The sequence below is a fragment of the Sturnus vulgaris genome, chromosome W (genome assembly GCF_052056855.1).
Source record: "Sturnus vulgaris isolate bStuVul1 chromosome W, bStuVul1.hap1, whole genome shotgun sequence".
Classification (NCBI taxonomy): domain Eukaryota; kingdom Metazoa; phylum Chordata; class Aves; order Passeriformes; family Sturnidae; genus Sturnus; species Sturnus vulgaris.
This window is the reverse complement of record NC_142282.1, coordinates 72,622,734-72,694,822: the sequence shown is the minus strand read 5'-3', so window position 1 is coordinate 72,694,822 and position 72,089 is coordinate 72,622,734.

The following is a 72,089-nucleotide window of genomic DNA, read 5'->3' as shown; positions in this document are numbered from 1 at the left end:
CATGCCATCGCATCCCATCCCAAGGATCCCATCCCATTCCATCCCATCCCATCCCATCCCATCCCATCCCAGGGATCCCCGCCCATCCCAGGGATCCCATCCCATCCCATCCCATCCCATCCCAGGGATCCCATCCCATCCCATCCCATCCCATCCCATCCCAGGGGTCCCATCCCAATCCATCCCATCCCATCCCAGGGATCACATCTCATTCCAGGGATCCCATCCCAGGGATCCCCTCCCATCCCAGGGATCCCATCCCATCCCATCCCATCCCATCCCATCCCATCCCATCAATCCCAGGGATCCCATCCCAGGGATTCCATCCCATCCCAGGGATCCCATCCCATACGAGGGATCACATTCCAGGGATCCCAACCCAGGGATCCCATCCCATCCCATCCCATCCCATCCCATCCCATCCCATCCCATCCCATCCCATGGATCCCATCCCAACCCATCACATCCCATCCCATGGATCCCATCCTATCCCATCTCATCCCATCCCATCCCATCCCATCCGAGGGATCCCATTCCAGGGATACCATCCCATCCCATCCCATCGCAGGGATCACATCCCATCGCAGGGATCACATCCCATCGCAGGGATCCCATCCCAGGGATCCCATCCCATCCCATCCCATCCCATCCCATCCCATCCCAGGAATCCCCGCCCATCCCAGGGATCCCATCCCATCCCAGGAATCCCATCCCAGGGATCCGATCCCAACCCTGGGATCCCATCCTATCCCAGGGATCCCATCCCATCCCATCCCAGGGATCCCATCCAATCCCAGGGATCCCATCCCATCCCATCCCATCCCATCCCATCCCATCCCTGGGATCCCATCCCATGCCAGGGATCCCACCCCATCCCATCCCAGGGATCCCATCCAATCCCAGGGATCCCATCCCAGGGATCCCATCCAATCCCAGGGATCCCATCCCAGGGATCCCATCCCATCCCAGGGATTCCATCACATCACAGGGATCCCATCCCATCCCGTCCCATCCCATCACAGGTATCCCATCCCATCCCATCCCATCCCATCCCATCCCATGGATCCCATTCCATCCCAGGGTTCCCATCCCAGGGGTCCCATCGCTTCCGTGGAATCCCATCGCATCCCAGGGGTCCTATCCCATCCCAGGCACCCCTTCCCAGGGATCACATCCCATCCCTTCCCATCCCAGCGATACCATCCCAGAGATCCCATCCCCTCCAACGGATCCCATCCCATCCCAGGTATCCCATCCCATCCCAACCCAACCCTGGGATCCCATCGCTTCCCAGGGATCCCTTGCCATCCCAGGCACCCCTTACCATGGATCCCATCCCATCCAAGGGATCCCACCCCATCCCAGGGATCCCATCCCAGGAATCCCATCCCATCCCATCCCATCACATCCCATCGATCCCATCCCAGGGATCCCATCCCAGGGATCCGATCCAATGCCAGGGATCCCATCCCACCCCATCTTATCCCAGGGATCCCATCCCAGTGATCCAATCCCATTCCAGGAATCCCATACCAGGTATCCCATCCCATCCCATCCCATCCCATCCCATCCCAACCCATCGATCCCATCCCAGGGATCCCGTCCCATCCCTGAGATCCCATCCCAGCGATCCCATCTCATCCCAGGGATGCCATCCCATCACATCTCATTCCAGGGATCCTATCCCATCCCATCACATCCCATCCCATCCCGGGATTCCCTTCCCCGGGATCCCATCCCATCCCATCCCATCCCAGGGATCCCATCCAATCCCCGGGATCCCATCCCAGGGATGCCATCCAATCCCAGGGATCCCATCCCAGGGATCCCATCCCATCCCAGGGATTCCATCCCATCACAGGGATCCCATCCCGTCCCATCCCGTCCCATCCCATCCCATCACAGGTATCCCATCCCATCCCAGCCCATCCAATCCCAGGGATCCCTTCCCAGGGATCCCATCCCATCCCATCCCATCCCATCCCATCCCATCCCATCCCATCCCATGGATCCCATCCCATCCCAGGGATCCCATCCCAGGGGTCCCATCGCTTCCGTGGAATCCCATCGCATCCCAGGGATCCCATCCCATCCCAGGCACCCCTTCCCAGGGATCCCATCCCATCCCATCCCATCCCATCCCATCCCATCCCAGCGATACCATCCCAGGGATCCCATCCCATCCCATCCCATCCCATCCCATCCCATCCCATCCCAGGGATCCCATCCCAGGGATCCCATCCCAGGGGTCCCATCGCTTCCGTAGAATCCCATCGCATCCCAGGGATCCCATCCCGTCCCAGGCACCCCTTCCCAGGAATCCCATCCCATCCCATCCCATCCAATCCCAGGGATCCCATCCCATCCCATCCCAGGGATCCCATCCAATCCCAGGGATCCCATCCCATGCCAGGGATTCCATCCCATCACAGGGATCCCGTCCCATCCCATCCCATCCCATCACAGGTGTCCCATCCCATCCCATCCCATCCCAGGGATCCCTTCCCAGGGATCCCATCCCATCCCATCCCATCCCAGGGATCCCATCCCATCCCAGGGATCCCATCCCAGGGGTCCCATCGCTTCCGTGGTATCCCATCGCATCCCAGGGATCCCATCCCATCCCATCCCAGGCACCCCTTCCCAGGGATCCCATCCCATCCCATCCCAGTGATCCCATCCCATCCCTTCACATCCCATGCCATCCCAGCGATACCATCCCAGGGAGCCCATCCCGTCCCACGGATCCCATCCCATCCCATCCCTGGGATCCCATCCCATGCCAGGGATCCCACCCCATCCCATCCCAGGGATTCCATCCCATCCCAGGGATCCCATCCCATCCCTTCCCATCCCAGCGATACCATCCCAGAGATCCCATGCCGTCCCACGGATCCCATCCCATCCCAGGTATCCCATCCCATCCCATCCCAACCCTGGGATCCCATCGCTTCCCAGGGATCCCTTGCCATCCCAGGCACCCCTTCCCAGGGATCCCATCCCATTCCAGGGATCCCATCCCATCCCAGGGATCCCACCCCATCCCAGGGATCCCATCCCAGGGATCCCATCCCATCCCATCCCATCACATCCCATCGATCCCATCCCAGGGATGCCATCCCAGGGATCCGATCCAATGCCAGGGATCGCATCCCACCCCATCTTATCCCAGGGATCCCATCCCAGTGGTCCAATCCCATTCCAGGAATCCCATACCAGGGATCCCATCCCATCCCATCCCATCCCATCCCATCGATCCGATCCCAGGGATCCCGTCCCATCCCTGAGATCCCATCCCAGCGATCCCATCTCATCCCAGGGATGCCATCCCATCACATCTCATTCCAGGGATCCCATCCCAGGTATCCCATCCCATCCCATCACATCCCATCGATCCCATCCCAGAGATGCCATCCCAGGGATCCCATCCCACCCCATCCCATCCCAGGGATCCCATCCCAGGGATCCAATCCCATTCCAGGGATCCCATTCCAGAGATCCCATCACATCCCATCCCATCCCAGCGATCTCCTCCAAGGGATCCATTCCCATCCCACGGATCCTATCCCATCCCAGTGATCCCATCCCTTCAAATACCATCCCATCCCAGGGATACCATCCCATCCCATCCCATCAGATCCCATCCCAGGGATCCCATCCCAAGGATCCCATCCCAGGGATCCCATCCCAGGGATCTCATCCCAGGGATCCCATCCCATCACAGCGATCCCATCCCATCCCAGGGATCCCATCCCAGGCATCCCATCTCATCACAGGGATCCCATCCCATCCCATTCCAGGGATACCAACGCAGCGATACCATCCCAGGGATCCCATCCCGTCCCACGGATCCCATGCCATCCCAGGCACCCCTTACCATGGATCCCATCCCATCCCAGGGATCCCATCCCACCCCAGAGATCCCACCGCATCCCAGGCATCCCATCACAGGGATCCCGTCCCATCCCATCCCATCCCATCCCATCCCATCCCATCACAGGTATCCCATCCCATCCCATCCCATCCCATCCCATCCCATCCCAGGGATCCCTTCCCAGGGATCCCATCCCATCCCATCCCATCCCATCCCATCCCATCCCAGGGATCCCATCCCATCCCAGGGATCCCATCCCAGGGGTCCCATCGCTTCCGTGGAATCCCATCGCATCCCAGGGATCCCATCCCATCCCAGGCACCCCTTCCCAGGGATCCCATCCCATCCCAGGGATCCCATCCCATCCCATCACATCCCATCCCATCCCAGCGATACCATCCCAGAGATCCCATCCCGTCCAACGGATCCCATCCTATCCCAGGTATCCCATCCCATCCTATCCCATCCCATCCCATCCCTGGGATCCCATCGCTTCCCAGGGATCCCATCCAATCCAAGGGATCCCATCCCAGGGATCCCATCCCATCCCAGGGATTCCATCCCATCACAGGGATCCCATCCCATCCCATCCCATCCCATCCCATCCCATCCCATCCCAGGTATCCCATCCCATCCCATCCCATCCCATCACATCCCATCCCGGGGTTTCCTTCCCCGGGATCCCATCCCCTCCCAGGGATCCCATCCCAGGGGTCCCATCGCTTCCGTGGAATCCCATCGCATCCCAGGGATGCCATCCCGTTCCAGGCACCCCTTCCCAGGAATCCCATCCCATCCCATCCCGTCCCATCACATCCCATCCCATCCCAGGGATCCCATCCCAGGGATCCCATCCCAGGGATCTCATCCCAGGGATCCCATCCCATCCCAGGCACCCCTTCCCAGGGATCCCATCCCATCCCATCCCAGGGATCCCATCCCATCCCATCACATCCCATCCCATCCCAGCGATACCATCCCAGGGATCCCATCCCGTCCCACGGATCCCATCCCATCCCAGGCATCCCATCCCATCCCATCCCATCCCATCCCATCCCATCCCTGGGATCCCATCATATCCCAGGGATCCCACCCCATCCAATCCCAGGGATCCCATCCAATCCCAGGGATCCCATCCCAGGGATCCCATCCAATCCCAGGGATCCCATCCCAGGGATCCCATCCCATCCCAGGGATTCCATCACATCACGGGGATCCCATCCCATCCCAGGGATTCCATCCCATCACAGGTATCCCATCCCATCCCATCCCATCCCATCCCATCCCATCCCATCCCATCCCATGGATCCCATCCCATCCCAGGGATCCCATCCCAGGGGTCCCATCGCTTCCGTGGAATCCCATCGCATCCCAGGGATCCCATCCCATCCCAGGCACCCCTTCCCAGGGATCCCATCCCATCCCAGGGATTCCATCCCATCCCATCCCAGCGATACCATCCCAGAAATCCCATCCCGTCCAACGGATCCCATCCCATCCCAGGTATCCCATCCCATCCCATCCTATCCCATCCCATCCCATCCCATCCCAGGGATCCCACCCCATCCCAGGGATCCCATCCCAGGGATCCCATCCCAGGGATCCCATCCATCCCATCCCATCCCATCCCAGGGATCCCATCCAATCCAAGGGATCCCATCCCAGGGATCCCATCCCATCCCAGGGATTCCATCCCATCACAGGGATCCCATCCCATCCCATCCCATCCCAGGTATCCCATCCCATCCCATCCCATCACATCCCATCCCATCCCATCGATCCCATCCCAGAGATGCCATCCCAGGGATCCCATCCCACCCCATCCCATCCCAGGGATCCCATCCCAGGGATCCAATCCCATTCCAGGGATCCCATTCCAGAGATCCCATCACATCCCATCCCATCCCAGCGATCTCCTCCAAGGGATCCATTCCCATCCCAGGGATCCTATCCCATCCCAGTGATCCCATCCCTTCAAATACCATCCCATCCCAGGGATACCATCCCATCCCATCCCATCCCATCCCATCCCATCCCTTCCCAGGGATCCCATCCCATCCCATCCCATCCCAGGGATCCCATCCCATCCCAGGGATCCCATCCCAGGGGTCCCATCGCTTCTGTGGAATCCCATCGCATCCCAGGGATCCCATCCCATCCGAGGCACCCCTTTTCAGAGATCCCATCCCATCCCAGGGATCCCATCCCATCCCAGCGATACCATCCCAGGGATCCCATCCCGTCCCACGGATCCCATCCCATCCCAGGGATCCCATCCCATCCCTGGGATCCCATCCCATCCCAGGGAACCCACCCCATCCCATCCCAGGGAGCCCATCCCAGGGGTCCCATCGCTTCCGTGGAATCCCATCGCATCCCAGGGATCCCATCCCGTCCCAGGCACCCCTCCCCAGGAATCCCATCCCATCCCATCACATCCCATCCCATCCCATCCCATCCCATCCCATCGATCCCATCCCAGGGATCCCGTCCCATCCCTGAGATCCCATCCCAGGGATCCCATCCCATCCCATCCCATCCCATCGATCCCATCCCAGGGATCCCATCCCAGGGATCTCATCCCAGGGATCCCATCCCATCACAGCGATCCCATCCCATCCCATCCCAGGGATCCCACCCCATCCCACGGATCCCATCCCAGGGATCCCATCCCATCCCATCCCATCCCATCCCAGGGATCCCATCCAATCCCAGGGATCCCATCCCATCCCAGGGATTCCATCCCATCACAGGGATCCCGTCCCATCCCATCCCATCCCATCCCATCCCAGGTATCCCATCCCATCCCATCCCATCCCATCCCATCCCATCCCATCCCATCCCAGGGTTCCCTTCCCAGGGATCCCATCCCATCCCCTCCCTTCCCATCCCAGGGATCCCATCCCATCCCAGGGATCCCATCCCAGGGCTCCCATCGCTTCCGTGGAATCCCATCGCATCCCAGGGATCCCATCCCATCCCAGGCACCCCTTCCCAGGGATCCCATCCCATCCCAGGGATCCCATCCCATCCCATCACATCCCATCCCATCCCAGCGATACCATCCCAGGGATCCCATCCCGTCCCACGGATCCCATCCCATCCCTGGGATCCCATCCCATCCCAGGGATCCCACCCCATCCCATCCCAGGGATCCCATCCCATCCCAAAGATCCCATCCCAGGGATCCCATCCAATCCCAGGGATCCCATCCCAGGGATCCCATCCAATCGAAGGGATTCCATCCCATCACAGGGATCCCATCCCATCCCATCCCATCCCAGCCCAGCCCATCCCATCCCATCCCATCCCATGGATCCCATCCCATCCCAGGGATCCCATCCCATCCCTGGCACCCCTTCCCAGGGATCCCATCCCATCCCATCCCATCCCAGTGATACCATCCCAGAGATCCCATCCCGTCCCACGGATCCCATCCCATCCCAGGTATCCCATCCCATCCCATCCCATCCCATCCCATCCCATCCCATCCCATCCCTGGGATCCCATCGCTTCCCAGGGATCCCAAGCCATCCCAGGCACCCCTTCCCAGGAATCCCATCCCATCCCATCCCAGAGATCCCATACCAGGGATCCCATCCCATCCCATCCCATCCCATCGATCCCATCCCAGGGATCCCGTCCCATCCCTGAGATCCCATCCCAGCGATCCCATCTCATCCCAGGGATGCCATCCCATCACATCTCATTGCAGGGATCCCATCCCAGGGATCCCATCCCACCCCATCCCATCCCAGGGATCCCATCCCAGGGATCCAATCCCATTCCAGGGATCCCATTCCAGAGATCCCATCACATCACATCCCATCCCATCCCAGGGATCTCCTCCAAGGGATCCATTCCTATCCCAGGGATCCTATCCCATCCCAGTGATCCCATCCCTTCCAATACCATCCCAACCCAGGGATACCATCCCATCCCATCCCATCCCATCCCATCCCATCCCAGGGATCCCATCCCAGGGATCTCATCCCAGGGATCCCATCCCATCACAGCGATCCCATCCCAGGGATCCCAGCCCAGGTATCCCATCCCATCCCAGGGATCCCATCCAATCCAAGGGATCCCATCCCAGGGATCCCATCCCATCCCAGGGATCCCATCCCATCCCATCCCATCGCATCCCATCCCAGGGATCCCATCCCATCCCAGGGATCCCATCCCAGGCGTCCCATCGCTTCCGGGGAATCCCATTGCATCCCAGGGATCCCATCCCATCCCGGGCACCCCTTCCCAGGGATCCCATCCCATCCCAGGGATCCCATCCCATCACATCCCATCCCATCCCATCGCAGCGATACCATCCCAGGGATCCCATCCCGTCCCACGGATCCCATCCCATCCCAGGGATCCCACCCCAGCCCATCCCAGGGATCCCATCCAATCCCAGGGATCCCATCCCAGGGATCCCATCCCATCCCAGGGATCCCATCCCAGGGATCCCATCCCATCTCAGGGATTCCATCCCATCACAGGGATCCCATCCCATCCCATCCCATCCCATCCCATCCCATCACAGGTATCCCATCCCATCCCATCCCATCCCAGGGATCCCTTCCCAGGGATCCCATCCCATCCCATCCCATCCCACCCCTGGGATCCCATCCCATCCCAGGGATCCCACCCCAGCCCATCCCAGGGATCCCATCCAATCCCAGGGATCCCACCCCAGCCCATCCCAGGGATCCCATCCAATCCCAGGGATCCCATCCCATCACATCCCATCCCATCCCAGCGATACCATCCCAGAGATCCCATCCCATCCCATCCCATCCCATCCCATCCCATCCCATCCCATCCCATCCCATCCCATCCCATCCCATCCCTGGGATCCCATCGCTTGCCAGGGATCCCATGCCATCCCAGGCACCCCTTACCATGGATCCCATCCCATTCCAGGGATCCCATCCCATTCCAGGGATCCCATCCCATCCCAGGGATCCCATCCCAGGGATCCCATCCATCCCATCCCATCCCATCCCAGGGATCCCATTCAATCCAAGGGATCCCATCCCAGGGATCCCATCCCATCACAGCGATCCCATCCCATCACAGCGATCCCATCCCATCCCATCACAGGTATCCCATCCCATCCCATCCCATCCCATCCCATCCCGGGGTTACCTTCCCGGGGATCCCATCCCAGCCCATCCCATCCCAGGGATCCCATCCCAGGGGTCCCATCGCTTCCGTGGAATCCCATCGCATCCCAGGGATCCCATCCCGTCCCAGGCACCCCTACCCAGGAATCCCATCCCATCCCATCCCATCCCATCCCATCCCATCCCATCCCATCACATCCCATCCCATCCCATCCCATCCCATCGATCCCATCCCAGGGATCCCGTCCCATCCCTGAGATCCCATCCCAGCGATCCCATCTCATCCCAGGGATGCCATCCCATCACATCTCATTCCAGGGATCCCATCCCAGGGATCCCATCCCATCCCATCCCATCACATCCCATCGATCCCATCCCAGGGATCCCATCCCAGGGATCCAATCCCATTCCAGGGATCCCATTCCAGAGGTCCCATCACATCCCATCCCATCCCATCCCAGGGATCTTCTCCAAGGGATCCATTCCCATCCCAGGGACCCTATCCCATCCCAGTGATCCCATCCCTTCAAATACCATCCCATCCCAGGGATACCATCCCATCCCATCCCATCCCATCCCATCCCATCCCATCCCATCCCATCCCATCTCAGGGATCCCATCCCAAGGATCCCATCCCAGGGATCCCATCCCAGGGATCTCATCCCAGGGATCCCATCCAATCACAGCGATCCCATCCCATCACAGCCATCCCATCCCAGCCCATCCCATCCCATTCCATCCCCGGGATCCCATCCCAGCGATCCCGTCCCATCCCAGGGATCCCATCCCATCCCACGGATGCCATCCCATCCAAGGGATTCCATCCCATCCCATCCCTTCCCTGGGATCCCATCGCATCCCAGGGATCCCATCCCATGGATCCCATCCCATCCCATCCCATCACATCCCATCCCATCCCATCCTATCACATCGATCCCATCGATCCCATGCCAGGGATCGCATCCCAGGGATGCCATCCCATCACATCTCTTTCCAGGGACCCCATTCCAGGAATCCCATCCCATCCCATCTCATCCCATTCCATCCAAGGAACCCAACCCAGGGATCACATCCCATCCCAGGGATTCATCCCATTCCATCCCATCCCAGGGATTCATCCCATCCCATCCCATCCCATCCCATCCCATCCCATCCCATCCCATCACATCGATCCCATCGATCCCTTCCCAGGGACCCCATCCCAGGGATGCCATCCCATGCCAGAGATCCCATCCAGCGATCCCATCTAATCCCAGGGATCCCATCTCATCACATCTCATTCCAGGGACCCCATCCCAGGAATCCCATCCCATCCCATCCCATCCCAGGGATCCCATCCCATCCCAGGGATCCCATCCCACGGATCCCATCCCATCCCATCCCAACTCATCCCATTCCATCCAAGGAACCCAACCCAGGGATCCCATCCCATCCCATCCCAGGTATCCCTCCCATCCCATCCCATCCCATCCAGAGATCCCATGACATCCCATCCCAGGGATCCCATCCCAGGGATACCATCCCAGGGATCCCATCCGATCCCAGGGATCCCATACCATCCCAGGGATCCCATCCCAGGGATCCCATCCCATCCCAGGGACCACATCCCATACCATCCCATCCCATCCCAGGGATCCCATCCCAGGGATCCCATCACATCGCAGGGATCCCATCCCATCCCATTCCAGGGATACCAACCCAGCGATACCATCCCAGGGATCCCATCCCGTCCCATCCGATCCCATCCCATCCCATCCCATCACAGGTATCCCATCCCAGGGGTCCCATCGCTTCCGTGGAATCCCATCCCATCCCAGGGATCCCATCCCATCCCATCACATCCCATCCCATCCCAGCGATACCATCCCAGGGATCCCATCCCGTCCCACGGATCCCATCCCATCCCAGGGATCCCATCCCATCCCATCCCATCCCATCCCATCCCATCCCATCCCATCCCATCCCATCCCATCCCATGGATCCCATCCCATCCCAGGGATCCCATCCCAGGGGTCCCATCGCTTCCGTGGAATCCCATCGCATCCCAGGGATCCCATCCCATCCCAGGCACCCCTTCCCAGGGATCCCATCCCATCCCATCCCATCCCATCCCATCCCAGCGATACCATCCCAGAGATCCCATCCCGTCCAACGGATCCCATCCCATCCCAGGTATCCCATCCCATCCCATCCCATCCTATCCCATCCCATCCCATCCCAGGGATCCCATCCCAGGGATCCCACCCCATCCCAGGGATCCCATCCCAGGGATCCCATCCCAGGGATCCCATCCATCCCATCCCATCCCATCCCAGGGATCCCATCCAATCCAAGGGATCCCATCCCAGGGATCCCATCCCATCCCAGGGATTCCATCCCATCACAGGGATCCCATCCCATCCCATCCCATCCCATCCCAGGTATCCCATCCCATCCCATCCCATCCCATCACATCCCATCCCATCCCATCCCATCGATCCCATCCCAGAGATGCCATCCCAGGGATCCCATCCCACCCCATCCCATCCCAGGGATCCCATCCCAGGGATCCAATCCCATTCCAGGGATCCCATTCCAGAGATCCCATCACATCCCATCCCATCCCAGCGATCTCCTCCAAGGGATCCATTCCCATCCCAGGGATCCTATCCCATCCCAGTGATCCCATCCCTGCAAATACCATCCCATCCCAGGGATACCATCCCATCCCATCCCATCCCACCCCATCCCATCCCATCCCATCCCATCCCTTCCCAGGGATCCCATCCCATCCCATCCCATCCCAGGGATCCCATCCCATCCCAGGGATCCCATCCCAGGGGTCCCATCGCTTCTGTGGAATCCCATCGCATCCCAGGGATCCCATCCCATCCGAGGCACCCCTTCCCAGAGATCCCATCCCATCCCAGGGATCCCATCCCATCCCAGCGATACCATCCCAGGGATCCCATCCCATCCCTGGGATCCCATCCCATCCCAGGGAACCCACCCCATCCCATCCCAGGGAGCCCATCCCAGGGGTCCCATCGCTTCCGTGGAATCCCATCGCATCCCAGGGATCCCATCCCGTCCCAGGCACCCCTCCCCAGGAATCCCATCCCATCCCATCACATCCCATCACATCCCATCCCATCCCATCCCATCGATCCCATCCCAGGGATCCCGTCCCATCCCTGAGATCCCATCCCAGCGATCCCATCTCATCCCAGGCATGCCATCCCATCACATCTCATTCCAGGGATCCCATCCCAGGGATCCCATCCCATCACATCCCATCGATCCCATCCCAGGGATCCCATCCCAGGGATCTCATCCCAGGGATGCCATCCCATCACAGCGATCCCATCCCATCCCATCCCAGGGATCCCACCCCATCCCAGGGATCCCATCCCAGGGATCCCATCCCATCCCATCCCATCCCAGGGATCCCATCCAATCCCAGGGATCCCATCCCATCCCAGGGATTCCATCCCATCACAGGGATCCCGTCCCATCCCATCCCATCCCATCCCAGGTATCCCATCCCATCCCATCCCATCCCATCCCATCCCAGGGTTCCCTTCCCAGGGATCCCATCCCATCCCCTCCCTTCCCATCCCAGGGATCCCATCCCATCCCAGGGATCCCACCCCAGCCCATCCCAGGGATCCCATCCAATCCCAGGGATCCCACCCCAGCCCATCCCAGGGATCCCATCCAATCCCAGGGATCCCATCCCATCACATCCCATCCCATCCCATCCCATCCCATCCCGGGGTTACCTTCCCCGGGATCCCATCCCAGCCCATCCCATCCCAGGGATCCCATCCCAGGGGTCCCATCGCTTCCGTGGAATCCCATCGCATCCCAGGGATCCCATCCCGTCCCAGGCACCCCTTCCCAGGAATCCCATCCCATCCCAGGGATCCCATCCCATCCCATCACATCCCATCCCATCCCAGCGATACCATCCCAGAGATCCCATCCCGTCCCACGGATCCCATCCCATCCCTGGGATCCCATCCCATCCCAGGGATCCCACCCCATCCCAGGGATCCCATCCCATCCCTGGCACCCCTTCCCAGGGATCCCATCCCATCCCATCCCATCCCAGTGATACCATCCCAGAGATCCCATCCCGTCCCACGGATCCCATCCCATCCCAGGTATCCCATCCCATCCCATCCCATCCCATCCCATCCCATCCCTGGGATCCCATCGCTTCCCAGGTATCCCAAGCCATCCCAGGCACCCCTTCCCAGGAATCCCATCCCATCCCATCCCATCCCAGAGATCCCATACCAGGGATCCCATCCCATCCCATCCCATCCCATCCCATCCCATCCCATCCCATCGATCCCATCCCAGGGATCCCGTCCCATCCCTGAGATCCCATCCCAGCGATCCCATCTCATCCCAGGGATGCCATCCCATCACATCTCATTGCAGGGATCGCATCCCAGGGATCCCATCCCACCCCATCCCATCCCAGGGATCCCATCCCAGGGATCCAATCCCATTCCAGGGATCCCATTCCAGAGATCCCATCACATCCCATCCCATCCCATCCCAGGGATCTCCTCCAAGGGATCCATTCCTATCCCAGGGATCCTATCCCATCCCAGTGATCCCATCCCTTCCAATACCATCCCATCCGAGGGATACCATCCCATCCCATCCCATCCCATCCCAGGGATCCCATCCCAGGGATCTCATCCCAGGGATCCCATCCCATCACAGCGATCCCATCCCAGGGATCCCAGCCCAGGTATCCCATCCCATCCCATCCCAGGGATCCCATCCAATCCAAGGGATCCCATCCCAGGGATCCCATCCCATCCCAGGGATCCCATCCCATCCCATCCCATCGCATCCCATCCCAGGGATCCCATCCCATCCCAGGGATCCCATCCCAGGCGTCCCATCGCTTCCGGGGAATCCCATTGCATCCCAGGGATCCCATCCCATCCCGGGCACCCCTTCCCAGGGATCCCATCCCATCCCAGGGATCCCATCCCATCCCATCACATCCCATCCCATCCCATCGCAGCGATACCATCCCAGGGATCCCATCCCGTCCCACGGATCCCATCCCATCCCAGGGATCCCACCCCAGCCCATCCCAGGGATCCCATCCAATCCCAGGGATCCCATCCCAGGGATCCCATCCCATCCCAGGGATCCCATCCCAGGGATCCCATCCCATCTCAGGGATTCCATCCCATCACAGGGATCCCATCCCATCCCATCCCATCCCATCACAGGTATCCCATCCCATCCCATCCCATCCCATCCCAGGGATCCCTTCCCAGGGATCCCATCCCATCCCATCCCATCCCACCCCTGGGATCCCATCCCATCCCAGGGATCCCACCCCAGCCCATCCCAGGGATCCCATCCAATCCCAGGGATCCCACCCCAGCCCATCCCAGGGATCCCATCCAATCCCAGGGATCCCATCCCATCACATCCCATCCCATCCCATCCCATCCCATCCCGGGGTTACCTTCCCCGGGATCCCATCCCAGCCCATCCCATCCCAGGGATCCCATCCCAGGGGTCCCATCGCTTCCGTGGAATCCCATCGCATCCCAGGGATCCCATCCCGTCCCAGGCACCCCTTCCCAGGAATCCCATCCCATCCCATCCCATCCCATCCCATCCCATCACATCCCATCCCATCCCATCCCATCCCATCCCATCCCATCGATCCCATCCCAGGGATCCCGTCCCATCCCTGAGATCCCATCCCAGCGATCCCATCTCATCCCAGGGATGCCATCCCATCACATCTCATTCCAGGGATCCCATCCCAGGGATCCCATCCCATCCCATCCCATCACATCCCATCGATCCCATCCCAGGGATCCCATCCCAGGGATCCAATCCCATTCCAGGGATCCCATTCCAGAGATCTTATCACATCCCATCCCATCCCATCCCAGGGATCTTCTCCAAGGGATCCATTCCCATCCCAGGGACCCTATCCCATCCCAGTGATCCCATCCCTTCAAATACCATCCCATCCCAGGGATACCATCCCATCCCATCCCATCCCATCCCATCCCATCCCATCCCATCTCAGGGATCCCATCCCAAGGATCCCATCCCAGGGATCCCATCCCAGGCATCTCATCCCAGGGATCCCATCCAATCACAGCGATCCCATCCCATCACAGCCATCCCATCCCATCCCATCCCATCCCATTCCATCCCCGGGATCCCATCCCAGCGATCCCGTCCCATCCCAGGGATCCCATCCCATCCCACGGATGCCATCCCATCCCACGGATGCCATCCCATCCAAGGGATTCCATCCCATCCCATCCCTTCCCTGGGATCCCATCGCATCCCAGGGATCCCATCCCATGGATCCCATCCCATCCCATCCCATCACATCCCATCCCATCCTATCACATCGATCCCATCGATCCCATGCCAGGGATCGCATCCCAGGGATGCCATCCCATCACATCTCTTTCCAGGGACCCCATTCCAGGAATCCCATCCCATCCCATCTCATCCCATTCCATCCAAGGAACCCAACCCAGGGATCACATCCCATCCCAGGGATTCATCCCATTCCATCCCATCCCAGGGATTCATCCCATCCCATCCCATCCCATCACATCGATCCCATCGATCCCTTCCCAGGGATCCCATCCCAGGGATGCCATCCCATGCCAGAGATCCCATCCAGCGATCCCATCTAATCCCAGGGATCCCATCTCATCACATCTCATTCCAGGGACCCCATCCCAGGAATCCCATCCCATCCCATCCCATCCCAGGGATCCCATCCCATCCCAGGGATCCCATCCCACGGATCCCATCCCATCCCATCCCATCTCATCCCATTCCATCCAAGGAACCCAACCCAGGGATCCCATCCCATCCCATCCCAGGTATCCCTCCCATCCCATCCCATCCCATCCCATCCCATCCCATCCCATCCAGAGATCCCATGACATCCCATCCCAGGGATCCCATCCCAGGGATACCATCCCAGGGATCCCATCCGATCCCAGGGATCCCATACCATCCCAGGGATCCCATCCCAGGGATCCCATCCCATCCCAGGGACCACATCCCATACCATCCCATCCCATCCCAGGGATCCCATCCCAGGGATCCCATCACATCGCAGGGATCCCATCCCATCCCATTCCAGGGATACCAACCCAGCGATACCATCCCAGGGATCCCATCCCGTCCCACGGATCCCATCCCATCCCAGGGATCCCATCCCATCCCAGGGATCCCATCCCATCCCAGGGATCCCACCCCATCCCAGGGATCCCATCCCAGGGATCCCATCCCATCCCATCCCAGGGATCCCATCCCATCCCAGGGACCACATCCCATCCCATCCTTTCCCATCTCATCCCAGGGATCCCATCCCAGGGATCCCATCCCATCACAGGGATCCCATCCCATCCCATTCCAGGGATCCCAACCCAGCGATACCGTCCCAGGGATCCCATCCCATCCCTGGGTTCCCATCCGATCCCTGGGATCCCATACCATCGCAGGCACCCCTTACCAGGGATCCCATCCCATCCCAGGGATCCCATCCCATCCCAGGGATCCCATCCCATCCCAGGGATCCCATCCCATCCCATCCCATCCCATCCCAGCGATACCATCCCAGAGATCCCATCCCGTCCCACGGATCCCATCCCATCCCAGGTATCCCATCCCATCCCATCCCATCCCATCCCATCCCATCGATCCCATCCCAGGGATCCCGTCCCATCCCTGAGATCCCATCCCAGCGATCCCATCTCATCCCACGGATGCCATCCCATCACATCTCATTCCAGGGATCCCATCCCAGGGATCCCATCCCATCCCATCCCATCACATCCCATCGATCCCATCCCAGGGATGCCATCCCAGGGATCCGATCCAATGCCAGGGATCCCATCCCACCCCATCCCATGTCAGGGATCCCATCCCAGGGATCCAATCCCATTCCAGGGATCCCATTCCAGAGGTCCCATCACATCCCATCCCATCCCATCCCAGGGATCTCCTCCAAGGGATCCATTCCCATCCCAGGGATCCTATCCCATCCCAGGGATCCCATCCCAGGGATCTCATCCCAGGGATCCCATCCCATCACAGCGATCCCATCCCAGGGATCCCAGCCCAGGTATCCCATCCCATCCCAGGGATCCCATCCAATCCAAGGGATCCCATCCCAGGGATCCCATCCCATCCCAGGGATCCCATCCCATCCCATCCCATCGCATCCCATCCCAGGGATCCCATCCCATCCCAGGGATCCCATCCCAGGCGTCCCATCGCTTCCGGGGAATCCCATTGCATCCCAGGGATCCCATCCCATCCCGGGCACCCCTTCCCAGGGATCCCATCCCATCCCAGGGATCCCATCCCATCACATCCCATCCCATCCCATCGCAGCGATACCATCCCAGGGATCCCATCCCGTCCCACGGATCCCATCCCATCCCATGGATCCCACCCCAGCCCATCCCAGGGATCCCATCCAATCCCAGGGATCCCATCCCAGGGATCCCATCCCATCCCAGGGATCCCATCCCAGGGATCCCATCCCATCTCAGGGATTCCATCCCATCCCAGGGATCCCATCCCATCCCATCCCATCCCATCCCATCCCATCCCATCCCATCCCATCCCATCCCATCCCATCCCATCCCAGGGATCCCTTCCCAGGGATCCCATCCCATCCCATCCCATCCCACCCCTGGGATCCCATCCCATCCCAGGGATCCCACCCCAGCCCATCCCAGGGATCCCATCCAATCCCAGGGATCCCACCCCAGCCCATCCCAGGGATCCCATCCAATCCCAGGGATCCCATCCCATCACATCCCATCCCATCCCAGCGATACCATCCCAGAGATCCCATCCCATCCCATCCCATCCCATCCCATCCCATCCCATCCCATCCCATCCCTGGGATCCCATCGCTTGCCAGGGATCCCATGCCATCCCAGGCACCCCTTACCATGGATCCCATCCCATTCCAGGGATCCCATCCCATTCCAGGGATCCCATCCCATCCCAGGGATCCCATCCCAGGGATCCCATCCATCCCATCCCATCCCATCCCAGGGATCCCATTCAATCCAAGGGATCCCATCCCAGGGATCCCATCCCATCACAGCGATCCCATCCCATCACAGCGATCCCATCCCATCCCATCACAGGTATCCCATCCCATCCCATCCCATCCCATCCCATCCCGGGGTTACCTTCCCGGGGATCCCATCCCAGCCCATCCCATCCCAGGGATCCCATCCCAGGGGTCCCATCGCTTCCGTGGAATCCCATCGCATCCCAGGGATCCCATCCCGTCCCAGGCACCCCTTCCCAGGAATCCCATCCCATCCCATCCCATCCCATCCCATCCCATCACATCCCATCCCATCCCATCCCATCCCATCCCATCGATCCCATCCCAGGGATCCCGTCCCATCCCTGAGATCCCATCCCAGCGATCCCATCTCATCCCAGGGATGCCATCCCATCACATCTCATTCCAGGGATCCCATCCCAGGGATCCCATCCCATCCCATCCCATCACATCCCATCGATCCCATCCCAGGGATCCCATCCCAGGGATCCAATCCCATTCCAGGGATCCCATTCCAGAGATCTTATCACATCCCATCCCATCCCATCCCAGGGATCTTCTCCAAGGGATCCATTCCCATCCCAGGGACCCTATCCCATCCCAGTGATCCCATCCCTTCAAATACCATCCCATCCCAGGGATACCATCCCATCCCATCCCATCCCATCCCATCCCATCCCATCCCATCTCAGGGATCCCATCCCAAGGATCCCATCCCAGGGATCCCATCCCAGGGATCTCATCCCAGGGATCCCATCCAATCACAGCGATCCCATCCCATCACAGCCATCCCATCCCAGCCCATCCCATCCCATTCCATCCCCGGGATCCCATCCCAGCGATCCCGTCCCATCCCAGGGATCCCATCCCATCCCACGGATGCCATCCCATCCAAGGGATTCCATCCCATCCCATCCCTTCCCTGGGATCCCATCGCATCCCAGGGATCCCATCCCATGGATCCCATCCCATCCCATCCCATCACATCCCATCCCATCCCATCCTATCACATCGATCCCATCGATCCCATGCCAGGGATCGCATCCCAGGGATGCCATCCCATCACATCTCTTTCCAGGGACCCCATTCCAGGAATCCCATCCCATCCCATCTCATCCCATTCCATCCAAGGAACCCAACCCAGGGATCACATCCCATCCCAGGGATTCATCCCATTCCATCCCATCCCAGGGATTCATCCCATCCCATCCCATCCCATCCCATCCCATCCCATCCCATCGATCCCATCGATCCCTTCCCAGGGATCCCATCCCAGGGATGCCATCCCATGCCAGAGATCCCATCCAGCGATCCCATCTAATCCCAGGGATCCCATCTCATCACATCTCATTCCAGGGACCCCATCCCAGGAATCCCATCCCATCCCATCCCATCCCAGGGATCCCATCCCATCCCAGGGATCCCATCCCACGGATCCCATCCCATCCCATCCCATCCCTGGGTTCCCATCCGATCCCTGGGATCCCATACCATCGCAGGCACCCCTTACCAGGGATCCCATCCCATCCCAGGGATCCCATCCCATCCCAGGGATCCCATCCCATCCCAGGGATCCCATCCCATCCCATCCCATCCCATCCCAGCGATACCATCCCAGAGATCCCATCCCGTCCCACGGATCCCATCCCATCCCAGGTATCCCATCCCATCCCATCCCATCCCATCCCATCCCATCGATCCCATCCCAGGGATCCCGTCCCATCCCTGAGATCCCATCCCAGCGATCCCATCTCATCCCACGGATGCCATCCCATCACATCTCATTCCAGGGATCCCATCCCAGGGATCCCATCCCATCCCATCCCATCACATCCCATCGATCCCATCCCAGGGATGCCATCCCAGGGATCCGATCCAATGCCAGGGATCCCATCCCACCCCATCCCATGTCAGGGATCCCATCCCAGGGATCCAATCCCATTCCAGGGATCCCATTCCAGAGGTCCCATCACATCCCATCCCATCCCATCCCAGGGATCTCCTCCAAGGGATCCATTCCCATCCCAGGGATCCTATCCCATCCCAGGGATCCCATCCCAGGGATCTCATCCCAGGGATCCCATCCCATCACAGCGATCCCATCCCAGGGATCCCAGCCCAGGTATCCCATCCCATCCCAGGGATCCCATCCAATCCAAGGGATCCCATCCCAGGGATCCCATCCCATCCCAGGGATCCCATCCCATCCCATCCCATCGCATCCCATCCCAGGGATCCCATCCCATCCCAGGGATCCCATCCCAGGCGTCCCATCGCTTCCGGGGAATCCCATTGCATCCCAGGGATCCCATCCCATCCCGGGCACCCCTTCCCAGGGATCCCATCCCATCCCAGGGATCCCATCCCATCACATCCCATCCCATCCCATCGCAGCGATACCATCCCAGGGATCCCATCCCGTCCCACGGATCCCATCCCATCCCATGGATCCCACCCCAGCCCATCCCAGGGATCCCATCCAATCCCAGGGATCCCATCCCAGGGATCCCATCCCATCCCAGGGATCCCATCCCAGGGATCCCATCCCATCTCAGGGATTCCATCCCATCCCAGGGATCCCATCCCATCCCATCCCATCCCATCCCATCCCATCCCATCCCATCCCATCCCATCCCAGGGATCCCTTCCCAGGGATCCCATCCCATCCCATCCCATCCCACCCCTGGGATCCCATCCCATCCCAGGGATCCCACCCCAGCCCATCCCAGGGATCCCATCCAATCCCAGGGATCCCACCCCAGCCCATCCCAGGGATCCCATCCAATCCCAGGGATCCCATCCCATCACATCCCATCCCATCCCAGCGATACCATCCCAGAGATCCCATCCCATCCCATCCCATCCCATCCCATCCCATCCCATCCCATCCCTGGGATCCCATCGCTTGCCAGGGATCCCATGCCATCCCAGGCACCCCTTACCATGGATCCCATCCCATTCCAGGGATCCCATCCCATTCCAGGGATCCCATCCCATCCCAGGGATCCCATCCCAGGGATCCCATCCATCCCATCCCATCCCATCCCAGGGATCCCATTCAATCCAAGGGATCCCATCCCAGGGATCCCATCCCATCACAGCGATCCCATCCCATCACAGCGATCCCATCCCATCCCATCACAGGTATCCCATCCCATCCCATCCCATCCCATCCCATCCCGGGGTTACCTTCCCGGGGATCCCATCCCAGCCCATCCCATCCCAGGGATCCCATCCCAGGGGTCCCATCGCTTCCGTGGAATCCCATCGCATCCCAGGGATCCCATCCCGTCCCAGGCACCCCTTCCCAGGAATCCCATCCCATCCCATCCCATCCCATCCCATCCCATCACATCCCATCCCATCCCATCCCATCCCATCCCATCGATCCCATCCCAGGGATCCCGTCCCATCCCTGAGATCCCATCCCAGCGATCCCATCTCATCCCAGGGATGCCATCCCATCACATCTCATTCCAGGGATCCCATCCCAGGGATCCCATCCCATCCCATCCCATCACATCCCATCGATCCCATCCCAGGGATCCCATCCCAGGGATCCAATCCCATTCCAGGGATCCCATTCCAGAGATCTTATCACATCCCATCCCATCCCATCCCAGGGATCTTCTCCAAGGGATCCATTCCCATCCCAGGGACCCTATCCCATCCCAGTGATCCCATCCCTTCAAATACCATCCCATCCCAGGGATACCATCCCATCCCATCCCATCCCATCCCATCCCATCCCATCCCATCTCAGGGATCCCATCCCAAGGATCCCATCCCAGGGATCCCATCCCAGGGATCTCATCCCAGGGATCCCATCCAATCACAGCGATCCCATCCCATCACAGCCATCCCATCCCAGCCCATCCCATCCCATTCCATCCCCGGGATCCCATCCCAGCGATCCCGTCCCATCCCAGGGATCCCATCCCATCCCACGGATGCCATCCCATCCAAGGGATTCCATCCCATCCCATCCCTTCCCTGGGATCCCATCGCATCCCAGGGATCCCATCCCATGGATCCCATCCCATCCCATCCCATCACATCCCATCCCATCCCATCCTATCACATCGATCCCATCGATCCCATGCCAGGGATCGCATCCCAGGGATGCCATCCCATCACATCTCTTTCCAGGGACCCCATTCCAGGAATCCCATCCCATCCCATCTCATCCCATTCCATCCAAGGAACCCAACCCAGGGATCACATCCCATCCCAGGGATTCATCCCATTCCATCCCATCCCAGGGATTCATCCCATCCCATCCCATCCCATCCCATCCCATCCCATCCCATCACATCGATCCCATCGATCCCTTCCCAGGGATCCCATCCCAGGGATGCCATCCCATGCCAGAGATCCCATCCAGCGATCCCATCTAATCCCAGGGATCCCATCTCATCACATCTCATTCCAGGGACCCCATCCCAGGAATCCCATCCCATCCCATCCCATCCCAGGGATCCCATCCCATCCCAGGGATCCCATCCCACGGATCCCATCCCATCCCATCCCAACTCATCCCATTCCATCCAAGGAACCCAACCCAGGGATCCCATCCCATCCCATCCCAGGTATCCCTCCCATCCCATCCCATCCCATCCAGAGATCCCATGACATCCCATCCCAGGGATCCCATCCCAGGGATACCATCCCAGGGATCCCATCCGATCCCAGGGATCCCATACCATCCCAGGGATCCCATCCCAGGGATCCCATCCCATCCCAGGGACCACATCCCATACCATCCCATCCCATCCCAGGGATCCCATCCCAGGGATCCCATCACATCGCAGGGATCCCATCCCATCACATTCCAGGGATACCAACCCAGCGATACCATCCCAGGGATCCCATCCCGTCCCATCCGATCCCATCCCATCCCATCCCATCACAGGTATCCCATCCCAGGGGTCCCATCGCTTCCGTGGAATCCCATCCCATCCCAGGGATCCCATCCCATCCCATCACATCCCATCCCATCCCAGCGATACCATCCCAGGGATCCCATCCCGTCCCACGGATCCCATCCCATCCCAGGGATCCCATCCCATCCCATCCCATCCCATCCCATCCCATCCCATCCCATCCCATCCCATCCCATGGATCCCATCCCATCCCAGGGATCCCATCCCAGGGGTCCCATCGCTTCCGTGGAATCCCATCGCATCCCAGGGATCCCATCCCATCCCAGGCACCCCTTCCCAGGGATCCCATCCCATCCCATCCCATCCCATCCCATCCCAGCGATACCATCCCAGAGATCCCATCCCGTCCAACGGATCCCATCCCATCCCAGGTATCCCATCCCATCCCATCCCATCCTATCCCATCCCATCCCATCCCAGGGATCCCATCCCAGGGATCCCACCCCATCCCAGGGATCCCATCCCAGGGATCCCATCCCAGGGATCCCATCCATCCCATCCCATCCCATCCCAGGGATCCCATCCAATCCAAGGGATCCCATCCCAGGGATCCCATCCCATCCCAGGGATTCCATCCCATCACAGGGATCCCATCCCATCCCATCCCATCCCATCCCAGGTATCCCATCCCATCCCATCCCATCACATCCCATCCCATCCCATCGATCCCATCCCAGAGATGCCATCCCAGGGATCCCATCCCACCCCATCCCATCCCAGGGATCCCATCCCAGGGATCCAATCCCATTCCAGGGATCCCATTCCAGAGATCCCATCACATCCCATCCCATCCCAGCGATCTCCTCCAAGGGATCCATTCCCATCCCAGGGATCCTATCCCATCCCAGTGATCCCATCCCTGCAAATACCATCCCATCCCAGGGATACCATCCCATCCCATCCCATCCCACCCCATCCCATCCCATCCCATCCCATCCCTTCCCAGGGATCCCATCCCATCCCATCCCATCCCAGGGATCCCATCCCATCCCAGGGATCCCATCCCAGGGGTCCCATCGCTTCTGTGGAATCCCATCGCATCCCAGGGATCCCATCCCATCCGAGGCACCCCTTCCCAGAGATCCCATCCCATCCCAGGGATCCCATCCCATCCCAGCGATACCATCCCAGGGATCCCATCCCATCCCTGGGATCCCATCCCATCCCAGGGAACCCACCCCATCCCATCCCAGGGAGCCCATCCCAGGGGTCCCATCGCTTCCGTGGAATCCCATCGCATCCCAGGGATCCCATCCCGTCCCAGGCACCCCTCCCCAGGAATCCCATCCCATCCCATCACATCCCATCACATCCCATCCCATCCCATCCCATCGATCCCATCCCAGGGATCCCGTCCCATCCCTGAGATCCCATCCCAGCGATCCCATCTCATCCCAGGCATGCCATCCCATCACATCTCATTCCAGGGATCCCATCCCAGGGATCCCATCCCATCACATCCCATCGATCCCATCCCAGGGATCCCATCCCAGGGATCTCATCCCAGGGATCCCATCCCATCACAGCGATCCCATCCCATCCCATCCCAGGGATCCCACCCCATCCCAGGGATCCCATCCCAGGGATCCCATCCCATCCCATCCCATCCCAGGGATCCCATCCAATCCCAGGGATCCCATCCCATCCCAGGGATTCCATCCCATCCCAGGGATCCCATCCCATCCCATCCCATCCCAGGTATCCCATCCCATCCCATCCCATCCCATCCCAGGGTTCCCTTCCCAGGGATCCCATCCCATCCCCTCCCTTCCCATCCCAGGGATCCCATCCCATCCCAGGGATCCCATCCCAGGGCTCCCATCGCTTCCGTGGAATCCCATCGCATCCCAGGGATCCCATCCCATCCCAGGCACCCCTTCCCAGGGATCCCATCCCATCCCAGGGATCCCATCCCATCCCATCACATCCCATCCCATCCCAGCGATACCATCCCAGAGATCCCATCCCGTCCCACGGATCCCATCCCATCCCTGGGATCCCATCCCATCCCAGGGATCCCACCCCATCCCATCCCAGGGATCCCATCCCATCCCAGGGATCCCATCCCAGGGATCCCATCCAATCCCAGGGATCCCATCCCAGGGATCCCATCCAATCCCAGGGATTCCATCCCATCCCAGGGATCCCATCCCATCCCATCCCATCCCATCCCAGCCCAGCCCATCCCATCCCATCCCATCCCATCCCATGGATCCCATCCCATCCCAGGGATCCCATCCCATCCCTGGCACCCCTTCCCAGGGATCCCATCCCATCCCATCCCATCCCAGTGATACCATCCCAGAGATCCCATCCCGTCCCACGGATCCCATCCCATCCCAGGTATCCCATCCCATCCCATCCCATCCCATCCCATCCCTGGGATCCCATCGCTTCCCAGGGATCCCAAGCCATCCCAGGCACCCCTTCCCAGGAATCCCATCCCATCCCATCCCATCCCAGAGATCCCATACCAGGGATCCCATCCCATCCCATCCCATCCCATCCCATCCCATCGATCCCATCCCAGGGATCCCGTCCCATCCCTGAGATCCCATCCCAGCGATCCCATCTCATCCCAGGGATGCCATCCCATCACATCTCATTGCAGGGATCGCATCCCAGGGATCCCATCCCACCCCATCCCATCCCAGGGATCCCATCCCAGGGATCCAATCCCATTCCAGGGATCCCATTCCAGAGATCCCATCACATCCCATCCCATCCCAGGGATCTCCTCCAAGGGATCCATTCCTATCCCAGGGATCCTATCCCATCCCAGTGATCCCATCCCTTCCAATACCATCCCATCCGAGGGATACCATCCCATCCCATCCCATCCCATCCCAGGGATCCCATCCCAGGGATCTCATCCCAGGGATCCCATCCCATCACAGCGATCCCATCCCAGGGATCCCAGCCCAGGTATCCCATCCCATCCCATCCCATCCCAGGGATCCCATCCAATCCAAGGGATCCCATCCCAGGGATCCCATCCCATCCCAGGGATCCCATCCCATCCCATCCCATCGCATCCCATCCCAGGGATCCCATCCCATCCCAGGGATCCCATCCCAGGCGTCCCATCGCTTCCGGGGAATCCCATTGCATCCCAGGGATCCCATCCCATCCCGGGCACCCCTTCCCAGGGATCCCATCCCATCCCAGGGATCCCATCCCATCCCATCACATCCCATCCCATCCCATCGCAGCGATACCATCCCAGGGATCCCATCCCGTCCCACGGATCCCATCCCATCCCAGGGATCCCACCCCAGCCCATCCCAGGGATCCCATCCAATCCCAGGGATCCCATCCCAGGGATCCCATCCCATCCCAGGGATCCCATCCCAGGGATCCCATCCCATCTCAGGGATTCCATCCCATCACAGGGATCCCATCCCATCCCATCCCATCCCATCACAGGTATCCCATCCCATCCCATCCCATCCCATCCCAGGGATCCCTTCCCAGGGATCCCATCCCATCCCATCCCATCCCACCCCTGGGATCCCATCCCATCCCAGGGATCCCACCCCAGCCCATCCCAGGGATCCCATCCAATCCCAGGGATCCCACCCCAGCCCATCCCAGGGATCCCATCCAATCCCAGGGATCCCATCCCATCACATCCCATCCCATCCCATCCCATCCCATCCCATCCCGGGGTTACCTTCCCCGGGATCCCATCCCAGCCCATCCCATCCCAGGGATCCCATCCCAGGGGTCCCATCGCTTCCGTGGAATCCCATCGCATCCCAGGGATCCCATCCCGTCCCAGGCACCCCTTCCCAGGAATCCCATCCCATCCCATCCCATCCCATCCCATCCCATCCCATCACATCCCATCCCATCCCATCCCATCCCATCCCATCCCATCGATCCCATCCCAGGGATCCCGTCCCATCCCTGAGATCCCATCCCAGCGATCCCATCTCATCCCAGGGATGCCATCCCATCACATCTCATTCCAGGGATCCCATCCCAGGGATCCCATCCCATCCCATCCCATCACATCCCATCGATCCCATCCCAGGGATCCCATCCCAGGGATCCAATCCCATTCCAGGGATCCCATTCCAGAGATCTTATCACATCCCATCCCATCCCATCCCAGGGATCTTCTCCAAGGGATCCATTCCCATCCCAGGGACCCTATCCCATCCCAGTGATCCCATCCCTTCAAATACCATCCCATCCCAGGGATACCATCCCATCCCATCCCATCCCATCCCATCCCATCCCATCTCAGGGATCCCATCCCAAGGATCCCATCCCAGGGATCCCATCCCAGGCATCTCATCCCAGGGATCCCATCCAATCACAGCGATCCCATCCCATCACAGCCATCCCATCCCATCCCATCCCATCCCATTCCATCCCCGGGATCCCATCCCAGCGATCCCGTCCCATCCCAGGGATCCCATCCCATCCCACGGATGCCATCCCATCCCACGGATGCCATCCCATCCAAGGGATTCCATCCCATCCCATCCCTTCCCTGGGATCCCATCGCATCCCAGGGATCCCATCCCATGGATCCCATCCCATCCCATCCCATCACATCCCATCCCATCCTATCACATCGATCCCATCGATCCCATGCCAGGGATCGCATCCCAGGGATGCCATCCCATCACATCTCTTTCCAGGGACCCCATTCCAGGAATCCCATCCCATCCCATCTCATCCCATTCCATCCAAGGAACCCAACCCAGGGATCACATCCCATCCCAGGGATTCATCCCATTCCATCCCATCCCAGGGATTCATCCCATCCCATCCCATCCCATCACATCGATCCCATCGATCCCTTCCCAGGGATCCCATCCCAGGGATGCCATCCCATGCCAGAGATCCCATCCAGCGATCCCATCTAATCCCAGGGATCCCATCTCATCACATCTCATTCCAGGGACCCCATCCCAGGAATCCCATCCCATCCCATCCCATCCCAGGGATCCCATCCCATCCCAGGGATCCCATCCCACGGATCCCATCCCATCCCATCCCAACTCATCCCATTCCATCCAAGGAACCCAACCCAGGGATCCCATCCCATCCCATCCCAGGTATCCCTCCCATCCCATCCCATCCCATCCCATCCCATCCCATCCCATCCCATCCAGAGATCCCATGACATCCCATCCCAGGGATCCCATCCCAGGGATACCATCCCAGGGATCCCATCCGATCCCAGGGATCCCATACCATCCCAGGGATCCCATCCCAGGGATCCCATCCCATCCCAGGGACCACATCCCATACCATCCCATCCCATCCCAGGGATCCCATCCCAGGGATCCCATCACATCGCAGGGATCCCATCCCATCCCATTCCAGGGATACCAACCCAGCGATACCATCCCAGGGATCCCATCCCGTCCCACGGATCCCATCCCATCCCAGGGATCCCATCCCATCCCAGGGATCCCATCCCATCCCAGGGATCCCACCCCATCCCAGGGATCCCATCCCAGGGATCCCATCCCATCCCATCCCAGGGATCCCATCCCATCCCAGGGACCACATCCCATCCCATCCTTTCCCATCTCATCCCAGGGATCCCATCCCAGGGATCCCATCCCATCACAGGGATCCCATCCCATCCCATTCCAGGGATCCCAACCCAGCGATACCGTCCCAGGGATCCCATCCCATCCCTGGGTTCCCATCCGATCCCTGGGATCCCATACCATCGCAGGCACCCCTTACCAGGGATCCCATCCCATCCCAGGGATCCCATCCCATCCCAGGGATCCCATCCCATCCCAGGGATCCCATCCCATCCCATCCCATCCCATCCCAGCGATACCATCCCAGAGATCCCATCCCGTCCCACGGATCCCATCCCATCCCAGGTATCCCATCCCATCCCATCCCATCCCATCCCATCCCATCGATCCCATCCCAGGGATCCCGTCCCATCCCTGAGATCCCATCCCAGCGATCCCATCTCATCCCACGGATGCCATCCCATCACATCTCATTCCAGGGATCCCATCCCAGGGATCCCATCCCATCCCATCCCATCACATCCCATCGATCCCATCCCAGGGATGCCATCCCAGGGATCCGATCCAATGCCAGGGATCCCATCCCACCCCATCCCATGTCAGGGATCCCATCCCAGGGATCCAATCCCATTCCAGGGATCCCATTCCAGAGGTCCCATCACATCCCATCCCATCCCATCCCAGGGATCTCCTCCAAGGGATCCATTCCCATCCCAGGGATCCTATCCCATCCCAGGGATCCCATCCCAGGGATCTCATCCCAGGGATCCCATCCCATCACAGCGATCCCATCCCAGGGATCCCAGCCCAGGTATCCCATCCCATCCCAGGGATCCCATCCAATCCAAGGGATCCCATCCCAGGGATCCCATCCCATCCCAGGGATCCCATCCCATCCCATCCCATCGCATCCCATCCCAGGGATCCCATCCCAGGGATCCCATCCCAGGCGTCCCATCGCTTCCGGGGAATCCCATTGCATCCCAGGGATCCCATCCCATCCCGGGCACCCCTTCCCAGGGATCCCATCCCATCCCAGGGATCCCATCCCATCACATCCCATCCCATCCCATCGCAGCGATACCATCCCAGGGATCCCATCCCGTCCCACGGATCCCATCCCATCCCAGGGATCCCACCCCAGCCCATCCCAGGGATCCCATCCAATCCCAGGGATCCCATCCCAGGGATCCCATCCCATCCCAGGGATCCCATCCCAGGGATCCCATCCCATCTCAGGGATTCCATCCCATCACAGGGATCCCATCCCATCCCATCCCATCCCATCCCATCCCATCACAGGTATCCCATCCCATCCCATCCCATCCCAGGGATCCCTTCCCAGGGATCCCATCCCATCCCATCCCATCCCACCCCTGGGATCCCATCCAATCCCAGGGATCCCACCCCAGCCCATCCCAGGGATCCCATCCAATCCCAGGGATCCCATCCCATCACATCCCATCCCATCCCAGCGATACCATCCCAGAGATCCCATCCCATCCCATCCCATCCCATCCCATCCCATCCCATCCCATCCCATCCCATCCCTGGGATCCCATCGCTTGCCAGGGATCCCATGCCATCCCAGGCACCCCTTACCATGGATCCCATCCCATTCCAGGGATCCCATCCCATTCCAGGGATCCCATCCCATCCCAGGGATCCCATCCCAGGGATCCCATCCATCCCATCCCATCCCATCCCAGGGATCCCATTCAATCCAAGGGATCCCATCCCAGGGATCCCATCCCATCACAGCGATCCCATCCCATCACAGCGATCCCATCCCATCCCATCACAGGTATCCCATCCCATCCCATCCCATCCCATCCCATCCCATCCCGGGGTTACCTTCCCGGGGATCCCATCCCAGCCCATCCCATCCCAGGGATCCCATCCCAGGGGTCCCATCGCTTCCGTGGAATCCCATCGCATCCCAGGGATCCCATCCCGTCCCAGGCACCCCTTCCCAGGAATCCCATCCCATCCCATCCCATCCCATCCCATCCCATCACATCCCATCCCATCCCATCCCATCCCATCCCATCCCATCGATCCCATCCCAGGGATCCCGTCCCATCCCTGAGATCCCATCCCAGCGATCCCATCTCATCCCAGGGATGCCATCCCATCACATCTCATTCGAGGGATCCCATCCCAGGGATCCCATCCCATCCCATCCCATCACATCCCATCGATCCCATCCCAGGGATCCCATCCCAGGGATCCAATCCCATTCCAGGGATCCCAATCCAGAGATCTTATCACATCCCATCCCATCCCATCCCAGGGATCTTCTCCAAGGGATCCATTCCCATCCCAGGGACCCTATCCCATCCCAGTGATCCCATCCCTTCAAATACCATCCCATCCCAGGGATACCATCCCATCCCATCCCATCCCATCCCATCCCATCTCAGGGATCCCATCCCAAGGATCCCATCCCAGGGATCCCATCCCAGGGATCTCATCCCAGGGATCCCATCCAATCACAGCGATCCCATCCCATCACAGCCATCCCATCCCAGCCCATCCCATCCCATTCCATCCCCGGGATCCCATCCCAGCGATCCCGTCCCATCCCAGGGATCCCATCCCATCCCACGGATGCCATCCCATCCAAGGGATTCCATCCCATCCCATCCCTTCCCTGGGATCCCATCGCATCCCAGGGATCCCATCCCATGGATCCCATCCCATCCCATCCCATCACATCCCATCCCATCCCATCCTATCACATCGATCCCATCGATCCCATGCCAGGGATCGCATCCCAGGGATGCCATCCCATCACATCTCTTTCCAGGGACCCCATTCCAGGAATCCCATCCCATCCCATCTCATCCCATTCCATCCAAGGAACCCAACCCAGGGATCACATCCCATCCCAGGGATTCATCCCATTCCATCCCATCCCAGGGATTCATCCCATCCCATCCCATCCCATCCCATCCCATCCCATCCCATCACATCGATCCCATCGATCCCTTCCCAGGGATCCCATCCCAGGGATGCCATCCCATGCCAGAGATCCCATCCAGCGATCCCATCTAATCCCAGGGATCCCATCTCATCACATCTCATTCCAGGGACCCCATCCCAGGAATCCCATCCCATCCCATCCCATCCCAGGGATCCCATCCCATCCCAGGGATCCCATCCCACGGATCCCATCCCATCCCATCCCAACTCATCCCATTCCATCCAAGGAACCCAACCCAGGGATCCCATCCCATCCCATCCCAGGTATCCCTCCCATCCCATCCCATCCCATCCAGAGATCCCATGACATCCCATCCCAGGGATCCCATCCCAGGGATACCATCCCAGGGATCCCATCCGATCCCAGGGATCCCATACCATCCCAGGGATCCCATCCCAGGGATCCCATCCCATCCCAGGGACCACATCCCATACCATCCCATCCCATCCCAGGGATCCCATCCCAGGGATCCCATCACATCGCAGGGATCCCATCCCATCACATTCCAGGGATACCAACCCAGCGATACCATCCCAGGGATCCCATCCCGTCCCATCCGATCCCATCCCATCCCATCCCATCACAGGTATCCCATCCCAGGGGTCCCATCGCTTCCGTGGAATCCCATCCCATCCCAGGGATCCCATCCCATCCCATCACATCCCATCCCATCCCAGCGATACCATCCCAGGGATCCCATCCCGTCCCACGGATCCCATCCCATCCCAGGGATCCCATCCCATCCCATCCCATCCCATCCCATCCCATCCCATCCCATCCCATCCCATCCCATCCCATGGATCCCATCCCATCCCAGGGATCCCATCCCAGGGGTCCCATCGCTTCCGTGGAATCCCATCGCATCCCAGGGATCCCATCCCATCCCAGGCACCCCTTCCCAGGGATCCCATCCCATCCCATCCCATCCCATCCCATCCCAGCGATACCATCCCAGAGATCCCATCCCGTCCAACGGATCCCATCCCATCCCAGGTATCCCATCCCATCCCATCCCATCCTATCCCATCCCATCCCATCCCATCCCATCCCAGGGATCCCACCCCATCCCAGGGATCCCATCCCAGGGATCCCATCCCAGGGATCCCATCCATCCCATCCCATCCCATCCCAGGGATCCCATCCAATCCAAGGGATCCCATCCCAGGGATCCCATCCCATCCCATCCCATCCCATCCCATCCCAGGTATCCCATCCCATCCCATCCCATCCCATCCCAGGTATCCCATCCCATCCCATCCCATCCCATCACATCCCATCCCATCCCATCGATCCCATCCCAGAGATGCCATCCCAGGGATCCCATCCCACCCCATCCCATCCCAGGGATCCCATCCCAGGGATCCAATCCCATTCCAGGGATCCCATTCCAGAGATCCCATCACATCCCATCCCATCCCAGCGATCTCCTCCAAGGGATCCATTCCCATCCCAGGGATCCTATCCCATCCCAGTGATCCCATCCCTGCAAATACCATCCCATCCCAGGGATACCATCCCATCCCATCCCATCCCACCCCATCCCATCCCATCCCATCCCATCCCTTCCCAGGGATCCCATCCCATCCCATCCCATCCCAGGGATCCCATCCCATCCCAGGGATCCCATCCCAGGGGTCCCATCGCTTCTGTGGAATCCCATCGCATCCCAGGGATCCCATCCCATCCGAGGCACCCCTTCCCAGAGATCCCATCCCATCCCAGGGATCCCATCCCATCCCAGCGATACCATCCCAGGGATCCCATCCCATCCCTGGGATCCCATCCCATCCCAGGGAACCCACCCCATCCCATCCCAGGGAGCCCATCCCAGGGGTCCCATCGCTTCCGTGGAATCCCATCGCATCCCAGGGATCCCATCCCGTCCCAGGCACCCCTCCCCAGGAATCCCATCCCATCCCATCACATCCCATCACATCCCATCCCATCCCATCCCATCGATCCCATCCCAGGGATCCCGTCCCATCCCTGAGATCCCATCCCAGCGATCCCATCTCATCCCAGGCATGCCATCCCATCACATCTCATTCCAGGGATCCCATCCCAGGGATCCCATCCCATCCCATCACATCCCATCGATCCCATCCCAGGGATCCCATCCCAGGGATCTCATCCCAGGGATCCCATCCCATCACAGCGATCCCATCCCATCCCATCCCAGGGATCCCACCCCATCCCAGGGATCCCATCCCAGGGATCCCATCCCATCCCATCCCATCCCAGGGATCCCATCCAATCCCAGGGATCCCATCCCATCCCAGGGATTCCATCCCATCACAGGGATCCCGTCCCATCCCATCCCATCCCATCCCAGGTATCCCATCCCATCCCATCCCATCCCATCCCATCCCAGGGTTCCCTTCCCAGGGATCCCATCCCATCCCCTCCCTTCCCATCCCAGGGATCCCATCCCATCCCAGGGATCCCATCCCAGGGCTCCCATCGCTTCCGTGGAATCCCATCGCATCCCAGGGATCCCATCCCATCCCAGGCACCCCTTCCCAGGGATCCCATCCCATCCCAGGGATCCCATCCCATCCCATCACATCCCATCCCATCCCAGCGATACCATCCCAGAGATCCCATCCCGTCCCACGGATCCCATCCCATCCCTGGGATCCCATCCCATCCCAGGGATCCCACCCCATCCCATCCCAGGGATCCCATCCCATCCCAGGGATCCCATCCCAGGGATCCCATCCAATCCCAGGGATCCCATCCCAGGGATCCCATCCAATCCCAGGGATTCCATCCCATCCCAGGGATCCCATCCCATCCCATCCCATCCCATCCCATCCCAGCCCAGCCCATCCCATCCCATCCCATCCCATGGATCCCATCCCATCCCAGGGATCCCATCCCATCCCTGGCACCCCTTCCCAGGGATCCCATCCCATCCCATCCCATCCCAGTGATACCATCCCAGAGATCCCATCCCGTCCCACGGATCCCATCCCATCCCAGGTATCCCATCCCATCCCATCCCATCCCATCCCATCCCATCCCTGGGATCCCATCGCTTCCCAGGGATCCCAAGCCATCCCAGGCACCCCTTCCCAGGAATCCCATCCCATCCCATCCCATCCCAGAGATCCCATACCAGGGATCCCATCCCATCCCATCCCATCCCATCCCATCGATCCCATCCCAGGGATCCCGTCCCATCCCTGAGATCCCATCCCAGCGATCCCATCTCATCCCAGGGATGCCATCCCATCACATCTCATTGCAGGGATCGCATCCCAGGGATCCCATCCCACCCCATCCCATCCCAGGGATCCCATCCCAGGGATCCAATCCCATTCCAGGGATCCCATTCCAGAGATCCCATCACATCCCATCCCATCCCAGGGATCTCCTCCAAGGGATCCATTCCTATCCCAGGGATCCTATCCCATCCCAGTGATCCCATCCCTTCCAATACCATCCCATCCGAGGGATACCATCCCATCCCATCCCATCCCATCCCAGGGATCCCATCCCAGGGATCTCATCCCAGGGATCCCATCCCATCACAGCGATCCCATCCCAGGGATCCCAGCCCAGGTATCCCATCCCATCCCATCCCATCCCAGGGATCCCATCCAATCCAAGGGATCACATCCCAGGGATCCCATCCCATCCCAGGGATCCCATCCCATCCCATCCCATCGCATCCCATCCCAGGGATCCCATCCCATCCCAGGGATCCCATCCCAGGCGTCCCATCGCTTCCGGGGAATCCCATTGCATCCCAGGGATCCCATCCCATCCCGGGCACCCCTTCCCAGGGATCCCATCCCATCCCAGGGATCCCATCCCATCCCATCACATCCCATCCCATCCCATCGCAGCGATACCATCCCAGGGATCCCATCCCGTCCCACGGATCCCATCCCATCCCAGGGATCCCACCCCAGCCCATCCCAGGGATCCCATCCAATCCCAGGGATCCCATCCCAGGGATCCCATCCCATCCCAGGGATCCCATCCCAGGGATCCCATCCCATCTCAGGGATTCCATCCCATCACAGGGATCCCATCCCATCCCATCCCATCCCATCACAGGTATCCCATCCCATCCCATCCCATCCCATCCCAGGGATCCCTTCCCAGGGATCCCATCCCATCCCATCCCATCCCACCCCTGGGATCCCATCCCATCCCAGGGATCCCACCCCAGCCCATCCCAGGGATCCCATCCAATCCCAGGGATCCCACCCCAGCCCATCCCAGGGATCCCTTCCCAGGGATCCCATCCCATCACATCCCATCCCATCCCATCCCATCCCATCCCGGGGTTACCTTCCCCGGGATCCCATCCCAGCCCATCCCATCCCAGGGATCCCATCCCAGGGGTCCCATCGCTTCCGTGGAATCCCATCGCATCCCAGGGATCCCATCCCGTCCCAGGCACCCCTTCCCAGGAATCCCATCCCATCCCAGGGATCCCATCCCATCCCATCCCATCACATCCCATCCCATCCCATCCCATCCCATCCCATCGATCCCATCCCAGGGATCCCGTCCCATCCCTGAGATCCCATCCCAGCGATCCCATCTCATCCCAGGGATGCCATCCCATCACATCTCATTCCAGGGATCCCATCCCAGGGATCCCATCCCATCCCATCCCATCACATCCCATCGATCCCATCCCAGGGATCCCATCCCAGGGATCCAATCCCATTCCAGGGATCCCATTCCAGAGATCTTATCACATCCCATCCCATCCCATCCCAGGGATCTTCTCCAAGGGATCCATTCCCATCCCAGGGACCCTATCCCATCCCAGTGATCCCATCCCTTCAAATACCATCCCATCCCAGGGATACCATCCCATCCCATCCCATCCCATCCCATCCCATCCCATCTCAGGGATCCCATCCCAAGGATCCCATCCCAGGGATCCCATCCCAGGCATCTCATCCCAGGGATCCCATCCAATCACAGCGATCCCATCCCATCACAGCCATCCCATCCCATCCCATCCCATCCCATTCCATCCCCGGGATCCCATCCCAGCGATCCCGTCCCATCCCAGGGATCCCATCCCATCCCACGGATGCCATCCCATCCCACGGATGCCATCCCATCCAAGGGATTCCATCCCATCCCATCCCTTCCCTGGGATCCCATCGCATCCCAGGGATCCCATCCCATGGATCCCATCCCATCCCATCCCATCACATCCCATCCCATCCTATCACATCGATCCCATCGATCCCATGCCAGGGATCGCATCCCAGGGATGCCATCCCATCACATCTCTTTCCAGGGACCCCATTCCAGGAATCCCATCCCATCTCATCCCATTCCATCCAAGGAACCCAACCCAGGGATCACATCCCATCCCAGGGATTCATCCCATTCCATCCCATCCCAGGGATTCATCCCATCCCATCCCATCCCATCACATCGATCCCATCGATCCCTTCCCAGGGATCCCATCCCAGGGATGCCATCCCATGCCAGAGATCCCATCCAGCGATCCCATCTAATCCCAGGGATCCCATCTCATCACATCTCATTCCAGGGACCCCATCCCAGGAATCCCATCCCATCCCATCCCATCCCAGGGATCCCATCCCATCCCAGGGATCCCATCCCACGGATCCCATCCCATCCCATCCCAACTCATCCCATTCCATCCAAGGAACCCAACCCAGGGATCCCATCCCATCCCATCCCAGGTATCCCTCCCATCCCATCCCATCCCATCCCATCCCATCCCATCCCATCCCATCCAGAGATCCCATGACATCCCATCCCAGGGATCCCATCCCAGGGATACCATCCCAGGGATCCCATCCGATCCCAGGGATCCCATAACATCCCAGGGATCCCATCCCAGGGATCCCATCCCATCCCAGGGACCACATCCCATACCATCCCATCCCATCCCAGGGATCCCATCCCAGGGATCCCATCACATCGCAGGGATCCCATCCCATCCCATTCCAGGGATACCAACCCAGCGATACCATCCCAGGGATCCCATCCCGTCCCACGGATCCCATCCCATCCCAGGGATCCCATCCCATCCCAGGGATCCCATCCCATCCCAGGGATCCCACCCCATCCCAGGGATCCCATCCCAGGGATCCCATCCCATCCCATCCCAGGGATCCCATCCCATCACAGGGATCCCATCCCATCCCATTCCAGGGATCCCAACCCAGCGATACCGTCCCAGGGATCCCATCCCATCCCTGGGTTCCCATCCGATCCCTGGGATCCCATACCATCGCAGGCACCCCTTACCAGGGATCCCAACCCATCCCAGGGATCCCATCCCATCCCAGGGATCCCATCCCATCCCAGGGATCCCATCCCATCCCATCCCATCCCATCCCAGCGATACCATCCCAGAGATCCCATCCCGTCCCACGGATCCCATCCCATCCCAGGTATCCCATCCCATCCCATCCCATCCCATCCCATCCCATCGATCCCATCCCAGGGATCCCGTCCCATCCCTGAGATCCCATCCCAGCGATCCCATCTCATCCCACGGATGCCATCCCATCACATCTCATTCCAGGGATCCCATCCCAGGGATCCCATCCCATCCCATCCCATCACATCCCATCGATCCCATCCCAGGGATGCCATCCCAGGGATCCGATCCAATGCCAGGGATCCCATCCCACCCCATCCCATGTCAGGGATCCCATCCCAGGGATCCAATCCCATTCCAGGGATCCCATTCCAGAGGTCCCATCACATCCCATCCCATCCCATCCCAGGGATCTCCTCCAAGGGATCCATTCCCATCCCAGGGATCCTATCCCATGCCAGTGATCCCATCCCTTCAAATACCATCCCATCCCAGGGATACCATCCCATCCCATCCCAGGGATCCCATCCCAGGGATCCCATCCCAGGGATCCCATCCCATCCCATCCCATCCCATCCCAGGGATCCCATCCAATCCCAGGGATCCCATCCCAGGGATCCCATCCCATCCCAGGGATTCCATCCCATCACAGGGATCCCATCCCATCCCATCCCATCCCATCCCATCCCATCCCAGGGATCCCTTCCCAGGGATCCCATCCCATCCCATCCCAGGGATCCCATCCCATCCCAGGGATCCCATCCCAGGGGTCCCATCGCTGCCATGGAATCCCATCGCATCCCAGGGATCCCATCCCATCCCAGGCACCCCTTCCCAGGGATCCCATCACATCCCAGGGATCCCAACCCATCCCATCACATCCCATCCCATCCCAGCGATACCATCCCAGGGATCCCATCCCGTCCCACGGATCCCATCCCATCCCAGGGATCCCATCCCATCCCATCCCATCCCATCCCATCCCATCCCTGGGATCCCATCCCATCCCAGGGATCCCACCCCATCCCATCCCATCCCAGGGATCCCATCCAATCCCAGGGATCCCATCCCAGGGATCCCATCCCAGGGATCCCATCCCATTCCATCCCATCCCATCGATCCCATCCCAGGGATCCCGTCCCATCCCTGAGATCCCATCCCAGGGATCCCATCCCATCCCAGGGATTCCATCCCATCACAGGGATCCCATCCCATCCCATCCCATCACAGGTATCCCATGCCATCCCATCCCATCCCATCCCAGGGATCCCTTCCCAGGTATCCCATCCCATCCCATCCCATCCCATCCCATCCCAGGGATCCCATCCCAGGGGTCCCATCGCTTCCGTGGAATCCCATCGCATCCCAGGGATCCCATCCCATCCCAGGCACCCCTTCCCAGGGATTCCATCCCATCACAGGGATCCCATCCCATCCCATCCCATCCCATCCCATCCCATCACAGGTATCCCATCCCATCCCATCCCATCCCATCCCATCCCATCCCATCCCATCCCATCCCATCCCATGGATCCCATCCCATCCCAGGGATCCCATCCCAGGGGTCCCATCGCTTCCGTGGAATCCCATCGCATCCCAGGGATCCCATCCCATCCCAGGCACCCCTTCCCAGGGATCCCATCCCATTCCAGGGATTCCATCCCATCACAGGGATCCCATCCCATCCCATCCCATCACAGGTATCCCATCCCATCCCATCCCATCCCATCCCAGGGATCCCATCCCAGGGGTCCCATCGCTTCCGTGGAATCCCATCGCATCCCAGGGATCCCATCCCATCCCAGGCACCCCTTCCCAGGGATTCCATCCCATCACAGGGATCCCATCCCATCCCAGGTATCCCATCCCATCCCATCCCATCCCTGGGATCCCATCCAATCCCAGGGATCCCATCCCAGGGATCCCATCACATCCCAGGGATTCCATCCCATCACAGGGATCCCATCCCATCCCATCCCATCCCATCCCATCCCAGGGATCCCTTCCCAGGGATCCCATCCCATCCCATCCCAGGGATCCCATCCCATCCCAGGGATCCCATCCCAGGGGTCCCATCGCTTCCATGGAATCCCATCGCATCCCAGGGATCCGATCCCATCCCAGGCACCCCTTCCCAGGGATCCCATCACATCCCAGGGATCCCATCCCGTCCCACGGATCCCATCCCATCCCAGGGATCCCATCCCATCCCATCCCATCCCATCCCTGGGATCCCATCCCATCCCAGGGATCCCACCCCATCCCATCCCATCCCAGGGATCCCATCCAATCCCAGGGATCCCATCCCAGGGATCCCATCCCATCCCATCCCATCCCATCCCATCCCATCGATCCCATCCCAGGGATCCCGTCCCATCCCTGAGATCCCATCCCAGGGATTCCATCCCATCACAGGGATCCCATCCCATCCCATCCCATCACAGGTATCCCATCCCATCCCATCCCATCCCATCCCATCCCAGGGATCCCTTCCCAGGTATCCCATCCCATCCCATCCCATCCCATCCCAGGGATCCCATCCCAGGGGTCCCATCGCTTCCGTGGAATCCCATCGCATCCCAGGGATCCCATCCCATCCCAGGCACCCCTTCCCAGGGATTCCATCCCATCACAGGGATCCCATCCCATCCCATCCCATCCCATCCCAGGTATCCCATCCCATCCCATCCCATCCCATCCCATCCCATCCCATCCCATCCCATCCCATGGATCCCATCGCATCCCAGGGATCCCATCCCATCCCAGGCACCCCTTCCCAGGGATCCCATCCCATCCCATCCCATCCCAGCGATACCATCCCAGAGATCCCATCCCGTCCCACGGATCCCATCCCATCCCAGGTATCCCATCCCATCCCATCCCATCCCATCCCATCCCATCCCATCCCTGGGATCCCATCGCTTCCCAGGGATCCCATGCCATCCCAGGCACCCCTTCCCAGGAATCCCATCCCATCCCATCCCATCACATCCCATCCCATCCCAGATATCCCATACCAGGGATCCAATCCCATTCCAGGGATCCCATTCCAGAGATCCCATCACATCCCATCCCATCCCATCCCATCCGATCCCCGGGATCTCCTCCAAGGGATCCATTCCCATCCCAGGGATCCTACCCCATCCCAGTGATCCCATCCCTTCAAATACCATCCCATGCCAGGGATACCATCCCATCCCATCCCATCCCATCCCATCCCATCCCATCCCATCCCATCCCATCCCATCCCAGGGATCCCATCCCAGGGGTCCCATCGCTTCCGTGGAATCACATCGCATCCCAGGGATCCCATCCCATCCCAGGGATCCCATCCCATCCCAGACACCCCTTCCCAGGGGTCCCATCCCATCCCAGGGATCCCATCCCTGGGATCCCATCCCATCCCAGGGATCCCACCCCATCCCATCCCATCCCAGGGATCCCATCCCATCCCAGGGATCCCATCCCAGGGATCCAATCCCATTCCAGGGATCCCATTCCAGAGATCCCATCACATCCCATCCCATCCCAGGGATCTCCTCCAAGGGATCCATTCCCATCCCAGGGATCCTATCCCATCCCAGTGATCCCATCCCTTCAAATACCATCCCATCCCAGGGATACCATCCCATCCCATCCCATCCCATCCCATCCCATCCCATCCCAAGGATCCCATCCCAGGGATCCCATCCCAGGGATCCCATCCCAGGGATCTCATCCCAGGGATCCCATCCCATCACAGCGATCCCATCCCATCCCATCCCATCCCATCCCATCCCATCCCAGGGATCCCATCCAATCCCAGGGATCCCATCCCATCCCAGGGATTCCATCCCATCACAGGGATCCCGTCCCATCCCATCCCATCCCATCCCATCACAGGTATCCCATCCCATCCCATCCCATCCCATCCCATCCCATCCCATCCCATCCCATCCCATCCCAGGGATCCCTTCCCAGGGATCCCATCCCATCCCATCCCAGGGATCCCATCGCATCCCAGGGATCCCATCCCAGGGGTCCCATCGCTTCCGTGGAATCCCATCGCATCCCAGGGATCCCATCCCATCCCAGGCACCCCTTCCCAGGGATCCCATCCCATCCCATCCCATCCCAGTGATACCATCCCAGAGATCCCATTCCGTCCCACGGATCCCATCCCATCCCAGGTATCCCATCCCATCCCATCCCATCCCATCCCATCCCATCCCAGGGGTCCCATCGCTTCCGTGGAATCCCATCGCATCCCAGGGATCCCATCCCATCCCAGGCACCCCTTCCCAGGAATCCCATCCCATCCCATCCCATCCCATCACATCCCATCCCATCCCAGAGATCCCATACCAGGGATCCCATCCCATCCCATCCCATCCCATCCCATCCCATCCCATCCCATCCCATCCCATCCCATCCCATCGATCCCATCCCAGGGATCCCGTCCCATCCCTGAGATCCCATCCCAGCGATCCCATCTCATCCCAGGGATGCCATCCCATCACATCTCATTCCAGGGATCCCATCCCAGGGATCCCACCCCATCCCATCCCATCCCAGGGATCCCATCCAATCCCAGGGATCCCATCCCAGGGATCCCATCCCATCCCAGGGATTCCATCCCATCACAAGGAACCCACCCAATCCCATCCCATCCCATCCCATCCCATCCCATCACAGGTATCCCATCCCATCCCATCCCATCCCATCCCATCCCATCCCAGGGATCCCTTCCCAGGGATTTCATCCCATCCCATCCCATCCCATCCCATCACAGCGATCCCATCCCATCCCAGGGATCCCACCCCATCCCAGGGATCCCATTCCAGGGATCCCATCCATCCCATCCCATCCCAGGGATCCCATCCAATCCAAGGGATCCCATCCCAGGGATCCCATCCCATCCCAGGGATTCCATCCCATCCCAGGTATCCCATCCCATCCCATCCCATCCCAGTGATCCCTTCCCCGGGATCCCATCCCATCCCATCCCATCCCAGGGATCCCATCCCATGGGGTCCCATCACTTCCGTGAAATCCCATCGCATCCCAGGGATCCCATCCCATCCCAGGCACCCCTTCCCAGGGATCCCATCCCATCCCAGGGATCCCATCCCGTCCCACGGATCCCATCCCATCCCATCCCATGCCTGGGATCCCATCCCATCCCAGGGATCCCATCCCATCCCAGGGATCCCACCCCATCCCATCCCATCCCAGGGATCCCATCCAATCCCAGGGATCCCATCCCAGGGATCCCATCCCATCCCAGGGATTCCATCCCATCACAAGGAACCCACCCAATCCCATCCCATCCCATCCCATCCCATCCCATCCCATCCCATCACAGGTATCCCATCCCATCCCATCCCATCCCATCCCATCCCATCCCATCCCATCACAGCGATCCCATCCCATCCCATGGATCCCATCCCATCCCAAGGATCCCATCCCAGGGAACCCATCCCATCCCATGGATCCCATCCCATCACATCCCATCCCATCCCATTCCATCCCATCCCAACCCATCCCATCCCATCCCAGGGATCCCATCCATCCCATTCCAGGGATCCCATCCCAGGGATGCCATCCCATCCCAGAGATCCCATCCAGCGATCCCATCTAATCCCAGGGATCCCATCCCATCGCATCTCATTCCAGGGACCCTATCCCAGGAATCCCATCCCATCCCATCTCATCCCATTCCATCCAAGGAACCCAACTCAGGGATCCCATCCCATCCCAGGGATTCATCCCATTCCATCCCAACCCATTCCATCCCAGGGATCCCATCCCAGCGATCCCGTCCCATCCCAGGGATCCCATCCCATCCCAGGGATCCCATCCCATCCCAGGGATTCATCCCATCCCATCCCATCCCATCACATCGATCCCATCGATCCCATGCCAGGGATCGCATCCCAGGGATGCCATCCCATCCCAGAGATCCCATCCAGCGATCCCATCTAATCCCAGGGATCCCATCCCATCACATCTCATTCCAGGGACCCCATCCCAGGAATCCCATCCCATCCCATCCCATCTCATCCCATTCCATCCAAGGAACCCAACCCAGGGATCCCATCCCATCCCAGGGATTCATCCCATTCCATCCCATCCCATCCCATCGATCCCATCGATCCCATCCCAGGGATCCCATCCCAGGGATCCCATCTCATCCCAGGGATCCCATCCCATCCCAGGGATTCCATCCCATCACAGGGATCCCGTCCCATCCCATCCCATCCCATCCCATCACAGGTATCCCATCCCATCCCATCCCATCCCATCCCATCCCATCCCATCCCATCCCATCCCAGGGATCCCTTCCCAGGGATCCCATCCCATCCCATCCCAGGGATCCCATCGCATCCCAGGGATCCCATCCCAGGGGTCCCATCGCTTCCGTGGAATCCCATCGCATCCCAGGGATCCCATCCCATCCCAGGCACCCCTTCCCAGGGATCCCATCCCATCCCATCCCATCCCAGTGATACCATCCCAGAGATCCCATTCCGTCCCACGGATCCCATCCCATCCCAGGTATCCCATCCCATCCCATCCCATCCCATCCCATCCCAGGGGTCCCATCGCTTCCGTGGAATCCCATCGCATCCCAGGGATCCCATCCCATCCCAGGCACCCCTTCCCAGGAATCCCATCCCATCCCATCCCATCCCATCACATCCCATCCCATCCCAGAGATCCCATACCAGGGATCCCATCCCATCCCATCCCATCCCATCCCATCCCATCCCATCCCATCCCATCCCATCCCATCGATCCCATCCCAGGGATCCCGTCCCATCCCTGAGATCCCATCCCAGCGATCCCATCTCATCCCAGGGATGCCATCCCATCACATCTCATTCCAGGGATCCCATCCCAGGGATCCCACCCCATCCCATCCCATCCCAGGGATCCCATCCAATCCCAGGGATCCCATCCCAGGGATCCCATCCCATCCCAGGGATTCCATCCCATCACAAGGAACCCACCCAATCCCATCCCATCCCATCCCATCCCATCACAGGTATCCCATCCCATCCCATCCCATCCCATCCCATCCCATCCCATCCCATCCCAGGGATCCCTTCCCAGGGATTTCATCCCATCCCATCCCATCCCATCCCATCACAGCGATCCCATCCCATCCCAGGGATCCCACCCCATCCCAGGGATCCCATTCCAGGGATCCCATCCATCCCATCCCATCCCAGGGATCCCATCCAATCCAAGGGATCCCATCCCAGGGATCCCATCCCATCCCAGGGATTCCATCCCATCCCAGGTATCCCATCCCATCCCATCCCATCCCAGTGATCCCTTCCCCGGGATCCCATCCCATCCCATCCCATCCCAGGGATCCCATCCCAGGGGTCCCATCACTTCCGTGAAATCCCATCGCATCCCAGGGATCCCATCCCATCCCAGGCACCCCTTCCCAGGGATCCCATCCCATCCCAGGGATCCCATCCCGTCCCACGGATCCCATCCCATCCCATCCCATGCCTGGGATCCCATCCCATCCCAGGGATCCCATCCCATCCCAGGGATCCCACCCCATCCCATCCCATCCCAGGGATCCCATCCAATCCCAGGGATCCCATCCCAGGGATCCCATCCCATCCCAGGGATTCCATCCCATCACAAGGAACCCACCCAATCCCATCCCATCCCATCCCATCCCATCCCATCCCATCACAGGTATCCCATCCCATCCCATCCCATCCCATCCCATCCCATCCCATCCCATCACAGCGATCCCATCCCATCCCATGGATCCCATCCCATCCCAAGGATCCCATCCCAGGGAACCCATCCCATCCCATGGATCCCATCCCATCACATCCCATCCCATCCCATTCCATCCCATCCCAACCCATCCCATCCCATCCCAGGGATCCCATCCATCCCATTCCAGGGATCCCATCCCAGGGATGCCATCCCATCCCAGAGATCCCATCCAGCGATCCCATCTAATCCCAGGGATCCCATCCCATCACATCTCATTCCAGGGACCCTATCCCAGGAAGCCCATCCCATCCCATCTCATCCCATTCCATCCAAGGAACCCAACTCAGGGATCCCATCCCATCCCAGGGATTCATCCCATTCCATCCCAACCCATTCCATCCCAGGGATCCCATCCCAGCGATCCCGTCCCATCCCAGGGATCCCATCCCATCCCAGGGATCCCATCCCATCCCAGGGATTCATCCCATCCCATCCCATCCCATCACATCGATCCCATCGATCCCATGCCAGGGATCGCATCCCAGGGATGCCATCCCATCCCAGAGATCCCATCCAGCGATCCCATCTAATCCCAGGGATCCCATCCCATCACATCTCATTCCAGGGACCCCATCCCAGGAATCCCATCCCATCCCATCCCATCCCATCTCATCCCATTCCATCCAAGGAACCCAACCCAGGGATCCCATCCCATCCCAGGGATTCATCCCATTCCATCCCATCCCATCCCATCGATCCCATCGATCCCATCCCAGGGATCCCATCCCAGGGATCCCATCTCATCCCAGGGATCCCATCCCATCACATCTCATTCCAGGGACCCCCTCCCAGGAATCCCATCCCGTCCCATCCCATCCCATCCCATCCCATCCCATCCCAGGGATACCATCCCATCCCAGGGATCCCATCCCACGGATCCCATCCCATCCCATCCCATCCCAACTCATCCCATTCCATCCAAAGAACCCAACCCAGGGATCCCATCCCATCCCAGGTATCCCTCCCATCCCATCCCATCCCATACCATCCCATCCCATCCCATACCATCCCATCCCATCCCATACCATCCCATCCCATCCAGAGATCCCATGAAATCCCATCCCAGGGATCCCATCCCATCCCAGGGACCCCATCCCCGGGATCCCATCCCATCCCAGGGACCCCATCCCATCCCATCACATCCCATCCCAGGGATCCCATCCCAGGGATCCCATCCCAGGGATCCCATCCCAGGGATCCCATCCCATCCCAGGGACCACATCCCATCCCATCCCATCCCAGGGATTCCATCCCATCACAGGGATCCCATCCCACCCCATCCCATCCCATCCCATCCCATCCCATCCCATCCCATCCCATCACAGGTATCCCATCCCATCCCATCCCATCCCATCACATCCCATCCCGGGGTCCCCTTCCCCGGGATCCCATCCAATCCCATCCCAGGGATCCCATCCCAGGGGTCCCATCGCTTCCGTGGAATCCCATTGCATCCCAGGGATCCCATCCCGTCCCAGGCACCCCTTCCCAGGAATCCCATCCCATCCCATCCCATCCCATCACATCCCATCCCATCCCAGAGATCCCATCCCAGGGATCCCATCCCATCACAGCGATCCCATCCCATCCCAGGGATCCCACCCCATCCCAGGGATCCCATCCCAGGGATCCCATCCCATCCCATCCCATCCCAGGGATCCCATCCAATCCCAGGGATCCCATCCCATCCCAGGGATCCCACCCCATCCCAGGGATCCCATCCCAGGGATCCCATCCCATCCCATCCCATCCCATCCCATCCCAGGGATCCCATCCAATCCCAGGGATCCCATCCCATCCCAGGGATCCCTCCCCATCCCAGTGATCCCATCCCAGGGATCCCATCCCATCCCATCCCATCCCAGGGATCCCATCCAATCCCAGGGATCCCATCCCATCCCAGGGATCCCATCCCATCCCATCCCATCCCTGGGATCCCATCCCATCCCAGGGATCCCATCCCAGGGATCCCATCCAATCCCAGGGATCCCATCCCAGGGATCCCATCCCATGGATTCCCTGGGATGGGATGTGATCCCTGGGATGTTATGCCTGGGATGGGATGGGATCCCTGGGATGGGATGGGATGGGATGGGATGGGTTCCATGGGATGGGATCCCTGGGTTGGAATGGCATGGGATGGGATGGGATGGGATGAGATAGGATGGCTGGGATTGGATCCCTGGGATGAGATGGGATCCCTGGGATGTGATCCCTGGAATGGGATGGGATCCCTGGGATGTTATGGGATCCGTGGGATGTGATGGGATGGGATTCCTGGGATGGGAATGGGTGGGATGGGATGGGATGGGATGGTATCCCTGGGATGGGATTGGTTCGGATGGGATCCCTGGGATGGGATGGAATACCTGGCATGAGATAGCAGGAATGATATAGGATGGGATGGGATGGGATGGGATGGGATGGGATGGGATGGGATGGGATGGGATGGGATGGGATGGGATGGGACGGGATGGGATCCCTGCTATGGGATGGGATGGGATCCCTGCGCTGGGATGGGATGGGATGGTATCCCTGGGATGGGATACCTGGGATGGGATGGGATCGCAGGTATGGGATGGAATCCCTGGGATGGGATCCCGGGGATGGGATCATTGAGATGGGATCCCTGGGATGGGATGGGATGGGATGGGATGGGATGGGATGGGATGGGATGGGATGGAATGGGATGGGGGGGGATGGGATTGGTTGGGATGGGATTGGATCCCTTGGATGAGATGGGATCCCTGGGATGGGATCCCTGGGATGGGATGGGATGGGATGGGATGGGATAGGGTGGGATGGGATGGGTTGGGATGGGATGGGATCCCTGGGATGGGATGGTATCCCTGGGATGGGATGTGATGCCTGGAATGGGATGGGATGGAATGGGATGGGATGGGTTGGGAAACCTGGGATGGGATGTTATGGGATCCCTGGGATGAGATGGGATGGGATTGGATCCCTGGGATGGGATGAGATGGGATCCCAGGGATGGGATCCCTGGGATGTGATCCCTCGTATGGGATGGAATCCCTGGGATGGGATGGAATCCCTGGGATGGGGTCCCGGGGATGGGATGGGATCTCTGGGATGGGATGGGATGGGATGGGATGGGATGGGATGGGATGGGATGGGATGGGATGGGATGGGTTGGGATGGGATGGAATGGGACGGGATGCGATGGGCTAGGATCGCTGGGATTGGATCCCTGGGATGAGATGGGAACCATGGGATGGGATGGGATGCGATGGGCTAGGATCGCTGGGATTAGATCCCTGGGATGAGAAGGGAAACCTGGGATGGGATCCCTGGGATGGGATGTGATGGGATGGGATGGGATGGGAAGGGTTGGTATCCCTGGGATGGGATGGGATCCCTTGGATGAGATAGGTTGCCTGGGATGGGAACAGATGGGACGGCATGGAATGCGATCAGATGGGATGGGATCTCTGGGTTCGGATGGGACCCCTGGGATGGGGCGGGATGGGATGGGATGGCATTGGATGGGATGGGATGGGATGGGATGGTGTCCCTGGGATGGGATGGGATCACTGGGATGGGATGGGATGGAATGGGATGGGATGGGATGGTTTGGGATGGGATGGGATCCCTGGGTTGTGATGGATTCCATGGGATGGGATTTTTGGGATGGGATTCCTGGGATGGGATGGCATGGGATGGGATGGGATGGGATGGGATAGGATCGCTGGGATTGGATCCCTGGGATGAGATGGTATCCCTGGGATGGGATGGCATCCCTGGGATGTTATCCCTGAGATGGGATGGGATGGGATGGGATGGGATGGGATGGGATGGGATGGGATGGGATGGGATGGGATCCCTGGGATGGGATGAGTTCCCTGGGATGGGATGGGTTGGGATGGGATGGAATGGGATGGGATGGGATGGAATGGGATGGGATCCCTGGGGTGGGATGGGATCCCTGGGATGTTATCCCTGGGATGGGATGGGATCCCTGGGATGGGATGGGATGGGAAGGGATGGGATGGGAGGGGATGGGATCCCTGGGATTGGATCCCTGGGATGAGATGGGATCCCTGGGTTGGGGTCCCTGAGATGGGATGGGATGGGATGGGATAGGATGGGATCCCTGGGATGGGATGGGATGGGATCCCTGGGATGGGATGGGATCCCTGGGATGGGATCCCTGGGATGGGATGGGATCCCTGGGATGGGATGGGATCCCTGGGATGGGATCCCTGGGATGGGATGGGATCCATGGGATGGGATCCCTGGGATGGGATCCATGGGATGAGATGGGATGGGATTGGATCCCTAGGATGGGATGAGATGGGATCCTAGGGATGGGATCCCTGGAATGGGATGGGATCCCTGGGATGGGATGGGATCCCTGGGATGGGATCCCTGGGATGGGATCCATGGGATGGGATGGGTTGGGATGGACTGGGAACCGTTGGATGGGATCTTATGGGATCCCTGGGATGAGATGGGATGGGATGGGATCCCTGGGATGGGATGGGATGGGATCCCTGGGATGGGATGGAATCCCTGGGATGGGATCCCGGGGATGGGATGGGATCCCTGGGATGTGATCCCTGGGATCGGATGGGATGGGATGGGATGGGATGGGATGGGATGGGATGGGATGGGATGGGATGGGATGGAATGGGATGGCATGGGATGGTTTGGGATGGGATGGGATCCCTGGGTTGGGATGGATTCCATGGGATGGGATTTTTGGTATGGGATCCCTGGGATGGGATCGGATGGGATGGGATGGGATGGGATAGGATCGCTGGGATTGGATGCCTGGGATGAGATGGTATCCCTGGGATGGGATGGAATGGGATGGGATGGGGTGGGATGGGATTGGTTGGGATGGGACGCCATCCCTGGGATGGGATGGGTTTGGATGGGATGGGATCCCTGGTATGTGATGGGATGGGATGGGATGGGATGGGATGGGATGGGATGGGATGGGATGGGATGGGATGGGATGGGATGGGATGGGATGGGATGTGATGGGATGGGATGGGATCCCTTCTATGGGATGGGATGGGATCATTGCGCTGGGATGGGATGGGATGGTATCCCTGCGATGGGATACCTGAGATGGGATCGGATGGAATTGGATGGGATGGGCTGGGATCCCTGGGATGGGATGGGATGGGATGGGATGGGATGGGATGGGATGGGATCCCTGGGATGGGATCGGATGGGATGGGATGGGATCCCTGGGATTGGATGGGGTGGGATCCCTGGGATGGGATGTGTTCCCTGGGATGTGATGGGATCACTGGAATGGGATGGGATGGGATGGGATCCCTGGGTTGGGATCGAATCCCTGGGATGGCATCCATGAGATGGGATGGGATCTCTGACATGGGATCCCAGGGATAGGATGTGATCCCTGGGATGAGATGGGATGGGATGGAATGGGATGGGATCCCTGGGATGGGATGAGATAGGATCCCTGGGATGGGATGGGATCCCTGGGATGTTATCCCTGGCATGGGATGGGATCCCTGGGATGGGATGGGATGGGATGGGATGGGATGGGATGGGATGGGATGGGATGGGATGGGATGGGAAGGGATGGGATGGGATGGGAGGGGATGGGATCCCTGGGATTGGATGCCTGGGATGAGATGGGATCCCTGGGTTGGGATCTCTGAGATGGGATGGGATGGGATAGGATGGGATCCCTGGGATGGGATGGAATGGGATCCCTGGGATGGGATGGGATCCCTGGGATGGGATCCATGGGATGGGATGTGTTGGGATGGATTGGGAACCGTTGGATGGGATCTTATGGGATCCCTGGGATGAGATGGGATGGGATTGGATTCTTGGGATGGGATGAGATGGGATCCTAGGTATGGGATCCCTGGAAGGTGATCCCTGGGATGGGATGGGATCCCTGGGATGGGATGGAATCCCTGGGATGGGATCCCAGGGATGGGATCATTGAGATGGGATCCCTGGGATGGGATGGGATGGGATGGGATGGGATGGGATGGGATGGGAACCCGGCTATGGCATGGGATCTCTGGGATGGCATGGGATGGGATGGGGTGGGATGGGATTGGTTGGGATGGGATTGGATCCCTTGGATGAGATGGGATCCCTGGGATGGGATCCCTGGGATGGGATGGGATGGGATGGGATGGGATGGGATGGGATGGGATGGGATGGGATGGGATGGGATGGGATGGGATAGGGTGGGATGGGATGGGTTGGGATGGGATGGGATCCCTGCGCTGGGATGGGATGGGATGGTATCCCTTGGATGGGATACCTGGGATGGGATGGGATCCCAGGTATGGGATCCCTGGGATGGGATGGGATGGAATGGGATGGGATGGGATGGGATGGGATGGGAACCCTGCTATGGCATGGGATCTCTGGGATGGCATGGGATGGGATGGGAAGGGATGGGATGGGATGGGATGGGATGGGATGGGATGGGATGGGATGTGATGGGATGGGATGGAATGGGATGGGGTGGGATGGGATTGGTAGGGATGGGATTGGATCCCTTGGATGAGATGGGATCCCTGGGATGGGATCCCTGGGATGGGATGGGATGGGATGGGATGGGATGGCATGGCATGAGATGGGATGGCATGGCATGGCATGGGATAGCATGGGATGGGATACGGCGGGATGGGATGGGTTGGGATGGGATGGGATCCCTGGGATGGGATGGTATCCCTGGGATGGGATGTGATGCCTGGAATGGGATGGGATGGGATGGAATGGGATGGGATTGGTTGGGGAACCTGGGATGGCATGTTATGGGATCCCTGGGATGAGATGGGATGGCTTTGGATCCCTGGGATGGGATGAGATGGGATCCCAGGGATGGGATCCCTGGGATGTGATCCCTCGTATGGGATGGAATCCCTGGGATGGGATGGAATCCCTGGGATGGGGTCCCGGGGATGGGATGGGATCCTTGGGATGGGATCCCGGGGATGGGATGGGATGGGATCGGATCTCTGGGATGGGATGGAATGGGATGGGATGGGTTGGGATGGGGTGGGATGGGATTGGATGGGCTACAATGGGATGGAATGGGATGGGATGGGATGGGATGGGATGCGATGGGCTAGGATCGCTGGGATTGGATCCCTGGGATGAGATGGGAACGCTGGGATGGGATCCCTGGGATGGGATGTGATGGGATGGGATGGGATGGGAAGGGATGGTATCCCTGGGATGGGATGGGATCCCTTGGATGAGATAGGTTGCCTGGGATGGGAACAGATGGGACGGCATGGAATGCGATCAGATGGGATGGGATCTCTGGTTTCGGATGGGACCCCTGGGATGGGACGGGATGGGATGGGATGGCATTGGATGGGATGGGATGGGATGGGATGGGATGGGATGGGATGGTATCCCTTGGATGGGATGGGATAACTGGGATGGGATGGGATCGATTGGGATGGGATCGCATGGGATGGAATGGGATGGGATGGTTTGGGATGGAATGGGATCCCTGGGTTGGGATGGATTCCATGGGATGGGATTTTTGGGATGGGATCCCTGGGATGGAATGGGATGGGATGGGATAGGATCGCTGGGATGGTATCCCTGGGATGGGATGGCATCCCTGGGATGGGATGGCATCCCTGGGATGTTATCCCTGACATGGAATGGAATCCATGGGATGGGATGGGATGGGATGGGATGGGATGGGATGGGATGGGATGGGATGGGATGGGATGGGATGGGATGGGATGCGATGGGATGGGATGGGATGGGATGGGATGGGATGGGATGTGATGGGATGGGATCCCTGGGATGGGATGGGTTCCCTGGGATGGGATCCCTGGGATGGGATGGGTTGGGATGGGATGGAATGGGATGGGATGGGATGTGATGGGATGGGATCCCTGGGATGGGATGGGTTCCCTGGGATGGGATCCGAGGGATGGGATCCATGGGATGTGATGGGATGGGATGGGATGGGATCCCTGGGATGGGATGGGATGGGATGGAATGGGATGGGATCCCTGGGGTGGGATGGGATGGAAAGGGATGGGATGCGAGGGGATGGGATCCCTGGGATTGGATCCCTGGGGTAGTATGGGATTCCTGGGTTGGGATCGAATCCCTGGGATGGCATCCGTGAGATGGGATGGGGTCTCTGAGATGGGATCCCTGGGATGGGATGTGATCCCTGGGATGAGATGGGATGGGATGGAAAGGGATGGGATCCCTGGTATGGGATGGGATCCCTGGGATATTATCCCTGGGATGGGATGGGATCCCTGGGATGGGATTGGATGGGAAGGGATGGGATGGGAGGGGATTGGATCCCTGGGATTGGATCCCTGGGATGAGATGGGATCCCTCGGTTGGGATCCCTGACATGGGATGGGATGCGATAGGATGGGATCCCTGGGATGGGATGGAATGGGATGGGATCCTAGGGATGGGATCCCTGGAATGTGATCCCTGGGATGGGATGGGATCGATGGAATGGAATCCCTGGGATGGCATGGGATGGGATCGGATGGGATGGGATGGAATGGGATGGGATGGGGTGGGATGGGATTGGATTGGTTGGGATGGGACCCCATCCCTGGGATGGGATGGGATGGGATGGGATGGGATCCCTGGGATGGGATGGGATCCCTGGGATGGGATGGGTTTGGATGGGATTGGATCCCTGGGATGGGAAGGGATGGTATCCCAGGGATGGGAACAGATGAAATGGGATCCCTGGGATGGGATGGAATCCATGGAATGGGATAACTGGGATGGGATGGGATCTCTGGGATAGGACGGGTTGGGATGGGATCCCTGGGATGGTATGGGATGGGATCCCTGGGATGGGATGGGATGGTATCCCTGGGATGGGATTGGTTGGGATGGGATCCCTGGGATGCGATCCCTGGGATGAGATGGGATCCCTGGGTTGGGATCCCTGAGATGGGATGGGATGGCATAGGATAGGATCCCTGGGATGGGATGGAATGGGATGGGATCCCTGGGATGGGATGGGATGTGATCCCTGGGATGGGATGGGATCCCTGGGATGTGATGGAATCCCTGGGATGGGATCCCGGGGATGGGATGGGATTCCTGGGATGGGATCCCTGGGATCGGATGGGATGGGATGGGATCCCTGCTATGGCATGGGATCTCTGGGATGGCATGGGATGGGATGGGATGGCATGGCATGGGATAGCATGGGATGGGATAGGGTGGGATGGGATGGGTTGGGATGGGATGCCATCCCTGGGATGGGATGGGATGGGATGGGATGGGATGGGATCCCTGGAATGGGATCCCTGGGATAGTATGGGATCCCTGGGTTGGGATCGAAGCCCTGGGATGGCATCCGTGAGATGGGATGGGATCTCTGACATGGTATCCCTGGGATGGGATGTGATCCCTGGGATGAGATGGGATGGAATGGAATGGGATGGGATCCCTGGGATTGGATCTCTGGGATGAGATGGGATCCCTGGGTTGGGATCCCTGAGATGGGATGTGATGGGATCCCTGGGATGGGATGGAATGGGATGGGATCCCTGGGATGGGATGGGATGGGATCCCTGGGATGGGATGGGATGGGATCCCTCAGATGGGATGGGATCCCTGGAATGGGATCCCTGGGATGTGATGTGATACCTGGGATGTTATCCCTGGGATGGGATGGGATCCCTGGGATGGGATGGGATGGGATGGGATCCCTGGGATGGGATGGGATCCCTGGGATGTTATCCCTGGGATGGGATGGGATACCTGGGATGGGATGGGATGGGAAGGGATGGGATGGGATGGGAGGGGATGGGATCCCTGGGATTGGATCCCTGGGATGAGGTGGGATCCCTGGGTTGGGATCCCTGAGATGGGATGGGATGGGATGGGATAGGATGGGATCCCTGGGATGGGATGGAATGGGATGGGATCCCTGGGATGGGATGGGATGGGATCCCTGGGATGGGATCCCTGGGATGGGATCCCTGGGATGGGATGGGTTGGGATGGATTGGGAACCGTTGGATGGGATCTTATGGGATCCCTGGGATGAGATGGGATGGGATTGGATCCCTGGGATGGGATGAGATGGGATCCTAGGGATGGGATCCCTGGAATGTGATCCCGGGGATGGGATTGGATCCCTGGGATGGGATGAGATGGGATCCTAGGGATGGCATCCCTGGAATGTGATCCCGGGGATGGGATGGGATCCCTGGGATGGGATGGAATCCCTGGGATGGGATGGGATGGTATCCCTGGGATGGGATTGGTTGGGATGGGATCCCTGGGATGCGATCCCTGGGATGAGATGGGATCCCTGGGTTGGGATCCCTGAGATGGGATGGGATGGCATAGGATAGGATCCCTGGGATGGGATGGAATGGGATGGGATCCCTGGGATGGGATGGGATGTGATCCCTGGGATGGGATGGGATCCCTGGGATGTGATGGAATCCCTGGGATGGGATCCCGGGGATGGGATGGGATTCCTGGGATGCCATCCCTGGGATGGGATGGGATGGGATGGGATCCCTGGAATGGGATCCCTGGGATAGTATGGGATCCCTGGGTTGGGATCGAAGCCCTGGGATGGCATCCGTGAGATGGGATGGGATCTCTGACATGGTATCCCTGGGATGGGATGTGATCCCTGGGATGAGATGGGATGGAATGGAATGGGATGGGATCCCTGGGATTGGATCTCTGGGATGAGATGGGATCCCTGGGTTGGGATCCCTGAGATGGGATGTGATGGGATCCCTGGGATGGGATGGAATGGGATGGGATCCCTGGGATGGGATGGGATGGGATCCCTGGGATGGGATGGGATGGGATCCCTGGGATGGGATGGGATCCCTGGAATGGGATCCCTGGGATGTGATGTGATACCTGGGATGTTATCCCTGGGATGGGATGGGATCCCTGGGATGGGATGGGATGGGATGGGATGGGATCCCTGGGATGGGATGGGATCCCTGGGATGTTATCCCTGGGATGGGATGGGATACCTGGGATGGGATGGGATGGGAAGGGATGGGATGGGATGGGAGGGGATGGGATCCCTGGGATTGGATCCCTGGGATGAGGTGGGATCCCTGGGTTGGGATCCCTGAGATGGGATGGGATGGGATGGGATAGGATGGGATCCCTGGGATGGGATGGAATGGGATGGGATCCCTGGGATGGGATGGGGTGGGATCCCTGGGATGGGATCCCTGGGATGGGATCCATGGGATGGGATGGGTTGGGATGGATTGGGAACCGTTGGATGGGATCTTATGGGATCCCTGGGATGAGATGGGATGGGATTGGATCCCTGGGATGGGATGAGATGGGATCCTAGGGATGGGATCCCTGGAATGTGATCCCGGGGATGGGATTGGATCCCTGGGATGGGATGAGATGGGATCCTAGGGATGGCATCCCTGGAATGTGATCCCGGGGATGGGATGGGATCCCTGGGATGGGATGGAATCCCTGGGATGGGATCCCGGGGATGGGATGGGATCCCGGGGATGGGATCCCTGGGATGGGATGGGATGGGATGGGATGGGATGGGATGGGATCCCTGGGATGGGAATGGTTCCCTGGGATGGGATGGGATGGGATGGAATGGGATGGGATCCCTGGGATGGGATCCCTGGGATGTTACCCCTGGGATGGGGTGGGATACCTGGGATGGGATGGGATGGGATGGGAGGGGATGGGATGGGAGGGGATGGGATCCCTGGGATTGGATCCCTGGGATGAGATGGGATCCCTGGGTTGGGATCCCTGAGATGGGATGGGATGGGATAGGATGGGATCCCTGGGATGGGATGGGATGGGATGGGATCCCTGGGATGGGATGGGATGGGATCCCTGGGATGGGATGGGATCCCTGGGATGGGATACCTGGGATGGGATCGGATGGAATTGGATGGGATGGGCTGGGATCCCTGGGATGGGATGGGATGGGATGGGATGGCATTGGATGGGATGGGATGGGATGGGATGGAAAGGGATGGTATCCCTGGGATGGGATGGGAACACTGGGATGGGATGGGATGGGATGGAATGGAATGGGATGGGATGGGATGGGATGGGATGGCATGGGATGGGATGGAATGGGATCCCTGGGATGGGATGGGATCCCTGGGATGGGATCCCTGGGATGGGATCCATGGGATGGGATGTGATCCCTGGGATGGGATGGGATCCCTGGCATGGGATGAAATCCCTGGGATGGTATCCCTGGAATGGGATTGTTTGGAATGGGATCCCTGGGATGGAATGGAATACCTGGCATGAGATAGCAGGGATGATATGGGATGGGATGGCATGGGATGGGATGGGATGGGATGGGATCCCTGCTATGGGATGGGATGGGATCCCTGCGCTGGGATGGGATGGTATCCCTGGGATGGGATACCTGGGATGGGATCGCATGGAATTGGATGGGATGGGCTGGGTTCCCTGGGATGGGATGGGATGGGATGCGATGGGATGGGAAGGGATCCCTGTGATGGGATCGGATGGGATGGGATGGGATCCCTGGGATGGGATGGGATCCCTGGGATGGGATGTGTTCATTGGGATGGGATGGGATCACTGGAATGGGATGGGATGGGATGGGATTCCTGGGATGGGATGGGATGGGATCCCTGGATTGGGATCCCTGGGATAATATGGGATCCCTGGGTTGGGATCGAATCCCTGGGATGGCATCCGTGAGATGGGATGGGGTCTCTGAGATGGGATCCCTGGGATGGGATGTGATCCCTGGGATGAGATGGGATGGGATGGAAAGGGATGGGATCCCTGGGATGGGATGGGATCCCTGGGATGTTATCCCTGGGATGGGATGGGATCCCTGGGATGGGATTGGATGGGAAGGGATGGGATGGGAGGGGATGGGATCCCTGGGATTGGATCCCTGGGATGAGATGGGATCCCTCGGTTGGGATCCCTGAGATGGGATGGGATGCGATAGGATGGGATCCCTGGGATGGGATGGAATGGGATGGGATCCTAGGGATGGGATCCCTGGAATGTGATCCCTGGGATGGGATGGGATCGATGGAATGGAATCCCTGGGATGGCATGGGATGGGATCGGATGGGATGGGATGGGATGGGATGGGATGGGATCCCTGGGATGGTATTTGATGGGATCCCTGGGATGGGATGGGATGGTATCCCTGGGATGGGATTGGTTGGGATGGGATCCCTGGGATGGGATCCCTGAGATGGGATGGGATGGGATGTGATGGGATGGGATGGGATCCCATCTATGGGATGGGATGGGATCATTGCGCTGGGATGGGATGGGATGGTATCCCTGGGATGGGATACCTGAGATGGGATCGGATGGAATTGGATGGGATGGGCTGGGATCCCTGGGATGGGATGGGATGCGATGGGCTGGGATGGGATCCCTGGGATTGGATGGGGTGGGATCCCTGGGATGGGATGGGATCACTGGAATGGGATGGGATGGGATTCCTGGGATGGGATGGGATCCCTGGAATGGGTTCCCTGGGATAGTATGGAATCCCTGGGTTGGGATCGAATCCCTGGGATGGCATCCATGAGATGGGATGGGATCTCTGACATGGGATCCCTGGGATGGGATGGGATGGGATGGCATGGGATGGGATGGGATGGGATGGGATGGGATGGGATGGGATGGGATGGGTTGGGATGGGATGGGATCCCTGTGTTGGGATGGATTCCATGGGATGGGATTTTTGGGATGGGATCCCTGGGATGGGATGGGATGGGATGGGATGGGATGGGATAGGATCGCTGGGATTGGATCCCTGGGATGAGATGGGATCCCGGGGATGGGATCCCTGGGATGGGATGGGTTGGGATGGGATGGAATGGGTTGGGATGGGATGGGATGGGATGGGATGGGATGGGATCCCTGGGATGGGATGGGTTCCCTGGTCTGGGATCCGTGGGATGGGATGGGATCCATGGGATGGGATGGGTTGGGATTGGACGGGACGGGATGGGATGGGATGGGATCCCTCAGATGGGATGGGATCCCTGGGATGGGATCCCTGGGATGGGATGGGATCCCTGGGATGGGATGGGTTCCCTGGGATGGGATGGGATGGGATGGAATGGGATGGGATCCCTGGGATGGGATGGGATCCCTGGGATGTTATCCCTGGGATGGGATGAGATCCCTGGGATGGGATGGTATGGGATGGGATGGGATGGGAAGGGATGGGATGGAAGGGGATGGGATCCCTGGGATTGGATCCCTGGGATGAGATGGGATCCCTGGGTTGGGATCCCTGAGATGGGATGGGATGGGATGGGATAGGATGGGATCCCTGGGATGGGATGGAATGGGATGGGATCCCTGGGATGGGATGGGATGGGATCCCTGGGATGGGATGGGATCCCTGGGATGGAATCCCTGGGATGGGATCCATGGGATGGGATGGGTTGGGATGGATTGGGAACCGTTGGATGGGATCTTATGGGATCCCTGGGATGAGATGGGATGCGATTGGATCCCTGGGATGGGATGAGATGTGATCCTAGGGATGGGATCCCTGGAATGTGATCCCTGGGATGGGATGTGATCCCTGGGATGGGATGGGATCCCTGGGATGTGATGGAATCCCTGGGCTGGGATCCCGGGGATGGGATGGGATGGGATCCCTGATATGGCATGGGATCTCTGGGATGGCATGGGATGGGATGGGATGGGATGGGATGGGATGGGATGGAATGGGATGGGATGGAATGGGATGGGATGGGGTGGGATGGGATTGGTTGGGATGGGATGCCATCCCTGGGATGGGATGGGATGGGATCCCTGGGATGGGATGGGATCCATGGAATGGGATGGGTTGGGATCCCTGGGATGGGATGGGATCCCTGGGATGGGATGTGTTCCCTGGGATGGGATGGGATCCATGGAATGGGATGGGTTGGGATCCCTGGGATGGGATGGTATCCCTGGGATGGGATGTGTTCATTGGGATGGGATGGGATCACTGGAATGGGATGGGATGGGATTCCTGGGTTAAGATGGGATGGGATCCCTGGAATGGGATCCCTGGGATAGTATGGGATCCCTGGGTTGGGATCGAAGCCCTGGGATGGCATCCGTGAGATGGGATGGGATCTCTGACATGGTATCCCTGGGATGGGATGTGATCCCTGGGATGAGATGGGATGGAATGGCATGGGATCCCTGGGATGGGATGGGATCCCTGGGATGCTATCCCTGGGATGGGATGGGATCCCTGGGATGGGATGGGAAGGGATGGGATGGGAGGGGATGGGATCCCTGGGATTGGATCTCTGGGATGAGATGGGATCCCTGGGTTGGGATCCCTGAGATGGGATGTGATGGGATCCCTGGGATGGGATGGAATGGGATGGGATCCCTGGGATGGGATGGGATGGGATCCATGGGATGGGATGGGTTGGGATTGGACGGGACAGGATGGGATGGGATGGGATCCCTCAGATGGAATGGGATCCCTGGGATGGGATGGGATGGGAAGGGATGGGATGGGAGGGGAGGGGATGGGATCCCTGGGATTGGATCCCTGGGATGAGATGGGATCCCTGGGTTGGGATCCCTGAGATGGGATGGGATGGGATAGGATGGGATCCCCGGACTGAGATGGAATGGGATGGGATCCGTGGGATGGGATGGGATGGGATCCCTGGGATGGGATCCCTGGGATGGTATCCATGGGATGGGATGGGTTGGGATGGATTGGGAACCGTTGGATGGGATCTTATGGGATCCCTGGGATGAGATGGGATGGGATTGGATCCATGGGATGGGATGAGATGGGATCCTAGGGATGGGATCCCTGGAATGTGATCCCGGGGATGGGTGGGATCCCTGGGATGGGATGGAATCCCTGGGATGGGATCCCGGGGATGGGATCCCTGGGATGGGATGGGATGGGATGGGATCCCCGGGATGCGATGGGATGGGATGGGATGGGTTGGGCTGGGATGGGATCTCTGGGATGGGATGGGATGGGATGGGTCGGGATGGGATGGGATGGGATCCCTCAGATGGGATGGGATCCCTGGAATGGGATCCCTGGGATGGGATGTGATCCCTGGGATGTTATTCCTGGGATGGGATGGGATCCCTGGGATGGGATGGGATGGGATGGGATGGGATGGCATGGGATGGCATGGGATGGGATGGGATGGGATGGCATGGGATGGGATGGAATGGGATGGGATGGGATGGTATGGTTTGGGATGGGATGGGATCCCTGGGTTGGGATGGATTCCATGGGATGGGATTTTTGGGATGGTATCCCTGTGTTGGGATGGATTCCATGGGATAGGATTTTTGGGATGGGATCCCTGGGATGGGATGGGATGGGATGGGATGGGATCGCTGGGATTGGATACCTGGGATGAGATGGGATCCCGGGGATGGGATCCCTGGGATGGGATGGGTTGGGATGGAATGGGATGGGATGGGATGGGATGGGATGGGATGGGATCCCTGGGATGGGATGGGTTCCCTGGGATGGGATCCGTGGGATGGGATGGGATCCATGGGATGGGATGGGTTGGGATTGGACGGGACGGGATGGGATGGGATCCCTCAGATGGGATGGGATCCCTGGAATGGGATCCCTGGGATGGGATGTGATCCCTGGGATGTTATCCCTGGGATGGGATGGGATCCCTGGGATGGGATGGGATGGGATGGGAGGGGATGGGATCCCTGGGATTGGATCCCTGGGATGGGATGGGATCCCTGGGATGGGATCCATGGGATGGGATGTGATACCTGGGATGGGATGGGATCCCTGGCATGGGATGGAATCTCTGGGATGGGATACCGGGGATGGGATGGGATCCCTGGAATGGGATCCCTGGGATCGGATGGGATGGGATGGGATGGGATGGGATGGGATGGAATGGGATGGGATCCCTGGGATGGGATGGGATCCCTGGGATGTTATCCCTGGGATGGGATGGGATACCTGGGATGGGATGGGATGGGATGGGATGGGAAGGGATGGGATGGGAGGGGATGGGATCCCTGGGATTGGATCCCTGGGATGAGATGGGATCCCTGGGTTGGGATCCCTGAGATGGGATGGGATGGGATGGGATAGGATGGGATCCCTGGGATGGGATGGAATGGGATGGGATCCCTGGGATGGGATCCCTGGGATGGGATCCCTGGGATGGGATGGGATCCCTGGGATGGGATCCCTGGGATGGGATCCATGGGATGGGATGGGTTGGGATGGATTGGGAACCGTTGGATGGGATCGTATGGGATCCCTGGGATGAGATGGGATGGGATTGGATCCCTGGGATGGGATGAGATGGGATCCTAGGGATGGGATCCCTGGAATGTGATCCCAAGGATGGGATGGGATCCCTGGGATGGGATGGAATCCCTGGGATGGGATCCCGGGGATGGGATGGGATCCCGGGGATGGGATCCCCGGGATGGGATGGGATGGGATGGGATCCCCGGGATGGGATGGGATGGGATGGGATGGGATGGGATCCCCGGGATGGGATGGGTTCCCTGGGACGGGAAGGGATGGGATGGAATGGGATGGGATCCCTGGGATGGGATGGGATCCCTGGGATGTTATCCCTGGGATGGGATGGGATACCTGGGATGGGATGGGATGGGATGGGAAGGGATGGGATGGGAGGGGATGGGATCCCTGGGATTGGATCCCTGGGATGAGATGGGATCCCTGGGATGTTATCCCTGGGATGGGATGGGATACCTGGGATGGGATGGGATGGGATGGGATGGGATGGGATGGGATGGGATGGGACGGGACGGGATGGGATGGGATGGGATGGGATCCCTCAGATGGGATGGGATCCCTGGAATGGGATCCCTGGGATGGGATGTGATCCCTGGGATGTTATTCCTGGGATGGGATGGGATCCCTGGGATGGGATGGGATGGGATGGGATGGGTTCCATGGGATGGGATCGCTGGGATGGGATGGCATGGGATGGGATGGGATGAGATAGGATCGCTGGGATTGGATCTCTGGGATGAGATGGGATCCCTGGGATGGGATGGGATGGGATGGGATTCCTGGGATGGGATGGGATGGGATCCCTGGATTGGGATCCCTGGGATAATATGGGATCCCTGGGTTGGGATCGAATCCCTGGGATGGCATCCGTGAGATGGGATGGGGTCTCTGAGATGGGATCCCTGGGATGGGATGTGATCCCTGGGATGAGATGGGATGGGATGGAAAGGGATGGGATCCCTGGGATGGGATGGGATCCCTGGGATGTTATCCCTGGGATGGGATGGGATCCCTGGGATGGGATTGGATGGGAAGGGATGGGATGGGAGGGGATGGGATCCCTGGGATTGGATCCCTGGGATGAGATGGGATCCCTCGGTTGGGATCCCTGAGATGGGATGGGATGCGATAGGATGGGATCCCTGGGATGGGATGGAATGGGATGGGATCCTAGGGATGGGATCACTGGAATGTGATCCCTGGGATGGGATGGGATCGATGGAATGGAATCCCTGGGATGGCATGGGATGGGATCGGATGGGATGGGATGGGATGGAATGGGATGGGATGGGGTGGGATGGGATTGGTTGGGATGGGACCCCATCCCTGGGATGGGATGGGATGGGATGGGATCCAGGGGATGGGATGGGATCCAGGGGATGGGATGGGTTTGGATGGGATTGGATCCCTGGGATGGGAAGGGATGGGATCCCAGGGATGGGAACAGATGAAATGGGATCCCTGGGATGGGATGGAATCCTTGGAATGGGATAACTGGGATGGGATGGGATCCCTGGGAATGGGATGGGATGGGTTGGGATGGGATCCCTGGGATGGTATTTGATGGGATCCCTGGGATGGGATGGGATGGTATCCCTGGGATGGGATTGGTTGGGATGGGATCCCTGAGATGGGATGGGATGGGATGTGATGGGATGGGATGGGATCCCATCTATGGGATGGGATGGGATCATTGCGCTGGGATGGGATGGGATGGTATCCCTGGGATGGGATACCTGAGATGGGATCGGATGGAATTGGATGGGATGGGCTGGGATCCCTGGGATGGGATGGGATGCGATGGGCTGGGATGGGATCCCTGGGATTGGATGGGGTGGGATCCCTGGGATGGGATGGGATCACTGGAATGGGATGGGATGGGATTCCTGGGATGGGATGGGATCCCTGGAATGGGTTCCCTGGGATAGTATGGGATCCCTGGGTTGGGATCGAATCCCTGGGATGGCATCCATGAGATGGGATGGGATCTCTGACATGGGATCCCTGGGATGGGATGGGATGGGATGGCATGGGATGGGATGGGATGGGATGGGATGGGATGGGATGGGATGGGATGGGTTGGGATGGGATGGGATCCCTGTGTTGGGATGGATTCCATGGGATGGGATTTTTGGGATGGGATCCCTGGGATGGGATGGGATGGGATGGGATGGGATAGGATCGCTGGGATTGGATCCCTGGGATGAGATGGGATCCCGGGGATGGGATCCCTGGGATGGGATGGGTTGGGATGGGATGGAATGGGTTGGGATGGGATGGGATGGGATGGGATGGGATCCCTGGGATGGGATGGGTTCCCTGGTCTGGGATCCGTGGGATGGGATGGGATCCATGGGATGGGATGGGTTGGGATTGGACGGGACGGGATGGGATGGGATGGGATCCCTCAGATGGGATGGGATCCCTGGGATGGGATCCCTGGGATGGGATGGGATCCCTGGGATGGGATGGGTTCCCTGGGATGGGATGGGATGGGATGGAATGGGATGGGATCCCTGGGATGGGATGGGATCCCTGGGATGTTATCCCTGGGATGGGATGAGATCCCTGGGATGGGATGGTATGGGATGGGATGGGATGGGAAGGGATGGGATGGAAGAGGATGGGATCCCTGGGATTGGATCCCTGGGATGAGATGGGATCCCTGGGTTGGGATCCCTGAGATGGGATGGGATGGGATGGGATAGGATGGGATCCCTGGGATGGGATGGAATGGGATGGGATCCCTGGGATGGGATGGGATGGGATCCCTGGGATGGGATGGGATCCCTGGGATGGAATCCCTGGGATGGGATCCATGGGATGGGATGGGTTGGGATGGATTGGGAACCGTTGGATGGGATCTTATGGGATCCCTGGGATGAGATGGGATGCGATTGGATCCCTGGGATGGGATGAGATGTGATCCTAGGGATGGGATCCCTGGAATGTGATCCCTGGGATGGGATGTGATCCCTGGGATGGGATGGGATCCCTGGGATGTGATGGAATCCCTGGGCTGGGATCCCGGGGATGGGATGGGATGGGATCCCTGATATGGCATGGGATCTCTGGGATGGCATGGGATGGGATGGGATGGGATGGGATGGGATGGGATGGGATGGGATGGGATGGGATGGAATGGGATGGGATGGAATGGGATGGGATGGGGTGGGATGGGATTGGTTGGGATGGGATGCCATCCCTGGGATGGGATGGGATGGGATCCCTGGGATGGGATGGGATCCATGGAATGGGATGGGTTGGGATCCCTGGGATGGGATGGTATCCCTGGGATGGGATGTGTTCCCTGGGATGGGATGGGATCCATGGAATGGGATGGGTTGGGATCCCTGGGATGGGATGGTATCCCTGGGATGGGATGTGTTCATTGGGATGGGATGGGATCACTGGAATGGGATGGGATGGGATTCCTGGGTTAAGATGGGATGGGATCCCTGGAATGGGATCCCTGGGATAGTATGGGATCCCTGGGTTGGGATCGAAGCCCTGGGATGGCATCCGTGAGATGGGATGGGATCTCTGACATGGTATCCCTGGGATGGGATGTGATCCCTGGGATGAGATGGGATGGGATGGAATGGCATGGGATCCCTGGGATGGGATGGGATCCCTGGGATGTTATCCCTGGGATGGGATGGGATCCCTGGGATGGGATGGGAAGGGATGGGATGGGAGGGGATGGGATCCCTGGGATTGGATCTCTGGGATGAGATGGGATCCCTGGGTTGGGATCCCTGAGATGGGATGTGATGGGATCCCTGGGATGGGATGGAATGGGATGGGATCCCTGGGATGGGATGGGATGGGATCCATGGGATGGGATGGGTTGGGATTGGACGGGACAGGATGGGATGGGATGGGATCCCTCAGATGGAATGGGATCCCTGGGATGGGATGGGATGGGAAGGGATGGGATGGGAGGGGAGGGGATGGGATCCCTGGGATTGGATCCCTGGGATGAGATGGGATCCCTGGGTTGGGATCCCTGAGATGGGATGGGATGGGATAGGATGGGATCCCCGGACTGGGATGGAATGGGATGGGATCCGTGGGATGGGATGGGATGGGATCCCTGGGATGGTATCCATGGGATGGGATGGGTTGGGATGGATTGGGAACCGTTGGATGGGATCTTATGGGATCCCTGGGATGAGATGGGATGGGATTGGATCCCTGGGATGGGATGAGATGGGATCCTAGGGATGGGATCCCTGGAATGTGATCCCGGGGATGGGTGGGATCCCTGGGATGGGATGGAATCCCTGGGATGGGATCCCGGGGATGGGATCCCTGGGATGGGATGGGATGGGATGGGATCCCCGGGATGCGATGGGATGGGATGGGATGGGTTGGGCTGGGATGGGATCTCTGGGATGGGATGGGATGGGATGGGATGGGATGGGTCGGGATGGGATGGGATGGGATCCCTCAGATGGGATGGGATCCCTGGAATGGGATCCCTGGGATGGGATGTGATCCCTGGGATGTTATTCCTGGGATGGGATGGGATCCCTGGGATGGGATGGGATGGGATGGGATGGGATGGGATGGGATGGCATGGGATGGCATGGGATGGGATGGGATGGGATGGCATGGGATGGGATGGAATGGGATGGGATGGGATGGTATGGTTTGGGATGGGATGGGATGGGATCCCTGGGTTGGGATGGATTCCATGGGATGGGATTTTTGGGATGGGATCCCTGTGTTGGGATGGATTCCATGGGATGGGATTTTTGGGATGGGATCCCTGGGATGGGATGGGATGGGATGGGATGGGATGGGATGGGATGGGATGGGATGGGATCGCTGGGATTGGATACCTGGGATGAGATGGGATCCCGGGGATGGGATCCCTGGGATGGGATGGGTTGGGATGGGATGGAATGGGATGGGATGGGATGTGATGGGATGGGATCCCTGGGATGGGATGGGTTCCCTGGGATGGGATCCGTGGGATGGGATGGGATCCATGGGATGGGATGGGTTGGGATTGGACGGGACGGGATGGGATGGGATCCCTCAGATGGGATGGGATCCCTGGAATGGGATCCCTGGGATGGGATGGGATCCCTGGGATGTTATCCCTGGGATGGGATGGGATCCCTGGGATGGGATGGGATGGGATGGGAGGGGATGGGATCCCTGGGATTGGATCCCTGGGATGGGATGGGATCCCTGGGTTGGGATCCCTGGGATGGGATCCATGGGATGGGATGTGATACCTGGGATGGGATGGGATCCCTGGCATGGGATGGAATCCCTGGGATGGGATACCGGGGATGGGATGGGATCCCTGGAATGGGATCCCTGGGATCGGATGGGATGGGATGGGATGGGATGGGATGGGATGGAATGGGATGGGATCCCTGGGATGGGATGGGATCCCTGGGATGTTATCCCTGGGATGGGATGGGATACCTGGGATGGGATGGGATGGGATGGGAAGGGATGGGATGGGAGGGGATGGGATCCCTGGGATTGGATCCCTGGGATGAGATGGGATCCCTGGGTTGGGATCCCTGAGATGGGATGGGATGGGATGGGATAGGATGGGATCCCTGGGATGGGATGGAATGGGATGGGATCCCTGGGATGGGATGGGATGGGATCCCTGGGATGGGATCCCTGGGATGGGATGGGATCCCTGGGATGGGATCCCTGGGATGGGATCCATGGGATGGGATGGGTAGGGATGGATTGGGAACCGTTGAATGGGATCGTATGGGATCCCTGGGATGAGATGGGATGGGATTGGATCCCTGGGATGGGATGAGATGGGATCCTAGGGATGGGATCCCTGGAATGTGATCCCAAGGATGGGATGGGATCCCTGGGATGGGATGGAATCCCTGGGATGGGATCCCGGGGATGGGATGGGATCCCGGGGATGGGATCCCTGGGATGGGATGGGATGGGATGGGATCCCCGGGATGGGATGGGATGGGATGGGATGGGATGGGATGGGATGGGATGGGATCCCCGGGATGGGATGGGTTCCCTGGGACGGGAAGGGATGGGATGGAATGGGATGGGATCCCTGGGATGGGATGGGATCCCTGGGATGTTATCCCTGGGATGGGATGGGATACCTGGGATGGGATGGGATGGGATGGGAAGGGATGGGATGGGAGGGGATGGGATCCCTGGGATGTTATCCCTGGGATGGGATGGGATACCTGGGATGGGATGGGATGGGATGGGATGGGATCCCTCAGATGGGATGGGATCCCTGGAATGGGATCCCTGGGATGGGATGTGATCCCTGGGATGTTATTCCTGGGATGGGATGGGATCCCTGGGATGGGATGGGATGGGATGGGATGGGATGGGTTCCATGGGATGGGATCGCTGGGATGGGATGGCATGGGATGGGATGGGATGAGATAGGATCGCTGGGATTGGATCTCTGGGATGAGATGGGATCCCTGGGATGGGATCTTTGGGATGGGATCCCTGGGATGGGATCGGATGGAATTGGATTGGATGGGCTGGGATCCCTGGGATGGGATGGGATGGGATGGGATGGGATGTGATGGGACGGGATCCCTGGGATGGGATGGGATGGGTTCCCTGGGATGGGATGGGTTCCCTCGGATGGGATCCGTGGGATGGGATGGGATCCATGGGATGGGATGGGTTGGGATTGGACGGGACGGGATGGGATGGGATGGGATCCCTCAGATGGGATGGGATCCCTGGAATGGGATCCCTGGGATGGGATGTGATCCCTGGGATGTTATCCCTCGGATGGGATGGGATCCCTGGGATGGGATGGGATGGAATGGGATGGGATCCCTGGGATGGGATGGGATCCCTGGGATGTTATCCCTGGGATGGGATGGGATACCTGGGATGGGATGGGATGGGATGGGATGGGAAGGGATGGAATGGGATGGGATCCCTGGGATGAGATGGGATCCCTGGGTTGGGATCCCTGGGATGGGATGGAATGGAATGGGATCCCTGGGATGGGATGGAATGGGATCCCTTGGATGGGATGGGATCCCTGGGATGGGATCCCTGGGATGGGATGTGATCCCTGGGGTGGGATGGGATCCCTGGCATGGGATGGAATCCCTGGGATGGGATCCCGGGGATGGGATGGGATCCCCGGGATGGGATCCCGGGGATCGGATGGGATGGGATGGGATGGGATGGGATGGGATGGGATGGGATGGAATGGGATGGCATGGGATGGTTTGGGATGGGATGGGATCCCTGGGTTGGGATGGATTCCATGGGATGGGATTTTTGGGATGGGATCCCTGGGATGGGATGGGATGGGATGGGATAGTATCGCTGGGATTGGATCCCTGGGATGAGATGGGATCCCGGGGATGGGATCCCTGGGATGGGATGGGTTGGGATGGGATGGAATGAGATGGGATGTGATGGGATCCCTGGGATGGGATGGGATGGGATGGGATGGGATGGGATCCCTGGGATGGGATGGGATGGGATGGGATGGGATCCCTGGGATGGGATGGGATGGGATGGAATGGGATGGGATCCCTGGGATTGGATGGGATCCCTGGGATGTTATCCCTGGGATGGGATGGGATACCTGGGATGGGATGGGATGGGAGGGGATGGGATCCCTGGGATTGGATCCCTGGGATGAGATGGGATCCCTGGGTTGGGATCCCTGAGATGGGATGGGATGGGATAGGATGGGATCCCTGGGATGGGATGGAATGGGATGGGATCCCTGGGATGGGATGGGATGGGATCCCTGGGATGGGATGGGATCCCTGGGATGGGATCCCTGGGATGGGATCCATGGGATGGGATGGTTTGGGATGGATTGGGAACCGTTGGATGGGATCTTATGGGATCCCTGGGATGAGATGGGATGGGATTGGATCCCTGGGATGGGATGAGATGGGATCCTAGGGATTGGATCCCTGGAATGTGATCCCGGGGATGGGATGGGATCCCTGGGATGGGATGGAATCCCTGGGATGGGATCCCGGGGATGGGATCCCGGGGATGGGATCCCTGGGATGGGATGGGATGGGATGGGATGGGATTGGATCCCCGGGATGGGATGGGATGGGTTGGGCTGGGATGGGATCTCTGGGATGGGATGGGATGTGATGGGATGGGATGGGATCCCATCTATGGGATGGGATGGGATCATTGCGCTGGGATGGGATGGGATGGTATCCCTGGGATGGGATACCTGAGATGGGATCGGATGGAATTGGATGGGATGGGCTGGGATCCCTGGGATGGGATGGGATGCGATGGGCTGGGATGGGATCCCTGGGATTGGATGGGGTGGGATCCCTGGGATGGGATGGAATCACTGGAATGGGATGGGATGGGATCCCTGGGTTGGGATCGAATCCCTGGGATGGCATCCATGAGATGGGATGGGATCTCTGACATGGGATCCCTGGGATGGGATGGCATGGGATGGCATGGGATGGGATGGGATGGGATGGGATGGGTTGGGATGGGATGGGATCCCTGTGTTGGGATGGATTCCATGGGATGGGATTTTTGGGATGGGATCCCTGGGATGGGATGGGATGGGATGGGATGGGATGGGATGGGATGGGATGGGATGGGATGGGATAGGATCGCTGGGATTGGATCCCTGGGATGAGATGGGATCCCGGGGATGGGATCCCTGGGATGGGATGGGTTGGGATGGGATGGAATGGGTTGGGATGGGATGGGATGGGATGGGATGGGATGGGATGGGAACCCTGGGATGGGATGGGCTCCCTGGTCTGGGATCCGTGGGATGGGATGGGATCCATGGGATGGGATGGGTTCCCTGGGATGGGATGGGATGGGATGGAATGGGATGGGATCCCTGGGATGGGATGGGATCCCTGGGATGTTATCCCTGGGATGGGATGAGATCCCTGGGATGGGATGGTATGGGATGGGATGGGATGGGAAGGGATGGGATGGAAGGGGATGGGATCCCTGGGATTGGATCCCTGGGATGAGATGGGATCCCTGGGTTGGGATCCCTGAGATGGGATGGGATGGGATGGGATAGGATGGGATCCCTGGGATGGGATGGAATGGGATGGGATCCCTGGGATGGGATGGGATGGGATCCCTGGGATGGGATGGGATCCCTGGGATGGAATCC